The 72,089-nt window shown below is 36.3% G+C and overlaps 2 pseudogenes across 2 annotated transcripts; both read right to left on the reverse strand.

The window, feature by feature from the left end:
- Positions 1-2,801: 2,801 nt before the first annotated feature.
- LOC308433269 (eukaryotic initiation factor 4A-II-like) lies at positions 2,802-42,002 on the reverse strand (annotated as a pseudogene). Its single transcript has 4 exons — positions 41,892-42,002; positions 40,752-40,795; positions 36,745-36,898; positions 2,802-4,080 (listed from the first exon to the last, which is right to left on the reverse strand). The product of its transcript is annotated as a eukaryotic initiation factor 4A-II-like (transcript).
- A 2,217-nt stretch (positions 42,003-44,219) lies between these two features.
- Positions 44,220-45,548, reverse strand: LOC308433216 (growth/differentiation factor 9-like; annotated as a pseudogene). Its single transcript has 2 exons — positions 45,371-45,548; positions 44,220-45,234 (listed from the first exon to the last, which is right to left on the reverse strand). The product of its transcript is annotated as a growth/differentiation factor 9-like (transcript).
- Between the last annotated feature and the right edge of the window lie 26,541 nt (positions 45,549-72,089).

The following is a 72,089-nucleotide window of genomic DNA, read 5'->3' on the forward strand; positions in this document are numbered from 1 at the left end:
ATACGAGTAAGAGGTGGAAAACCACACTTTTGTCCAGAGAGCATTCTGTTGTAGTCTTACAAAGACTGGCATAGTGAAATGATTACACAGAACAGAGAATACAAAGAAATACCAAGCGATGTTCTTAATATTGAGAGGGCAGAAATTAAAACAACCAAGCAGTAATGATCTGCCGTGGGCACCACTGGCTGTTTTTATTAAGAATTCAAGTGGAACAAAAGGAACGGGAATGCAAAAGGCTTGGTAAGTTTATAGCCTGGTCAGGAAAAAGCAAAACCACATGTTTGGAAGAACAAAACGTAAGGGAGGCCCAGTAAGGACTTGCTAAAGAGATTACTGTGACTAAACCGGAGTGGACAATTGTGCATCAGAACAATGAGCAAAGGCCTTCAGTGGCTGTGCCCCATCATTTGCAACGGGCTTGTTGCTCAAGGAAACTCTTTTCTCCTTGCTTCTTTTCTTTCTTTTTTCCATTTTTTATTTTTTTAAACTTTGAACTATCTATATCTGTCTCTCTAGCTACCTGCATCCCAAATGTTGTGCCCCACCATGGTTTCCCTCTCATAGAGTTTCTTACATTATCCCTCTCCCCTTCTCCTTTGAGACAATGAAGCCCCCATCCCTTCACCCCTCCTCCCAGGCACATCAAGTCTTTGGCAGATTGGGCATATCTTCTCCCACTGAGTTCAGACAAGGCAAATATGGAGACTGAGCTAAGAGTCTGCTACATAAGGGATGAGGGCCTCAGTCCAGCCTGTGTATGTTGTTTGGTTGGTGGCTCAGTCCATTAGAGTTCTGGGGATGAGGGGGTTAAGGTTAGTTGAGTCTGTTCATCTTCCTGAGGGCTCCCATTCCCTTCAGAGCCTTCCATCCTTCCCCCAAGTATTTCATAAGGGTCCCCAATCTCTATTCAGTGTTATGCTGTGGGTATCTGCATGAGTCAGTCTACTGCTGACCAGAATCTCTCAGAGGAGAGTTATCCTAGATTCCTGTCTGTAAGAATAACAAAAAGTTATGAATACTGTCAGGAATCAATGCTTGCCCATGGGATGGGTCTCAAGTTGGGCCAGTTATTGGTTGGCCGTTCCTTCAGTCTCTGTTTTATCTTTGTTCTTACATTTCTTTTAGACAGGAAATTGAAGGTTTTGTGGGTGAGTTGGTGGCTTTATATCTTCACTGGAGTACCTAGGTAGATACAGGAAGTGTCCTCTTTAGGTTATATGTCCCCACTCATAGTCAACTTATCTAAGGTCACTCCCTTTCAGTCCTGGAAACATCCCCTATCTGGTCTCTGGGACTTCTTAGAGATTCTCCACTAATCCTGGCAGTTGGAGATTTGCAATCTTTCTCATAGCATTCCACGTCTCTCCTTTATCTCTCATCACACCTGATCCTACCTCCCCATTCTCCCCCCCCCCCCATCCACTTCCCTCCCTCCCTCTGCTTTCTATTATAATGGTGTTTGCTGTTATATGTGTGATTCAAGCATCCATTCTTGGGGTTTTCTTCTTGTTTAACTTCATTGGTTCTATAGGGTGTATCATGGGTATTCTTAACTTCATGTTAATATCCACTTTGGCACTGAGTACATGTCCTTTTGGGTCTGGGTGATATTTTCTAGTTCCATCCAAATTTTGCCTGCAAAATTCATGGTGTTTTTCAATTAATAGCCAAATAGAATTTCATTGTGTAAATGAACCATGTTTTCTGCATCCATTTTTCTATTGAGGGATATTTGGGTTGTTTCCAGTTTCTGGCTATTATGAATAAAGCTGCTATGAACATAAAGGACCATGTGTCTTTGTGGTATGGTAGGACATCTTTTATGTATATGCCCAGGAACAGTATAGCTAGGTCTTCAGGTAGAACTATTTCAATTTAAAAAAAATAAAAAGAAAAACAAAAAAACACTAGTTTGATTTCCAGAGTGTTGGTACAAGTTTGCAACCCCACCAGCAATATACAAGTGTTTCCCTTTCTTCACATAATTGTCAGGAATATCTGTCACTTGAGTTTTTGATCTTAGCCATTCTGATGGATGTAAGGTGGAATCTCCATTTTGATTTGCATTTCCCAGCTGACTAAAAATGTTAAAAATTTCCTTCAGTGCTTCTAGGCCATTCTGGATTCCTCTGTTGAGAATTCTTGGTTTAACTCTGTACCCCATTTTTTAAAGTGAATATACAATTTTATTTAACATTGAAACTTCATTAATACATGTGCAATATGGCAGTTTTACTGGGGGGTTAACTCTACCTAGGATTGCTTGCTTGCTGAGACTTAGCAACAGGGTCCAGTTCACACTTAGCACTAATTAAATATTGTATTGGATAAACACAATACCAACAAAATGCATTCAAATTTTCTCTAAAAACAATTACTTTTAAAGGCCTTTCTACTCAGGCTAGTGAGAAACACAATAAAGGCAGAAATGCTAGTTTAACATAATTGGTTGATTTTATACAGTATTTATATCTTCTAGTGCACAAGTATATTATAAAATGATAAAGAATATCCAGTACAACCATTTCTACATAACTAGTAAATGAATTTCTAAAAAAAAAATTTTACAAACCCCATCTTTTATACCCACCCCAACAGTCTAACTCTAAGAGGATAAAGCCAATGCCTTTCCTCATAAGAGCTCAGGACTAATGTCACTTTGCTATCAGAATCTGTGTTTGTGATCTGTTATGAGCATTGAGAAAAGATTCAAATATTCTCAAAAAAGCACAGTGCACAATGTGATCTCCTATTCAGCAACTCGGAGCACTGCATTCAAAACCATCTCATCCCAGGAATTAAATTAGGTCAGCCACGTTCATGGGCATTTCCTCCACTGTAGTATTGTAGAAAGTCTCAGTGTCCCGAAGAATCCTCTTGTCTTCTTCAGTAACCAAGTTTATAGCCACACCTTTCCTCCCAAATTGACCTCCTCTGCCAATTATGTGACTATAGTGTTCATAGTTGATAGATAGATCATAGTTTATAACCAAGGACACTTGTTGCACGTCAATCCCATGAGCCAACAAATCAGTAGTGATCAGAACACAGCTTGACCCTTATCGGAATTCCCTCAAGATGACATCTCTTTCCTTCTAGTCCATGTCATCATGCAGAGCAGAAACAGAGAAGTCCCTGGCACACATTTTCTCTGTGAGCCAGTCCACCTCGTGCCTTGTATTGAGAAAAGTAACTGCTATGTGATCATTAAAGCATCATGCAAGTTACTTTGAGTGTCCAGCTTCCACTTCTCTCACTCAATATCAATATAACATTCCTTCAAGGGTGAATTCTTCCTTCTTCACCAGAGCTCGAATTGGATCTCTCGTGAATCTCCTGGTCACTTCTAGCACATCAGTTGGCACTGTGGCAGAAAGTAACACAACCTGAATGCTTGTATTTAGGTTTTGGAAAATCTCATAGGTCTGATTCTTAAACCCTGGGCTCAACATTTCATCTGCTTCATCCAAAACAAGCGTGTCGATCCATTTAGGAGAAATGCACCTTCTGTTTAGCATATCAAACACTCTCCTTGGAGTGCCACCAGCAATATGAGGGGCTTCAGCCTGCAACTCTTGCATTTCATTTCAAAAGTTTGTTCCTCCAGTGCAAGCATGACAAGTTGCCCGCATATCATCTCCAAGAGCCAAAATTTCCTTTTGGATTTGTTCAGCCAGTTCTCTGGTGGTGGCCAATGCTAGTGCTTGGGTCTCTTTGAACTCAGTCTCCAACTGTTGCAGGATGGAAGTAGCAGATGTGGCTGTCTTGCCAGTAGCTGACTGAGCTTGAGTAATCACATCATACCCTTTAATACAAGGGATAATAGCTCTCTGCTGAATAGCTAAAGGCTTCTCAAAACCATAAGCATAGATGCCTCAAAGAAGGAACTCTTAAATTCATATCACCAAACTTATCAACAATTTCATTCCAGTTGCTCTCGATGACACCATTGGGGTCGGTTCCCTTTGGGCCGCCATGTTCTCTGCTGTTGCAATCCGCGGAGCCACCAGATATGATCCGAAAACCCACACAGCGCCCGACTGAAAACTCTGTACTCCATTTTTCACTGGATATTTTCTGTGTTTACATTTCAAGTGTTATTACTTCTCTCCCTCACCTGCTCCCATATCCTTCCCCCCTCCACTTGCTTCCATGAAGGTGCTTCCTTTCTCAATCACCCTCTCCACCTCAGTGCCTTGGCATTCTCCTACACTGAGAAAACACGCCTTCACTGGACCAAAGGCCTCTTGGCCCATTGATGCCAGACAATGCCATCCTCTGCTACATATGCAACCAGAGCCACGGGCCTCTCCATGTATATTCATTAGCTGGTGTTTTATTCCATGGTTGGTTGACAATGTTGTTCTTCCCATGAGGTTACAACTCCTTTCAGCTCCTTCAGTCCTTTTTCTACCCCATTTTTAAACAAGGTTATTTGGACTGTTGGAGTCTCGCTTGAGTTCTTTGTATATTTTGGATATTAATCCTCTATCAGATGTAGCATTAGTGAATTTCTTTTTCAAATCTGTAGGCTGCTGATTTGTACTATTATCAGTGACCTTTGCCTTACAGAAGCTTTTCAGTTAAATTAGGTATCGTTTGTCAATTGTTTATCTTAGAGTTTAAGCCCTTTGTTTTCTTGTCAGAAAATTGTCTCCTGAATCAATGTATTCAAGGCAGTTCCCCACCTTTTCTTCTGTTAGATGTAGTGTATCTAGTTATGTTGAGGTCCTTGATCCACTTGGACTTGAATGGCATGGCTCAGACTCCAGTATCATTGCTTATGTGGGCAGCAGATATTACTAAGTGGTCCTAATTTTCCAGAGATGCAAGTGTTTTGGAGTCCTTAAAGCTTCTAAAAATTTCTCAAAAGAAGTCAGGAAGACCATCACAAAATCAGCTGGGGGGTTGGGCAACACTAGGTGAGCTATGGAAACGGGCCTCTGGGGTAGACAATAGACAACAGGTACCAACATGAGGCACAATCAGAGACTGTTGAAGAAAGTGTGCAAAGTCAGAACAAAAGAGAAACAGTGGGTCCTGCAGGATCTTCCAAATCACAGGGTAAGGGCTAGCCAATGGGGCCACCCTGAGCTACAATTTTTATGAGCTATCAGGATTGAAGCTTTAGAATTCTATATTTGCCAGGCTGAATTTCAGTCTTCCTTGGTGTTTGGTTTGCTTTTCTACCTCCTGACACCTCCCTTAGACTAAGAATGTGTACCCTGTGCTTGTCACACTTCTATTTGTAGATATAACTTTTTATTTTTTTATTTTTTGAACAACTGCTCATATGTGAAAGTCTATTCCATGAGTTTCAAGTTGGCCTGTGGACTTGAGCTTTGCAGGGTCCTTGACTCTATGAGGATGTGGTTATTATACTTTATGTTAGGAGAAGGGCATAGATCTTAGAAGCCCAGGATGGGCTGGTGAAGATTGGAAATTCAGGCTTGCAAAGCTTTACCCAATTGTGTGAATACTATGATGATAAATCCTATAAGATGTAGGGCCCAGCAGGAGACTCAGAAAGAACGGTAGAAATATAGATTATACAAATAATTCATCTTGATTACTTTCCATGTTAGCACTGAGCTTAATTTCTGAAATTTCATGTCTCACAATGTGATAGCTTTCTAACAAACATGTCTCAGACTATGTCAAAGACCGTGATATGATGCATCAAAAAGTCTGATAGAATTGTAATCCTATGTGAAAATTTAAACTCCCGAACTGTGGACTAAATAAACTTCTTTTCATTATAACATATCAAGATTCACTACTATTATCACTTGTATCATTAAAAAAATACAAAGATTGATTTATAGCAATAAAACCAGAAAATAATACGGACATAATATCTGGCTTATCCATATTAAGAGAGAATTTTTTTCTTCCTTTTTTATTCAGGGCAGAATAGTAAGTTTGCTATGTAATGTCAGGTTTTTATTATCCATTCATCTTTTTTTTCAGATTGCTGCCCATTTTCTGTGATAGTTCTGTGCTTACTAATTAATGCTATCTATGTTCATTTTAAAGTTCTAATTGGTTCTTATGCTTTTTTCCTGCTGAATTTCCCCTCTATTTATACATTGTTTCCTGACTGCATTCTCTTTTTATATCTATAGTATTCTGCTTTTATCCAGTGCTAATATGGGAATATATTCCAAGATTCTCTAATGAGTATGAAGTTGCACTTAGCACCAAATGGTTCACATTCAAACAATAAACACAGACAACTTCACTTTCTCGCTTAATTTATGGTTCTACTATCCATTAACTTAAAAACCCAGATTTTATTCATTTTTTTAACCCACAAATGTGTTGTTCAAATTTGAACATTGGCCTGTACCAGGTCCATTTTTGAATTTTTACATAAATATCAATATTAATATAACTCCATTTTTTCTATTTTGTAATTTTTAGGAAGGTAATGTTCTCAGTGTTAATCTTAGCAACTTGATCCAATAATTTATTTCCTGATAAAGCACTCTTGTTCATTCTCATTTCACTAAAAAGAATCTCTTAGTGATTCCATAATATCTGGGTATGACTCCTCTCATAATTTTGAGACTGTTGTTGTGTAAATTAAAGGCTACCTGAAAGCAAGTGCTGGAATACCACAGCATGTGACATTTGAGCCAGGATGGCTGTTGACTGGTTTAGTGGGTAGATAAGGATCTTGGATAAAGAGAACACTTGCATCCTGGGAGGGACTAAAGATGAGTTCATATTCTTTTGTGCTCTTCAAGATGGTATGTAATTTTTTTTATTGAAGAAATTTCTTTTAAAAAAGAAAGATAAATGTGTAAATTTTAAGCATTTTTGCATAAAAGTATATAAATACATTTTTGGCATTGCTTGGCTTTTTTTTTTTCTCTAAGATTTGATAGTGTGCATTCAGATCCCACCAGTTACAATGAAGCACAAAGTACCTGTAAAACAGGATGTAACCTGGAATTAGTCAAAGTTTTCTTGGTGTGTAAGAAGTAAAAATGATGGGTTTTTTTTCTTTTCTTTTTTTTCTTGAACTTCACACAGTCTGTGAGTTGTTTCTGGGGTTTTCAGAGCTTTCTGGGGTTAGTATCCAACTATCAGTGACTGCATATTATGTCTGTTCTATTGTGACTGGGTTATCTCACTCTAGATGATATTCTCTAGAGGCATCCATTTTCTTAAGAATTTCATAAGGTCATTGTTTCTGATAGCTGAGTAGTACTCCATTGTGTAAACATATCACAGTTTTTGTATCCATTCATCTACTGAAGGACATCTGGGTTCTTTCCAGCTCTGACTATTATAAATAGAGCTGCTATGAACACTGTGGTGCATGTGTCCGTATTGTATGTTGGAGCATCTCTGGGGTTTTTGCGCAGAAGTGGAATAACTGGGTCTTCAGGTAGGACTATGTCCATTCTTCTGAGGAACCGCCAGACTGATTTCCAGAGTGGCTGTATCAGTTTACAAACCCACCAGCAGTGGAGAAGTGTACTTCTTTCTCCACATCCTTGCCAGACGATGCTTTCATCTGAGTTTTGAATCTTGGCCAATCTGATTGGTGTGAGGTGGAAACACAGGGTTGTTTTGATTTGCATTTCCCTGATGGCTAAGGATGTAGAGCACTTCCTTAGATGCTTCTTAGCCATTCAATATTTTTCAATTGAGAGCTTTTTGTTTAGCTCTGTACCCCATTTTTAATAGGGTTGCTTGACTCTCTGGTGTCTAGCTTCTTGAGTTCTTTGTATACTTTGGATATTAGGCCTCTGTCTGAAATGGAATTGGTAAAGATCTCCTAATCTGTTGGCTGCTGTTTGTTTTCTTAACAGTGTCCTTAACCTTACAGAAACTTTGCAATCTCATTAAGTCTCATGTGTCAATCTTGGGCCTTAGTGCATGAGCCATTGGTGTTCTGTTCAGGAAATTTTCTCCTGTGCCTATGTGTTCTAAGGTTTTCCCTATTTTCTCACCTAATAGTTTCAGTGTACCTGGTTTAATGTGGAAATCTTTGATCCACTTGCACTTGAGCTTTGTACAAGGAGATAGATAAGAAAGGGTCTATTTTCATTCTTCTGCATGCTGAGTTCCTGTTGGACCAACAACATTTGTTGAATAGGCTGTCCTTTTTCCATTGAATGTTTACAGCTCCTTTGTCAAAAATCAGGTGACCATACATGTGAGGGCTCATTTCTGGATCTTCTATTGCATTGATCCATGTGCCTATCTCTGTACCAGTACCATGCAGTTTTCAGCACAATTGCCTTGTAATATAGCTTTAGGTCATGGATAGTGATTCCCGCAGATGTTTTCTTGTTGAGGATGGATTTCGCTATTCTAGGTCTTTTGTTATTCCATATGAAATTGCATATTGATCTTTCCAACTCAATGAAGAACTGGGTTGGAATTTTGGTGGCGATTGCACTGAATCTGTAGATTGCTTTTGGTAGGATGGCCATTTTTAAAATGTTGATCTTTCCAATCCATGAGCATGGGAGATCTTCGATTTTCTGAGATCTTCCTCAATTTCCTTCTTTAGAGATTTGAAGTTCTTGTCATACAGGTCCTTCACTTGCTTACTTAGAGTCACACCAAGATACTTCATATTTTTTGCGACTATTTTGAAGGGCATCTTTTCCCTAATTTCTTTCTCCACATGATTTTCCTTTGAGAAAAAAGGAAGGCTACTGCTTTGTTTGAGTTAATTTTATATTTAGCTACTTTGCTGAACTTGTTTATCAGCTGTAGGAGTTCTCGGGTGGAATTTGTGGGGTCGCTTAAGTACACTATCATGTCATCTGCCAATAGTGATGCTTTTACTTCTTCCTTTGCTATTTGTATCCCTTTGATTTCCTTTTGTTGTCTAATTGCTCCAGCCAGGATTTCCAGTACCATGTTGAATTGGTACGGAAGAGTGGGCAGCCTTGTCAAGTTCCTGATTTTAGTGGGATTGTTTCAAATTTCACACCATTAAGTTTGATGTTGGCTGTTGGCAGTTGGTTTGCTGTTATTGCTTTTATTATGTTTAGGTATTGGCCTTGGATTCTTGTTCTTTACAAACCTTTTAAAATAAAGGGGTGTTGAATTTTGTCAAATGCTTTTTCAGCATCTAGTAAGATGACCATGTGGTTTTTTTCTTTCAGTTTGTTTACATGGTGGATTACATTAATGGATTTCCATATATTAAACCATCCCTGCATCCCAAGATTGAAGCCTACTTGATCATGGTGAATGATCATTTTGAAGTGTTCTTGGATTCTGTTTGCAAGGATTTTGTTGAGTATTTTTGCATCAATGTTCATAAGTAAGATTGGTCTTAAGTTCTCTTTCCTTGTAGTGTCTTTGTCTGGTTTAGCAACGAGAATTACTGTAGCCACAAAAAAAAAAAAAAAAAAAAAAAAAAAAAAAAAAAAAAAAGACTTAGGTAGTGTTCCATCTGATTCTATTTTGTGGAATAGTCGGGAGAGTATTGGTATTAGTTCCTCATAAATGTCTGATAAAATTCTGCACTGAACCTGTCTGAACCTCGGATTTTTTTTTTTTTTTTTTTTTTTTTTTTTTTTTTTTTTTTTTGGTTGGGAGGCTTTTGATGACTGCTTCTATTTCTTTAGGTGTTATGAGATTATTTAGATGGTTTACCCGGTCCCTGTTTAAATTTAGTATCTGGTAATCTCTCTAGGAATTCATCCATTTCCTCCAGATTTTCCAGCTTTCTTGAGTATAGGCTTTTGTAGTAGGATCTGATGATTTCTTGAATTTCCTCAATTTCAGTTGTTATTTCTTCACTTTCCTTTCTGATTTTAATTTGGATACTCTCTCTTTGCCCTCTAGTTAGTTTGGATAAGGGTTTGTCAATCTTGTTAATTTTTCAAAGAAGCAGCTCTTGGTTTTGTTGATTCTTTGAATGGTTCTTTTTGTTTCTATTTGGTCTATTTCTTCCCTAAGTTTGATTATTTCTTGCCGTCTGCTCCTCTTGGATGTATCTGCTTGCTTTTGTTCTAGAGCTTTCAACTGTGCTGTCAAGTTGCTAGTGTATGCTCTCTCCAGCTTCTTTATGGAAGCACTCAGAGCTATGAGTTTTCCTCTCAGTACTGCTCTCATTGAATCTCATAGTTTTGGGTATGTTGTGTTTTCATTTTCATTGAATTCTAGAAAATCCTTAATTTCTTTCTTTATTTCTTCTTTGACCCTGCTATCATTTAATAGAGCATTGTTTAGTTTCCACGTGTATATGGGCTTTTTGTTGTCTTTGTCGTTATTAAAGATCAGCCTTAGACCATGGTGATCTGAAAGGATGCATGGGAGTATTTCAATCCTCTTGTATTGATTGAGGCTCATTTTGTGACCAATTATGTGGTCAGTTTCCAAGAAGGTGCTGTGAGGTGCTAAGAAGAAGGTGTATTCTTTTGTTTTAGGATGATATGTTCTGTAGATATCTATTAATTCCAGTTGGTTCATAAACTCTGCTAGTATTACAGTGTCCTTGTTCTGTTTTTGTTTCCATGATCTGTCCATTGGTGAAAGTGGGGTTTTGAGGTCTCCCACTATTATTGTATGGGGTGCAATGTATTTTTTTTTAGCTTTAGTTGGGTTTCTTTTATGAATATGGGTGTTTTTGTATTTGGATTGAGAGTTCCTCCTGACAAATTTCCCCTGTAATGAGTAAAAAGTGTCCTTCCTTATCTTTTTTGATAACTTTTGGTTAAAAGTCTTCTTTATTCTCTTTTAGAATTGCCACTCCAACTTGCTTCTTGGGGCCATTTGCTTGGAAGTTTTTTTCCCAACCTTTTACTCTGAGATAGTGTCTGTCTTTGTCTCTGAGATGAGTTTCCTGTATGTAGCAAATACTGGTTTTTGTTTATGTATCCAGTCTGATAAACTATATCTTTTTATTGGGGAAATGGGTCCATTTTATGTTAACAGATATCACCGAATCGTGGTTGCTGTTTCCTGCTATTTTTGCTTTTGGAGATTGAATTCTGCCTGTGTGTCTTTTTTCTTTTGGTTTTCTTGCTTAGGTGTTTTCTTGTTTTTATTTGGATGTAGTTCTCCTCTTTGTATTGGGTTTTCTACCTATAATTCATTGTAGTACTGGGTTTGTAGTCAGATATTTTGTAAATTTAGTTTTGTCTTGGAATATTTTGGTCTCTCCATCTATGGTGATTGAGAGTTTTGCTGGGTATAGCAGCTTGGGCTGGCACCTGTGCTCTCTTAGGGTCTGCATGATATCTGTCCAGGCTCTTCTAGCTTTCATAGTCTCTGTTGAGAAGTCGGGTGTGATTTCGATTGGGCTGCTTTTATATGTTACATGACCTTTTCCCCTTACTGCTTTTTGTATTTCTTCTTTGCTCTGGGCACTTGGCATTGTGACTATTATGTGCCGGGTGGAATTTCTTTTCTGATCCAATCTATTTGGTGTTCTGTAGGCTTGTTTTATGCTCATGGTCATCTCATTCTTAAGGTAGAGAAGTTTTCTTCTATAATTTTGTTGAAGATATTTACTGTGCCTCTTAGTTGATATTCTTCACCCTCTTTTATTCCTATTATCCTGAGGTTTTATCTTCTCATTGTGTCTTGGATCTCCTGTACATTTTGGGTTAGGAGCTTTTTGGTTTTTGCATCTTCTCTGAATGTTTTGTCTATGTTTTCCATGTTGTCTTCGGCCCCCGAGATTCTCTTTTCCATCTCTTGTAGTCTATTGGAAATGTTTGCTTCTGTGACTCCTGATTTCTTTTTTAGGTGTTCTCCCTCTAGGGTTGTCTCTTTTAGTGTTTTCTTTATTGTGTCTATTTCTGTTTTAAATTCCTTCTTCCATTCCTTCATCTCTTTGGTTCTGTTTTCCTCTAGTTCTTTGAGTTCTTTGTGTTTTCTTTTTTTTTTTTTTTGTTTGTTTCTTCTTTAAAATCTTTTAATTCTTTATGCTTTTCCTCTCATTCTTGTTTAAGGATCTCTATTATCGTCTTGAGGTGTGAGTCTTCTTTCTCTGGAGTGTTTGCCATTTCATTGTTTGCTGTGATGGGAGACCTGGGTTCTGGTGTTGCCAGGTTGTCTTGGTTTCCCTGGGGTATGTTCTTTAGCTTTCCTCTTGCCATCTTGTTGTCTGTGTTTATAAGTGATCTTGTTGTCAGTGATTGGTTCTTGCCTCTCCCTTGTATCTGGCCTGTGTCCCTGGATCTCTGCTGTTCCTGGTGGGTGATAATCTGAGCACCTGTTCTGCACTCCAAGTCCTCGGGCTGGAAAGAGCCCAATGCTGGTTTTCTGGTTCCCTGAACCAAGCAGGGGATGTGCAATTTCTGTGTGCTCGGCAGAGCTCTCTCTGCAGAGTTCTCTCTGCACCCGGGTTAATTGGAATGCCTTCTCACCAGGCCTGTGTTGGTCTGTAATTTTAAATATATGACTTGTGTGCTTTTTATGCAATCTCCTTTTAATATTTTTAGGCCATGGCTAGTGATGGGGCACAAGCACCATGATTAAGGCCCCATTACTCCACACTGGCCATTTCCTCAGCTTCTTTAAAAGGACCAATTTCCATTGTGTCAGGCAGTTTTTAGATTCATCCAAAAGTACTTTGTTTTCCTAGTATCACTTTATGCCTATTTTAAAGGTATGTCTTTTTTTTTTTTTTTGAGTAAGTCATGGAGTTTTTTTAATATAATAAAATTTAAAAAATATTGGATATTTTTTCAATTACATTTCAAATGTTACTCCATTCCCTTGTAACCTCTTTGGAATTCCCCTGTCCCATCACCCTCCCCATCCCTCCATGAGAGTGTTCCCCTACCCACACACTTCATTCCATCTCCTACCCTGGCATTCCCCTATACTGGGACATTGAGCCTTCACAGGGCCAAGAGCCTCTCCTGTCCTTGATGCCTGATAAGGCTATCCTCTGCTATATATGGGGTTACAGACATGGGTCCCTTTCTTGTATACTCTTTGACTGGTGATTTACTCTCTGGGAGCTCTGGAGTGTTTGGCTGGTTGATGTTATTCTTCCTGTGGGGTTGCAAACCCCTTTAGCTCCTTTAGTCTGTTTTTTTTAACTCCTCCACTTCGGACCCTGTTATCAGTCCGATGGTTGGATGAGAGCATCTGACTCTATATTTCTCAGGTTCTGGCAGAGCCTCCTAGGAGACAGCTATACCAGGCACCTGTCAGCATGCACTTCTTGGCATCCACAATACTGTCTGTGTTTGATGGCTGTATATGGGATGAATCCCCAGGTGAGTCTCTGAGTCAACTTTTCCTTAGGCTCTGCTCCAAACTTTGTCTGTATTTCCTCCTGTAAATATTTTGTTTTCCCTTTAAAGAAGAACTGAAATGTTTCCTCTTTGGTCTTCCAACTTCCTAAGCTTCATGTGTTCTGTGAATTGTATCTTGGGTAATCAGAGTTTTTGGGCTATTATTCACTTCTCAGTGAGTGCACACCGTGTGTGTTCTTTTGTGATTTGGTCACCTCACTCAGGATAATATTTTCTAGTTCAGTCCATTAGTCTAAGAATTTCATAAAGTCATTGTTTTTAATAGCTGAGTAGTACTCCATTGTGTAAATGTACCACATTTTCTGTATACATTCCTCTGCTGAAGAACATCTGGGTTCTTTTACACCTGTGGCTATTATAAATAAGGCTGCTAAGAATATAGTGGAGCATGTGACCTTGCTATATGTTGGAGCATACTTTTCATTAGGTGCTCCTCAGACATTCAATATTCTTCACTTACAATTGTCTAGCTCTGCTCTCCATTTTTAAATAGGGTTATTTGATTTATTGTGGGTGGTCTAACTTTATAAATTCTTTGTATATATTAGTTACAAGCTCTTTATTAGATGTAGTATTTGTAAAAATCTTTTCCCAATCTGTAGATTGCCATTTTGTCCTATTGACAATGTCCTTTGCCTTACAGAAGCTTTGAAATTTTTTGAGATCCCCTTTGTCATTTCTTGATCTTAGAGCATAAGCAATGGATATTCTGTTCCCGGAAAATTTTCCCTGTGCCTATGTGTTCTAAGCTCTTCCCCACTTTCTCTTCTGCTAGTTTTATTGTATCGGGTTTTATGTGGAAGTCTTTGGTCCACTTGGACTTGAGCTTTGTACATGAAGATAAGAATTGATCGATTTGCATTCTTAAGCATGGTGACTGCCAGTTGAACCAGCACCAATAGTTGAAAATGCTGTTTTTTAACACTAGATCATTTTAGTTCCGTTGTCAGAGGTCAGTTCACACATTCTGTTTGATATACTCATCCCCCAGCTCTTCCCAGACACACCCTAATTTACCATGTTTGTTGGCCTCCGTAGCATATTGACCTTTTGAAAGAAGAATTGTACAATCCTCCTTACTTTTTCATTTTTCATAATCCTACAGTACCTTTTTAGAACTAGCTTCCCAATTAGCGTAGACTCACTCCCTGGAATCATATTTGTACTGGTTTTTGAAAGCTTCCACAGAGCAGAGAACTCTCAAACTCTTTTTAACAAACTGAAATTTTAAGAGGCCTTCAGAGTCCATTTTAAGAAGGTGTGAAAGTGAATCCTGGGTAGCAGTGAAAATACAAGATGGTAGAGATGCCAGAGCAGTGAAATATATACCCAACAGAGTAGCAAACAGCAAGTGGAGTAATATAATGTTGTCAGTAAAGCTAGAGGGGTAGCTACATCTAAAGCTCTGGGCACTTGCCTGTGAGACATGTTCACTCATGAGTTTGGTCATTCAAACAGCATTAAGACTGTTGTATTTTCTAGAGACTTTTAAAAGTTGACTAGATATATTTTGTATTATATCATGGCTTTGACCTTACACGAGGCAGGGAGGGAAATGTGGTAGTTTGAATGAAAAAGTCCCACAGGCTCAGAGATTTGAATACTTGGTTCCTGGTTGTTGGCACTGCTTAGGGACATGGAGCAACCTCAGTGGAGAAAGTGTATGAGTACAGTGGAGGAAGGTTTGTCCCGTTTGCATGTCACTCTCTTTGCTTTCTGTTTATTCAATAAACACCAACTCTACCCAACTCAAGAACATGTGGCAGTATATATTTTGAAAGATAATACTAAGCAAACGTGATTTTTCAGTAACTGAAAAATACAAAATATGTTTTTATTAGCAAAAAATTCAGGTTTATTCTTCAGACAGATAAATGTATTTTGAAGATGCTATTTCATCTATAATATTTTATAGACAGAATTATCTAATATTTAATATTGTAAAAATTAAAAACTCACAGGTGATATCAATTTGGACATATAAATGCACAGGCAAAATTATGTAACAGACTGAAATTATGCCACTTATAACCCCTTCTTAAAGAATAACACAGAATTATAGTGCATTTAATATCATACTACAAGTAGTTACATAAATTCTTTAGCACGAGTTTAAAAAGTCTGTTCTAATGATTGTATAAGCTTTTAGGTATCAATGTATTTGTTCCTGGTTAACTATTACCTTGCTATAAACAACAGCAAATCAATTTTGCTTACTTAAATTTATACATGTTACATCACTTACATAATCCCAATAATATGGACATCATTTTAAACTTATTATAGATCCAACAACGTCCTCTGACTCCACATTTATTAATATCCCAGAAAGTACAAGAACTACTTGATGTTATTCGAAAAAGCAGAGGTCCAGGAATGGTTCCTAGAAAACAGTGATTATAAATTCTTCATAAAACACAATTGCATAAGATTAGAATAAAAATTTCTTAAATATACACACTCAAATACTCCTAACAATATATTATATAAAATTGTTATAATTTTTTTATTAATTGGCTCATCAATATTCTGATCCCTGAATGTATACCAATATCAGTAGTGTGAAATGATTTTATTATTATATGTAAGTTGTTGAATTTGCAGGGAATATTTATGAGACATATTTAGAACAAATGAACTAAAGTATATAGTTTTGTTCCTTCCAGTATCTTTAAAAATAGTAGCTCTGAGGTTTTCACTGACTGACAATGACTTAATACTGCTTTGAGATTATATTCCATTGTTTATGACTCTACAATAGTCTTCACTTACCCTGGGGTAATATAGTATAAGATAATTCAGTGGGTGTGTGAAACTGTATGTGACATCCACTGTGCACACTCACCTAAATAGGCATACACACCCTTTCTTGTTCAATATACTGCTGTCAATTAGATTAAATACATTTCTATTTATGCCTTTTATTTTCATTTAGGTTTTAAGTGAGTAGGATTTCGTAAATCTTCATCATAATTTTTAAGTTTTGGTTGACTCAAAATTTGGTCCCCTAGTTATCCTGTCTTCCCCCTCATCCCTCTCATGTTAAAATGTTAACACTCTTCATCGCTCCTGCATTTTTTCTTATCTCATGAGTCCCTTTATTATACTTTTGCTGAGATGGCAAGATCATTGTTGCCCATGTAACTTCTTCATGAAGACCTCATTTTGTCTATGGCTTTCCCTGGTCCTTTCTACAGCTTCGTGAATTCACAGCCTACCTGAATCCTTCTGTTCCACATTTCCTCCCTTTGTTTTCATCTCATCTCTATCCTAGTATCCCTCCTCTGCAAATGCATCCCAGTAAGCAATGGACCATTTCTAGCTTTATCATACAGTCCAGGTTGAATTACAAATGACTGCAAATTACACTACCGACTTGTCGGGCAGGTAGTGCCTGGGGGAAGCAACGGTGGTAAGGTCAGATTGTCTATGGGGGTGAGAAACCACAATCTTCATTTCAGGAGGAATTAAGTACTCTTAACATGGCAATAAAAACAAAAGTAAAAACAACAACAATAAAAAAAATGGTTAGAGAAAACTTATACCCTAGTAAAGAACATATTGCTGTTGTTTTTCGAAAAGGTCATGCTGTGAAATTTTATTGTAAATACTGATGATTTCTGTGCATTTTTACTTCTCTGGATCTGCATCTGAGAAACTTCTCACTTTAAGTACAGGAAACACTCAAAGTGGACTTGTGCTCATCTATGGATCCGACTTTTGTGTCACGCTTCTCTTACCTATGTCTCAGGAAACATCACAGAGGACTGTTTGAGGTAATGTTAAGAGCTAGAGGATGGAGAGAAGAACACAAAACACTGTCCTCTAGACAAGACATAGCTGTTCCAAATATGAACTCATAATAGCTATTGCTATTTTCTCAGGCATGTAAAATATCAAGACAGTTAAAAATCTCATCATGGATTGGGAAGATGTCCCAGAATATCCAATCTCTTCTTGGGGGTAATTATATCCATAGAAAAATTACATTAGGGATAATCATCATCGGGGATGAGACTTTTAAAGAACTTGTTTTATTTTATTTCTTCCCAAGCATACATGAAGTATGAAATGACTTTCATTATGCTAACGTTTTTCATAGTCTATCAGAGTCATATGCACAAGATGTTGAAAATAGTTTGGTTCAAATATATTGTTCCAGCTGATATAATGTAATTGATGTATATTTGGTTTAACTGCATAGCTTTTATTTCACATAATTTCTCTGTAATTGGTTTCTAAATTTTGCAGAATCTTCAATTCGTTATTGTACATTATTATTTACTTATAATTTTAAATATATACATTTATATGCATATTTTATATACATCTTATAGCAAATTTTATAGCAAAAATGTACAATTATACATTAAAAACAGGTGAAAATACATACCAAATACTCTTAAAGTTGTATAGGTCACAGCTATGCCCAGTGAACGTAAACTGGGAGGTAAAGTTCTGAAAACAAATATCAATGATTTTACCTACAGGTGACATGTGGTAAGTTTATATTTGACATATTTATTTATTTATTTAAATAAATAATAAAGATTTAGTTGTATATGTTTTACGTATATGAATATATATATATATGTAGTTTTGTACTTTTATATATTTTCAAGCAATGAAGAAATATATATAGTTACATGTATAATTTCATATTCTACAAGTATTTATCCAGTTGACAAAAGTTCAATTTCGCCCATGAACATAGTGCAAATCCTTTCATTTCTGCACGATTGTTTTCACTCACTTCCTAAAATCTCAAACCCAATTGTTCTTTCAATGAGAAAGAACCATCTTTTCCGGAAACAACTCAGCTCTTTCTAGTCCTCACTTACTCCCCCCACCCCAGGCACAGAATTGCTTAGAGTCCATTTCAGCCTTGTTTGGTCCAGTCAGCATCTTCCTAGTCTGCTGTTTCTGTGGATGCTGCACTCCATAGTTATCTCAGTAAGTCTACACTTCACATACTGGCTTCGATTGGGTTCTTAGTAAATGGCACTTTGGATGAGGAAGACAGCTGAAGTCCACTCTTTACCTCCAGGCTTTGCCCCATAGTTACTTGGGGTGACTGAGTTCCACAGAACGTTGTCTTCCTTCTAAGGGCTCCTCTCTCACTCTCATTCCCCGCAGAGCATGGTGACTGCACAGCACACTATGCCATGGTGTTTCTTACATCCAGCCTACATTTGCTTGCAACTTTACTCAATTTTTCTTGGTTTATCCTAATTTCTGAGTGTCCTATCATGTGGTTCCTTTATTTTAGTCACAAATCCAAATTAAAATGAATAAAATTATTTACCATGTGTCATTTAATAGATGAAACACTCTTTTAAACAGCTAATATATATATATGTACATAGTGATATGTATATATATATATGAAAGTGTTGAATAACAAACAGGAATATCTCTGTATATTTTAATGTTTAAATAAATTATTCTTTGAAGAAAACTGACATGCATTTATATGCACATCTTATCTCTTGTTCCTTTCATGTCCCCCAAGGATTTTCATTTAAGTTCATGACGTAAAAGGAATAGTTTCAATGCTTACAATTTCAAGTCTACTTTATTCACTTAACCTGTTGATACGCAGTTCCAGTAATATTCCAGCACACGGCATAATTTCAGTCTTCTTTATGGTCAAAGGCTACTCTAATGTATGTACCATAGGTTTGTTACCATTCAGGAGTGTTGTAAGCACTGCTTCAGTGGTCATGGTATGCAGACACTGTCACTATTGTGTGCTGTGACTCCTCAACTATGTACCCGACACTGTAAATGAGTCAGACACTAATTCTCTTTATAATCTTTTCAAGGAACATCCACTCCGATTTCCAGGGTGTGCATGCAAAGCGATTTCAGTCAGCTCAAGGGGACTACTTTTCCTCACCCTCACAAGACTTGGTGTTTCTTAAACACAGCCGTTCTACAGGGGAGAAACAAAAGCTGAATGCTTGCTAATTTTCCCTTAGTTTATCATTACCGGTCCTTGCCACTTTCGTGTTTGTATTTGATACCTCTCCATTTATTTAGTGCATATTAATACTTTTTTTGTAAAGTGTGTGTACATTCTCCATGTGATTGGATTTTCTATAAGTTACGATACTTCTTGTTCACACTCCTTTATTTCTTAATCATGTTTTGGTATCCTGTCTGAAACAGCAAGCCTTACATTAAAGAATGGTGAGAGTAAACCCTCTAGTGAGTGAGGAAATGCTTTTAAATTTCTCTGATAACACATTGGCTTAAAGATTTTATATCATCTTTAAGGAGTAATATTCAATTCATTGTTTTTAATTGTGTGTGTGTGTGTGTGTGTGTGTGTGTGTGTGTGTGTAAAAGAGAAAGAGAATGAGAAAGAGAGAGCATGTGGGGATGCCGCAGTAGTCAGAGGAAACCTTTCCAGGTATGTTTTTGTCCGTCCACCGTATGATCTCTTTTTCATTTTTTAGATATTTATTTATTTAATGTATATGAGTACACTGTTGCTCCCTTCAGACCCAGGAGAAGGGGGCATCGCATCCCATTGCAGAGTGTTGTAAGCCACCACGTGGTTGCTGGAAACTGAACTCAGAACTTCTGGAAGAGCAGCGGTGCTCTTTACCTCTGAGCCATCTCTGATTTCTAAGGGATTGAACTCAGGTTCTCAGACTTAGTTGCTAGTGGTTTTCCTCACTGAGGCATTTCATCAGCTCAAGCGTGAGCCCTTTCCCCCCACCCCCATTTTATTTTTACATTTACATTTCAAATTATTCCTTTGGTCCAGTGAATTCTCTTTTTCCCAGTGTAGGGGAAGCCAAAGTGCCGAGATGTAGAAGGGTGGTTTGGAGAGGGGGCACCTTCATGGAAACTATGGGAAGGGATGGGGAGCATTGCTTTCATTGTATCCCATAAATTTGGGTATGTTGTGCCTTTATTTTTGTTAAATTCTAGAAAGACTTTTATTTCTTTCTGTATTACTTCATTGACCAAGCTATCATTGGGTAGAGTATTATATAGCTTCCTTGTTTATGTGCGATTTTTGTTATTCTTATTGTTATTGAAGACCAACCTAAGTCCATGGTAATCTGATAGGATGCATGGGATTATGTTGATATTCTTGTATCTGTTGAGGCCTGTTTATCGCCTGACTATATGGTCAATTTTGGAGAAGGTGCCATGAGGTTCTGAGAAAAAGGTATATTCTTTTGTTTTAGGGTAGAATATTCTATAGATATCTGTTAAATCAATTTGGTTCAGAACTTCTGTTAGTTTCACTGTGTCTCTGTTTAGGCTCTGCTTCCATGATCTGTCCATTGATTAGAGCGGGGAGTTGAAGTCTCCCACTATTATTGTGTGTGGTACTGTATATGCTTTGAGCTTTAGTAGGGTTTCTTTTATGAATATGGGTGCCCCTGTATTTGGATCATAGATGTTCAGGATTGAAATTTTATCTTGATAGATTTTTCCTTTAATGTGTAAAAAAGTGTCCTTCATTATCTTTTTTGATTACTTTTGGTTGAAAATTTATTTTATTTGATATTAGGATGGCTACTCCAGCTTGGTTCGTGGGACCATTTGCTTGAGAATTTTTTTTCCTAACTTTTTACTCTGAGGTAGTGCCCGTCTTTGTTGCTGAGATGAGTTTCCTGTATGCACCAAAACGCTGGATTCTATTTACATTTCCAGTCTGATAGTTTATGTCTTTTTTATTGGGGAATTGAGTCCATTTATGTAAAGAGATATTAAGAAATAGTGATTGTTGTTTTCTGTTATTTTTGTTGTTAGTGGTAGAATTATGTTTGTGTGCTTTTCCTCTCTGTGGTTTGTTGGAAGAATATTAATTGTTGCTTTCATAAGGTAAAGTTTCCCTTTTTGTGTTGGAGTTTTTCATCTATTATGCTTTGTAGTTCCGGGTGTTTGGACAGATATTGTGTAAAATTGGTTTTTTCCTGGAATATCTTGGTTTCTACATCTATGGTAATTGAGAATTTTGCTGGATATAGTAACCTGGGCTGGCATTTGTGTTCTCTTAGGGGCTGTATGCCATCAGACCAGGATCATCTCACTTTCACAGTCTCTGTTGAAAAGTCTGATGTAATTCTGATCGTTCTGCCTCTATATGTTACCTGTCAGTTTTACCTTACTGTTTTTAGTATTCTTTCTTTTCTCTTTGTTTCTTTCTTTTATTTCCTTTGAACATTTGTTGTTTTGACTATTATATTTCAGAAAGAATTTCTTTTCTGCTTCAATATATTTGGGGTTCTGTAGCCTTCTTTTATGTCTGTGGTCATCTCTTTCTTTAGGTTAGGGAAGTTTTCTTCTATAATTTTGTTGAAGATATTTACTTGGCCATTCAGTTGGCAGTCTTTGCTCTCTTTTACACCTATTATCCTTAGGTTTGGTCTTCTCATTGTGTCCTATATTTCCTGGATATTTTGATTTAGAATCTTTTTAATTTTTGCATTTTCTCTGAATGTTATATCAATGATTTCTATGCTATATTTCTATTGTATCTTTTGGTCCTGGTATTCTTTCTTCCATATCTTTTATTCTGTTGGTGATACTTGCATCTATGACTTCTGACATCTTTCCTAGATCTTCCAACTTCAGGGTTGTCTTCTTTTGTGATTTCTTCATTGTTTCTATTTCTGTTTTTAGCTTCTTCACCTGTTTATTTATGCTTTACTTTAGCTCTTTAAGTGATTTTTTGTTTTTTGTTTTTTGTTTTTTGTTTTGTTTTGTTTTGTTTAAGAACTTCAACTTGTTTGCATATGTTCTTGCTTTCCTGTACTTCTTTAAATGTGTTATTTATGTTCTTCTGGAGGATCTCCATCATCATCATAAAGTATAATTTTAATCTAAAATCTTCTTTTTCTGGTGAATTGGCATATCCACTATTTGAAGTGTTGGGAGAACTGGGTTCTGATATTTCCAGATTGTCTTGGATTCTGATTCTTAGATTTTTGTGCTTGTCTCTTGCCATCTTGTTATCAGTGATGCTATGTGATCTTGTAGTCTCTCACTGGAGCTTGTCTCTCCTGTGAGTCTGTAGGCCCATGCTGTTTAGAAGGAGAAGAATGTTCCTGGGTGTTCGACTCTCTGTGTAGGCTGTGAGTTCCAATGGAAGTGCCCAGTCCTGGTGCAACTGGGCTGGCTCTGACCTTGGTTCTGAAGTGTCTATTTCCAGGCAGCACTGCCAGCTGCACCCTGAAAGTTCCAGGCAGCCTCTCTAGGGATAGACTGTGGGGAGGGGGTGTGGACTCTACCTTGTGCTCCAGTGACAGACTTCCTGTGTTTTTTTCTGAGTGCCCAGCAACCTGAAGGCAGGCTGTCAGTCCGGATGAAATTAGGCTGGGTCTAGCAATGGGTTCTTTTCTATGTCTCTTCTTTGAGTTTATATTTTAGTTCATGGAATTATTCTTTGAGTTGCCCAAATGGGAAGTCTGAAATTGATCTTAGATGTCTCCATATCTCATCACCTTTTTAACACAAATGTTTGTCAAACTACCAAATACTTATCAAATTACCTCTAAGTGCCACTATTTCACTATCTTTATTCTCTTTACTTTGTACATTTATCTCTAGTTTACACACTGTCATCAAACTACCCTATTAATATGTGAGTCTAACTGCAACCCATGCCCTAGAGAGGGTTAGTCAGAAGGGTCACAGGTTTGAGGCCAGCTTGTGTTGTACAAGAAGACCGTTTGCATCAAAATCAACAAGCACTTGGATTAAGACATCATTGAACAAAACCAGAACACCTATGTCATCATTTTTCTCATGTTTTGTAGACACGTTCATTATGCATATTTTGTGTTATTACCAAACTCTCCCCTATGTTTCCTCCTTTCTAGTTTCTTCTTATTTTCCACCAAATAGGATTATATATTTGCTGGGATATTCCACAATTTCTGTTTCTATATTCACTCCACAACTACATGAGAACATGTCAAAAGTAAGCTATTGTTCTCCCCCATGTTGGTCAGTCTTTATAGGATAATTTGGCCACAGATACTTGTTAAACATTTGACAGAATAAGTTTAGAATGATGCTCTTTTATTATTTTTTTGAGAGTACAAACTAGGGTTAGGTGAGCTTAACATAATCTGGACAAACATGAATGAACAAGGTTGGGTCATTTCAGAATAATAAATTGAAACTAACTGAGCCATCTTGTAATCTTCCAGTAAGTCAGTTTTAAATTAACTTAGTTTAAAGTTAACATGCATACAAATTATGCTAATAAACATGTAAATGTAAAAATTACACATATACATGACTTTGAACAATAAAATTCTTTATTTACTACTTTAAAACAAATCTTTTGCTGTGAAAAATCTAAACTATTTCTAAACGCATCCTTTTATGTACTAAATATATAATAAATATAATTACATACTTACCGGAGAATAATCAAGGTGATTGGTATACTAGATGAACTAGAAAAGGCAATTGAGGAGAAGAAAAAAGCAAAAAACAAAGGTAATGCATAACACCTGGTATTACATTTTCCATCAATGGCATCAATGGGATCTTTTTCAGAATCTGCATTTGCCAGTCCATGTTTAATGCAAGAACAATTGTAGAATGTCTATTAAAAATGACAATAAAAAACAGAATTTCAGATGCAGCCTTGAGAAAATACTTATTAACATAAAATTTAAGGTTTAGTTAATATACAAAGAAAGAGTGCTAGTTTTCATTATTATTTAAATATCTTTTTAGATTAAAATATAAATATATCAGTTTCTTATTCTCTTACTCTCTCCAAATCCTGCTATTTGTCTCTCTTTCAATATCATAGCCACTTTTTTATTAATTATTGATCCATACTAGTTTAATCTGTATAATATTACTTAAATATATAACATTCAGGCTGACCATTAATAACTAGCTGGTATGCTATTCCCTAAAGAATGCTATTTTTTCATCCTTTCAACATAACTTAGACAAGGTCTCACTGGGATTAAAGGCATGTGTAACCACACCCAGATAATAACTCATGGTTTTAATTATACTCTCATACTAACCTGTCATACATTATTTTGAAATGAAATGTTAATTGCAAAATCAGAGACTGTTGTCAGTCAGTGAATTACTTTTTGTGAAGGTGATTGTAAATGAATAATCGTTGTAAATAAGGAAGAATCCTACAAATGTAGGAAATAGTAGTCAACTTAGGTTAAATTTATTATTATTGTGCACTAATATAAATTAGGAGCTATTAAAAATAATATATGGCCTTTCTGGCCCCACAGTAAGAGAGTACCCGGATCCGCCCAGAAAGGTTGTGCTCCTGGACCAGATGCCCAGGTGCTCTGCCACTGAGACCAGCAAGTCACCTGGAGCACAGACTTAGTGAGATTGTGCACTGAGGACCCAGAACACAGAGAGTGCTTGGTGGTAGTGCTTGTGGCAAAGGTTCCTTTCAGGCACACAGTAAGGGAGTACCCAGATCTGCTGGGAAAGGTTGTACTCCCAGGCACCCTGACACTTGGGCCAGCAGATAACCTGGGGTACAGACCTGGGGAGGCTGCAGCGTGAGCACCCAGAAACAGACAGTGCTTGGAGATGGTACTTGTGGCAAAAGTTCCTTTCCAGCCCACAGTAAGGGAGTATCTGAATCTGCTGGCCCAGAAGGGCTTTGCTGGCTAACCTGAAATCAATGAGCTCTTCCACCTAGACCAGCAGGTAACCTGCGGTACAAACCCAGTGCTTAGAGGCAGTGCCCAGGACTGTGTCAGAGAGAATCGTGATCTGCCTGGAAAAGGCAGTTCTGAAGTATCAGCTCCACGAGCACTTATACACCTGGACCAGAGGTGAACCTGACACAAAGACCCAGGGAGGGCACACTGTGAGTTCTCAGTGAGTTAGAGACTGCTATACTCACTAGAAAAGAGTCTGTTTTGTCCTGGAGAAAGAGCCAGATCTCCACCACTAGTTTTCAGGACCAGTGGGCAAAGGGGCCAAGGTCCCAGAGAAGCCTCACTAGAGTTCCCCACCTGAGCCCACAGAGACAACTGAGTACTTACCACCAGAACTTACTGCTCACCCACAAAAAGTCAAAAACAAAAGCAATTTTCTTCCTGAGCCCTTGGGCCCTCAGATACATGGGAGAGACAGGTACTAGTCACTGACAACAAGACCACATATAACCACAGACAACAAGATGGCAAGAGGAAAACAAAAGAACTTAAACAATGGAAACCAATACAACCTGGTAACATCAGAACACAGCTCTCCCACCACAGCAACCAGTGGATTGCCAAATACTCCAGAAAAAGAAGAGTCAGACCTGAAATCATACCTCAAAGTGATGATGGAGATCTTTGAGAACACCATAAATAACTCCTTTAAACAAGTACGGAGGAGAACCATAAACAAATAAAAGCTTTTAAAGAAGAAACATGAAAACCACTCAAAGAACTCAAAGAACTATAGGAAAACACAAGCGAAGAGATGAAAGAATTGAAAATAAAAATAGAAATAATAAAGAAAACACAAAAAGAGACAACCCTGGAGAAGGAAAACCTAAAAAAGAAATCAGGAGTCACAGATGCAAGCATCTCCAACAGACTATAAGAGATGGAAGAGAGAATCTCAGGGGCTGAATACAACATTAAAAACATAGACAAAACAATCAGAGAAGATGCAAAAACCAAAAAGCTCCTAACCCAAAATGTTCAGGAGATCCAGGACACAATGAGAAGAGCAAACCTAAGGATAATAGTTATAGAAGAGGACAAAAAATATCAACTAAGAGACACAGTAAATATCTTCAACAAAACTGTAGAAGAAAACTTCCCTACCCTTAAGAATGAGATGACCATGAGCGTAAAAGAAGCCTACAGAACTCCAAATAGATTGGACCAGAAAAGAAATTCACTTACACATAATAGTCAAAACACCAAATGTTCAAGAAAATATACTAAAAGAAGTAAGGGAACAAGGACATGTAACATATAAAGGAAGACCAATCAGTGTTACACCCAACTTCTCAACAGAGACAGTGAAAGCTAGAAGATCCTGGACAGACACCATGCAGACTCTAAGTGAACAAATATGTCAGCCCAGGTTACTATACCCTGCAAAACTCTCAATTACCATAGATGGAGAGACTAAGATATTTCAGGACAAAATTAAGTTTACACAATATCTGACAACAAATCTAGCCCTACAAAGGATAATAGATGGAAAACCCAAAACAAAGAGAGAAACTACATCCCTAGAAAAAGCAAAAAAAAAAAAAAAAAAAAAAAAAAAACCTAATCAAGAAAACCAAAAGAAGAAAGACACAAAAATATAATTTTACCTCTAAAAACAAAAATAACAGGAAACAATAATCACTATTCATTAACATCTGTTAACATAAATGAACTCAACTTCCCAATAAAGAGACATAGACCATCAGCATAGATATGTAAACAGGATCCAGGATTTTGCTGCATACAGGAAACTCATCTCAGAGACAAAGACAGACACTCCATCTGAGCAAAAGCCTGGAGAAAAAAAAAACTTCCAAGCATATTGCTCCAAGAAACAAGCTGCAATAGCCATTCTAATATCAAATCTGACAGATTTTCAACCAAAAGTTATCAAGAAAGATAAGGAAGGATATGTATCAAGATAATCTCTCAATCCTAAACATCTATGCTCCGAGTATAGGAGCACCTACATTCATAAAAGAAACTTTACTAGAGCTCAAAACATATTTTGCAGCACACACAATAGTTGGAGACATCAATACCCCACTCTCATCAATAGACAGATCATGGAAGCAGAAACTGAACAGAGACACAGCGAAACTAGTAGAGGTTATGAACAAATTGGAATTAACAGACATATAAAAAACATTTCATCCTAAAACAAAAGAATATACCTTCTTCTCAGCACCTCATGGCACCTTTTCCAAAATTGTCCATATAATTAGTCTCAAAACAGGCCTCAACATATATAAGACATTGAAATACTCCCATGCATTCTATCAGATCACCATGGACTAATTCTGGTTATTAATAAGAACAAAGACATCAAAAAGCCCACATACACATGGAAACTGAACAATGCTCTACTCAATGTTAGCATGGTCGAAGATGAAATAAAAAATTAAATTAAGGATTTTTTTAGAATTTAATGGAAATGAAAACATAACATACCCAAATGTATGGGATGCAATGAAAGCAGTACTTAGATGAAGACTCATAGCTCTTAGTGCCTTCAAAAAGAAACTGGACAGAGCATACCCTAGCAGCTTGACAGAACAGCTGAAAACTCTAGAACAAAAAAGAAGCAGATACACCCAAAAGAAGTAGACAGCAGGAAATAATCACACTCAGAGCAGATATCAACCAAGTACAAACAAACAAACAAACAAACAATCAAGCAAACGAAAAGCATACAAAGAATCAACAAAACCAGGATCTTGTTCTTTGAGACAATTAATAAGATTAATAAACCCTTAGCCAGACTAACTAGAGGGCACAAAGAGAGTATCCAAATTAACAAAATCAGAAAGAAAAGTGGAGACATAACAACAGAAACTGAGGAAATTCAAGAAATCATTAGATCCTACTTCAAAAAAAAAACCTATACTCAACAAATCTGGCAAATCTGGAGAAAGTGGGAAAATTTCTAGACGGATAAATTAGGATCAGATGAACCATCTAAACTATTCTATAACACCTATAAAAATAGAAGCAGTCATCAAAAGCCACCCAAACAAAAAAAGCCCAGGAATAGGTTGATTCAGTGCAAAATTCTATCAGACATTCATTGATGACCTAATACCAATACTCTCCAAAATATTCCACAAAATAGAGACAGATGGAACACTACCCAACTCTTTCTTTGAAGCCACAATTATTCTTATTCCTAAAACACAGAATGAAGCTACAAGGAAAGAGAACTTCAGAACAATCTCTCTCATTAACACTGACGCAAAAATACCAAATAAAATTCTTGCAAACCAAATGCTAGAATACATCAAAATGATCAATCAACATAATCAAGTAGGCTTCATTCCAGGGATCCAGTGATGATTCAATATATGAAAATTCATCAATGGAATTTACCATATAAACAAACTCAAAGAAAAAGAAACATCTTAATAGATGCTGAGAAAGCATTTGACAAAATTTAACACCCCTTCATGTTAAAAGTCTTAGAAAGATCAGGAATCCAAGGCCATACTTAAACATAGTAAAAGCAATATACGGCAAACCAGTAGCCAACATCAAACTAAACGAAGTCAAATCGAAGCAATCCCACTAAAACCACGGACTTGGCAAGGCTGACAACTCTCCCCCTACCTATTCAGTATAGTACTGGAAGTCCTGGCCAGAGAAATTAGACAAGAAAAAGAAACCAATGAGATACAAATCAGAAAGGAAGAAGTAAAAATATCATTTTGGCTTCTTTCACACACGTAGAAAACCATGTAGATAATGGTAAATTACAGCTGAGAAGAGTTTGGAAAATCATATCATTTCACAAACCAGTTATAAGATATTGATGAACAGTGTTTATAAAAATGCAATTGAAATGAAGCAGCAAATTATATTTAATACCAATAATAAAAAAGAATTTGGGACTAGGCAAGTCTTCGGTTGAGTGGCTAACTTAATCAATGTGCGTAATTTTTCTTTAATTTTAGTTAATGATATTTTACTTGAAAAATTAATAACACCAATAAAATGAAACTTGATCAAAATTTTCTACATCAAATATACTAAATATTAATTTAGGAGCTGAAATTACAATTTAAAGATATGTGCAAGTTTTAGGTAAGAGAAGAAATAGCTATTACACATCAAACAAGAAGATACGAACACATGGAAAATGAATCAGATATAATTGTAAAAACAAAGTCAGCATTAACATTAAGAATATAAAATCATTAAAAATATATTTGAAGACAGACTAGTTACCAGTCACAAAAAGGAATGTGTGTGAAGAAGGAATAATTCATTAATGAGACATAACAATATGTCATACATATAACAACACCTCAGAAATAAAACATAAATAAGAGAAGAGTTAGAAACTGCAGATAGGCAAACTTTTTCATGTGTGATATTTATAACTTAATGTTATTTATAAGCAGTTCAAAATAACAAGTAAAAATGGGCTTAAAATTAAGACAAACAACAAATACAGTAAAATCTTATTTGATATGGTGGATGGAGTTTTTTTAAAGGAAACAGTATGTGAGAAACAGGAGTGAAGAGAACAAAGAGTGCATATGACTGATATTGCTAGACATTTGTATTCTGTGTATGGGAACATTGTGGAGAAATTTTAATCCAGCAACGTGGTTGCTCTGGCGAGGGATAATATCCAAAGTCCTAGGTCTGTGTGATCTGGCTGCAGTAGACACACACCACACACTTCTTTTTTCTCTGGCTATAATACAGAGAAGCCTTTGGTATACATTTTTAATCCTAAATGATTGCATCTAATTAAGAGGCAGACAAAGTGATGAATCAGAGAAATATTTGAATTAATGAGTCAGAGATAAAATACTCCCACCTCTTTAGAGAGCAGAGAGCAAAGCAAGACATAGAAGAAGAGGTGTGTGTGTGTGTGTGTGTGTGTGTGTGTGTGTGTGTGTGTGTGTGTGTATGAAAGTTTTTACTAGGACGATTTCAAATATACAGGTCCAGGTGAATACAGAAAGAACCAGAGGATGAGAACACGCTAGAAGATTAGAATAGAATGCCAAAGTTAGAGTGAGGCCAGGCAGAGTAACATGGAAAGAGTTCTCCCATCTGAAGGCTGCTTGTGTATGACTGACTTCTAGACAGCTAGGATGAGGATCTTAAGCCCATACAATGACACACATACTAATAGTGCCACTCCCTGGGCTAAGCATACATAAACCATCACAGACCTGTACACTGATTTCTTTCTATACAACTAAGTCATGCTATGTCTTGGATTTTTAACTTAGAATTGGGAGGTTATGACAAGATTATTTAAAGGCACAAATGCATTGCTAATTTGCTTGGCAGGGATAAGATAACAAATACCAGATATCTATCCGGACTCAAGATGTATGGCGAATCTCAAAAACTAATCAGTCAGTCAGTCAGTCAATCAATCAATCAACTGACCAATAAAGCAGAAATTATATCCAGGCTAAGTAAAACTACACGGAGCACCAAACAATGAGGAAATTCCAAATGCATCTGAAGATAAACAGAAGATAACAATGCAGAGAGGTCTGTGATGGTGACTTTTGATTATCAGTTTGGCTTGTGTATATATGAGGTCAGTTCCAGAGGTTAGTTAGTGGACTTGGATGGGAGAACTGATGCCTAGTATGAAGGGTACAGAAAGAAACAAAAGTGCAAGTTGTCAGTTAGTGCAGGCACACTCAACTGTCCCCCCCACACCCCTGTAAGACTTAAAACTAATGCAGCCAGCTACAAGGGACTAAACATGTAAAAGCATGAGCAAAAATAAGTCTTTGTATTTTCCTATTCTTTTTCTTGGGTATTTGTCACAAAATCAGAATGGCTAAAATCAAAACCTCAGGTGATAGCACCTGTTAGACTGCCTCACTGCTGATGAGATTGTAAACTGGTACAACCACTCTGGAAATCAATCAAAGTTCCATAGAAAATTGGAAGTAGATTTACCAAAAGACCCAGCTATACCAATCTTAGGAATATACCCAAAACATGCCCTACCAGGCCACAGAGGGATGTGTTCCACTGTGTTCATAGTGGTTTTGTTTGTGATAGCCAGAAGCTGCAAACAACCCAGATGTCCCACAAGAGAAAAATGGGTACAGAAAATGCGGTTCATTTGCTCAATGGAATATGACTCAGCTATTAAAAATGAGGACATTCTGAGCTTTTCCAGGAAAAGGATAGAACTAGAAAATGTCCTGAGTGGGGTAACTCAGAACTAAAAGGATACACACAGTATGTATTCACTAATAAGTGGATATTAGCCAAAACAAGTGCAGAATACCCAAGATACAGTCCACAGAAATCAAAAAGTTTGGCAAGCCCAAGGGCCCAGATGAATATGCCCAGATCCCACCTGGGAGGGAGAAAAAGGCAATCACAGGAATGGGGGTGAGAGTGGGAGGAACCTTGGTGAGTAGGGAACCAGGTACAAGAGGGTAATATTATCAGGTATTTCGTAGGGGAAAAGGATTGAAGCCCTGAGAGCCAGCAGAAAGAATGGAAACAGGAAACCCTGGGAGGTAGGAGTCAGGATGGGGCTGCAGAATGTATCAGAGATCTGGGAGGTGAGAGACTCTCAGGACCCAATTGGAGGGACCTTGGATGAAATGCCCTACAGTGGGGAGAAGGTACTTTTAGAGTCATCTCCTTTAGACAGACAGGACATCAAGTGAGAGAGAGGATGGCATCCCACAGTTAAATCTCTGACTCATAATTGTTCCTCTCTGAAAGACCTGCAGGGACAAAAATGGAGAAGAGCCTGAGGAAAAAAAGGTTCAGAGTCCAAAGTGTAATCCAGCTCAGAGGGAGGCCCCAAGGCTTGACCTAATTACTGAGGCCATGAAGTGCTCACAAATGGGACCTGTCATGACTGCCCTCTGAAAGACCCAACTTTTATCTCAAAGAGTCAGATGGAGATATTTATACCCAATCAATGGACAGAAGTTGCTGAACCCAGTGGTTGAAGAAGCTAAGGAGGAGATTGGTCCTGCAGAAGGACAGCAGTCTCAGTTAACTTTGCCCCAGAGATCTCTTGATGAAACACCCACCAGGCAGCACACACCAGCTGATATGAGTCCCCCAACACATACACAACAGAGGACTGCTGGGTCTGGCTTCAGTCAGAGAAGGTGCACCTAACCCTCAAGAGACCAGGAGTCCCAGTGAGTAGAGAGGTCTAGGGGTAGGGTGGAGATGAGGTGGGAAGATTCTCATGAAGATGAGGGAATAGAGGAGTTATGGGATGTGGAGAAGTCAGAGGGTGGACAGGAAGGGGGATAAAATCTGCAGTGTAAGAAAAAAAACTAAAAGAAAAATTTTTAAAAAGTAAAAGAAAGTCTAAAATTGTGTCTTTTAATTTGGTGTGGAAAACCTAGCATCCAATTTAAAGTTCTCAGAAACAATGGAGAAATTCTTCAGGCAGAAAGAAAATAATACCATGAGAAAGCATAAAATTTGTAGAAAATGTGCAAAAATAGAACAGTAGTAGTGTATATTATTTAAAATATATAAGCAGGTAGGACTGCAAACTTCTACAGCCACTTTGGAAATCCATTGGGTAGTTTCTGAAGAACCTCTAAATAGATCCATCATGAAATCCAGTTATACAAATATCTAGAATTTACCTAAATGAATCTACATCCTACTACAGAGACTCATGGTCAACAACGTTCATCGATTATCTATTCAAAAGAGCCAGAAAATGGGAACAGGATAAATGTGGAGAGCCGCAATAGCATTTGCCATCACAAGATGGCACTAACTTCCGTTGCGGCAGCCTGGCCCCTCCCTGTGAACAAACAGTGTGCGCATGTGCAAGAGTGTGTTCACGCCAAGTCTTTGCCCACCCCAGGGCGTGCCAGTGAGATCATAAGTAAGCGACCAATTAGGCATGGACACACAGCCTTGGGGACTATATAAGGGACAGCTAGTGGGGCCTCGTGGTCTTCCTCTTCAAGATGCAATAAATGCTTTGCTGCAGAAGGATCCTGGTGCCCCGCGTGCGTTCTTGCTGGTGGGTCGATAGCGCGGGACAGATAAATGTTCATCAACAGATCAATAGAAAGAGTATATAGTGTCATGTTACTTTTACACAATGGAATATTACTCAGCTGAGGAGAAGGCAGAGGGCAGACAGGAGGACAAGGAGGAGGACGAAGAAAAGAAGAATGAGGAGGAGGAGGGAGAGGAGGAGGAGGGAGAGGAGGAGACGGAGGAAGAGGAGAAGGAAGAAGAAAATTGCATCTAAATGAATGGAACTAGAAAAAATGTAATCCTGCATTAAATAATGCAGACCACAAAAAGATAAATATGTTACTAATTCATTTATACATGCATAATTTCCTTTAAGTTAATGGTGAGGAAGCTACACTCCATAGAATCACAGAGGTTAGACTGAGAGTCAGAAACTTGGGATGGTTGAATCTCCCGAGAACTCTTCAGAAGAGGAGGAGGAAAGAGTTTTCAGAACTAGAGGGTATGGAGAACACCAAGGATACAAGGCCTTTTAGACACACAGAACAGATGTGCATGTGACCTTACAGCCTATGGTGGTGTGGACAGGCCTTGGCCTGACTTCAACAGGTATGAGAGGGGAAGTAGACACAGGAAACACAGAAGTGATCTCCACTTGACAGTCATTGGTAAACAAAATGACAGTTTTCTCCAACCATGTCTGCTTGGAACTCACATGACTTTCAGGTGCAGGTTGCATGTCTATCAATTGTTGAACAGTACAAAACAAATTCTGACATAATATCTATCTATCTCTCTGTCTCTTGTCTGTCTGTCTGTCTGTTCATTCATTTGTCCATCTATTTGTATGTTGGTTTGTCTCACAATGTTTTTTTTACTTGTTTATTTACTAACTACAAATAATTTGCTTATAAAGTATAGATTTCAATTTTATTTTTCAGGGATTTTTGTGAATATTAAATGTGTGTCTCTTAGAATCTATATTTTTAATGCTCTTTTTGCAGCTCTTTTTCTTTTCTTAGTTTTGTCTTACTCTGGTTTTAAAAGAATCATCATCATCATCATCATCACCATCATCATCATCATCATCACCAACATTAGTATTACTATTATTCTGATTTTTAATAATAAAAGAAAAGGTTGCAGGTTTCAAGGGGTATCGGTATAGAAAGAATCTAGTAGGGGTGGAATAGGAAGAACTCTACTCATTATATATTGTATAAAAAGTTATTTTCTATTTAAAAAATTAAAAAATAAAATGTATGAGAGCCTACAAAAATAAAAAGTATTAACAAACAGAGCTTGGGAAAGAGCTCACTCCACAGACTGCTTGCCATGCACCAAGAGGAACCAAAGTTTAATAGCCGATGCACATAGGAAGCTATTCCCCTAACTCTGGGTTGGGAAAATAAGAAGATAACTGGCCATCCAGCCTAACCAAAGGGATGAGCTCCAGATTCAGTGAGACCCTGTCTCAAGGTTTAAGACAGAGAGCAACTGAGGAAGACATTTACGACCAACTTCTAGAGTACACACACATACTTTCATGCACATGCACACTAAATTAAGTGAATAAGTAAGATGTTAGAAACTATACAAAGTCGGGACTAATGGTTTAAGAATATTTCAGGTGAAAGAGATTCTAATATGTCCTTTCTGTTTATTAAAAAAAAGCATATTAATCTTTGGGCTATCCCAAGGAAAACCACAATTTATTTTAAAATATCCATAATATATCTTAGGTAAATAAATATTTTGATTAATAAAAACACACTAATAGTTTCTTGTATCTACCATATCTCTCTCATTAGAATCTTCTACAATTTGCTTTATGTTTGTATGCCTTGCAATATCTATTTTGTGTGTAGAATTTCCATACCTACTTCTTTTCTAGGATTAAATTACAAATTCAAGTGGAAAATAAAAAGTCCATTTATTGTCTTTCATTTTCTGTCCAATCTGAGATACATTTTCTGCTTTGCAATACTCTATTAACTATGAAAAAAAGCTGTCACTATCTTTTGTCACCTAAGAGATTCCTTAATGTTTTGGATGAAGTAAATTAGCTCCTTCATTGATGATGAGAATGAGGTCTCTGATAAACAAAAACTCCTGATAGAAGTTGTCAACCTTGTTATCTTATACTCAAAGCCAAGACTACTAGCAAGAAGAACTAGTCAAAGGGGCAAGATAGTAAAGAAAAGCCCAAATACATATATTAATATGTAAAATATATGTGAGCATTTTTAGAAGCATAAATTATGGTCTCAAAAAGACCCAAGTGCAGATTACTAATTTGAAAAAAAAAATGTATATTTTTTGTTTTTGTACAGGCATTGTTTCTCCTTTGTTGTTCAAAAATATTCTGTTGTTTTAGTTCTTTCCCATTTGAAGTTAATGCTGAGTCTATACAATCTTAAGTTGCATTCGTATCAAATTTTTCTAACCACAGTCTTTGTTTTTGTTAATTTGACTTAAATGCTATTGCTTTCATCTAATATTACTGTCTTTCTATACAACTTCTGGCAGCTTCATACTTCACTGAAAAATTTTCTTTTTAAACAGCTAAATGCTATCCTCCATGATGTGGAACAATATTGTGGAAATTTTTTTTTATATTTGATGTGCATTATGAATTAATTTTCTTGTAGAAATATAAAATAATTATAAAGGATTTTATGAGATGAATGTCGCTAGACAGGGTTCCACACACAGGAAAGTAGTTCAGTAATGATCCTGTGCTTACCCTCGCATTACACATGCATCTGATGTATTGTAGCATGGTGGACATTTACAGCTGTGTTTACTAAATGCCGAGGACAGGGGATTGGGTTTTTATCCCCAACACCTACATAGACATCCTAGAGTGGTTATGTACTTTTAACCTCACTGCTGCAAAAACACGAATGTGTGGATCTCTGGGACTATTGGGGCCAGGCATTCTGGCCTACTTGGAGGAACTCAAAACCTGTGAAAGATTGCCTCAAAGATCAAGATGGGTTTATCTTAGAGAATGTATTCAGAGATTGTCCTCTGACCAGTCCTTCATTTTTAGTATCAAATTCTCTCATACTTGTGCACATGTGTTTCACATGCCCACGTGCATACATGATTAAAAACATTTATACACACAAAATGGTAAAAAAGAAACCATGACCTTAGACAAGTAGATTTGTAATTGTTCTCTACAACAGGTGAAGTGCTAGAAAAAAAATCTGGGTGGTCATAGCAGTCTAAGAAATAAAAAAAAAATCATGTTTATATTGAAAGGTGTGAAACTATATTCTGTTTTAATAGAGCTGGTGGGTAGTTCTTTACAACAGAAATCAGAAACAACTCAGTAAAATCATATTTCTCTAATTCCTATGAGTTTTCTATAGCTCTCAGTTTTCTAGAATGTCAGATAAGTTTTGTGAAAGCCTCTTATATTTATGATAAGATCTGGTGCACAAAGAACCAGGGACTGTGAATATAGCTCAGCAGTGGGGCACTGTATTCAACCACCTCGCCACACACTTAAAAATAACATCCACATCTGAGCTACTGTGTGCATTTTGAATCTAATCAGAAGACAATTTTGAAGGAAAGATGGCTCACAGGACAACACTGGCAACCCCTTTAGTGTGTGGAAGGTTATGTTCAATGTTCGTGCGTGCTGCTGAAAAGGAATGCTGAAAAGATAAAGTAGGGTTTCTTTCCATGTTGTTGAAATAAAAAAATATAAAAAATATAAAATCAAAATTCTAGAGTGAGGTAGAAGTCTTATCTAGTCACTATCTGCAAATTTGAGCATGTTATTGGAGAGGAAGAAGCATAAGAACATTTACCTTTTCGTAGTTTATGTGTTTAGAATTAAGGCATCCTGCAAAGCAGGGAGAGAAATATTCAGTCTCATCTCTTCCACATACAGAAGAATAGATGTTACTTTCGCAACCACAGTGTGCATTGCATGGAGCTGTGAGGTTTCCAAAGGTACCTGTTCTGTTAATTGAGATTAAATAAAATTAAAATACCCTCATTTAAATTTAATGCATAATGAATACATTAAGCTATGAATAAATTTTACAAGTATGCTTATTGAAATATTTTAACATATTTACTAAGGTATAAAAGCATAATAAATACATATTTAAGAGTGTAATGCATGACGGTCCTGGAAAGATGATGTAGCACTTGAGAGCACTTCCTGCTCTTCCAGAGGACCAAAACTCCATTCCCAGTATCATCATGGAAGCTCATAGAGCCCCCTGCAATTCCAACAACAGGGAATCTTCTGCCCTCTTATGGTCTCTGCAAGTATCAGGCATGAATGTGGTAACATACATATATGTAAGTGAATATTCAAACACAAAATCTTTAAAATGTGCCACTTGATTTTATATGCTAGAGTGAAATTGTCATTAGAGTCATATTAAGAAGCAGAATCTTCAGCCGGTAAAATGGACTTCTTTTCCCTCTACTTCTTCCTCCCTCTCTTTTTCTTTCTTTCTTTCTTTCTTTCTTTCTTTTTTTCTTTCTTTCTTTCTTCTATCTCTTTCACTCTCTTTCTCTCTCTTTTGTTTTCCTTTATTGTATTCTACCTTCCCTCCTCTTTTTCTGCTTCTTTTTCTCTTGTGTGAAAGATTCTTTCCCTATAGCCCAACCTAATGTCACTATATAGCCAAGGTGGACCTCCAACTAATGGCCATCTCTTGCCCTTAATTTCCCATGTGCTGTAGAACATTTCATCATCTTAGGAAGCAACAGATGCTTAACTTTATTGAGTTGTTAATTTCTGTTTGCATTAAGAATATCCATGTCATTTTTAACTTGTTTAGTATGATGTATCTATTGATGTTTATCTGTTAATCTGATTTTCCTGATAATGCTTGGTTGAATACCTGAACATAATGTGCAACACTGAGTAAATTTTAGCATATTTATCACCTTAAGCATTTATAATTTCTTTGGATTTTGAAATATTCAAAGTTCTCTTTGCTACCTACTTAAATATGTAAGTTATTAATCATGATTATAATAAAATACGTTAAATTTTTCACTGCAGTAATGTACTTCTTCAATTAAATTTATTCTTGGAAAATTCTTTTCATTTGCTTTCTGGAACCGCAACTAATAATATTATCTTTTTCATAATTATTACATGATTAATTCAACATAACTGCATTTAGTTTTTTCTACCTGGCCTTTAGTGACTTCATAGTGTCTACTGTAATGGTTCTTCAGTTGAAGGACAGACAGTGATTTATTTTTTTTCAAAGAAGCAGTGTTGTAGTACAATAATTTTAGGGGGTCTGGAGAAATGGCTCACTACTTAAGTGCATGTGTTGCTCTTCTTTGTAGAACCAAAGCTCAGTTTCCGGGAACCTAAAGTCTTATTCCTGTACTGTATTGAATTACAGTACACCTGCAGTTCCAGCTCTTTTGAGTCTGAAATCATCTTCTGGTTTCAGTCACCCACATATGAACATACTCATGCATTCACATAAAATTAAAATTCTAAAAGAAGTATTCCTTTCTTGTATTTTCATTACATTTCATTTTTTTGTATTTCTTTTTTCATTTCTACTACTTTGTTCCTATTGGGAAATTAACTGGTTCATAATAATGAAAACAAAACAAAGCAAAAATCTATATGTCAGAGGACCTATAGCAACTTCCATGATACTGAAAAAGTCTGCCTTGCTCACAGATTCTAAATCAATCTCTTCATACTACTAGTGTGCAATGTGTCCCTTGTGCTAAAAGCATAACACATTGCTTGTGAACTTAACATTCTCATATTTTTCATATTAAAAATTGCAAGGATGGGAGCCAGCAATATATGTATTTGACATGTCTTATAGGAGGTTGCTATTAAAGATGATAAAATCAGTGTTTTAGGGACTAAATTGTGAAATGTTGTAAGTAGAACATACATAATTGTCATCATTCAGCAGTCCAGTTTCTTATGTCATGAGAAGATTTATTCTACATCTATAGATATCTTGAGTACTGGAGAATTAGTTAAAGCTGTGCCAAATGAGGTTTCCAGTTGGATATATACATTTTCAGGGGATATATTTTTGAAACATTCTTCTCAGGTTGGAATGTCTGCTTTATATACATTAAGTTTCTATGTATTCATAATGCATATCTTAGATGTCCTGAATCTTATGAAGATTTGTAGTTAAGACAATACCACCATACTTATTTGGCATCACCATACATTTTTATGTCTTGCATTTCAGTTCTCCAACATGGTTTTATTGATTTATTTTGGGATAGAGTATATTCTTAACTCAATGCCTGTGGTTACACACACACACATATATAATATATGTGTATATATATGGAGAGAGAGAGAGAGAGAGAGAGAGAGAGAGAGAGAGAGAGAGAGAGAGAGAGTCTTTGAGGGAGAAATGATATCTTCTCTTAATTAAATTTATTAACCCAGAAGAAAAGACATAATATGCAGTCACTGATAATGGGATACTAACCTCAGAAAGCTCTGAACACCCCAGAAACAACTCACAGACTCTGTGAAGTTCAACAACAACAATATATATATATATATATAAAATAAATAAATAAATAAATTTATTTTAAAACATAATTTTTCATTATTTTTATTTCCTTTTTTTAACTTTATTTTAAAAAACAAAGATAAAAGAAAAAAATTTAAAAATTTTTTGCATAAATGTATACAAATTTATTTTTGTCAGTGCTTGGCTTTTTTTTTAAGGTTTGATACAATTTTAAACATTTGTATTTTAGAAAGTTATTCTGAGGATTACAAATGCTTTTCACATGAATTTGTAGAGAAATGACATCTATAACATTTATCATTCAAGTATAGGAGTGCTTACAGTATGTTGCTTAGGCATTAATTTAAATGAGCAAGCTTTTACTTTATTCATAAACGTTTTGCTCAACTTAGATACTTGGGCAGCTTATTTAGACATCTTATATTTTTAATTGGCAAGCAAATTGATAGAAATTGGATGTTTCCATTTATTTCTCGCTGGCGTGAAGGAGGAAATAAGTCTTAGTACTTTTGTGTTTGGGGAATCTGTTAGTTGTCATGCCATTAACGACCCACCTCCAGGCTCTCTGGGTTTTCTGTTCCCAAGCATTGCTCTATTGTGTAATATACTCATTTCACCAGGTTAACAAAAGCTTTTGCACAGAAAAGGCTTTTAGTTTGTATGTTTTTTATAAATGTATCATATTTGAGTTATAAATATGTGTATTATTACTATGTATACAGATTCATCATCTTCCTCTAACCCTTATGGACACATTTGTGAAGTTTTATATCTCTTTGGACAGTGCCATAGCATTTATTGGATAGTAGTTTGTGAAATGTGACCCCATTGTAGATTAAAGTGCTATTATTTTTTTTTATCATTTCACTTGCTTAATTTTTTGGATTTAAGTGTCATTGATACTACACAATATTTCATAATAATTAATGCCAAGCCTTTTTAACTTTGCAGATTTAATCTAAAATGTCTATGTGGGTTCTCAAGTGTCCTTTAAATATTTTCTTTGATGTTTATAAGAAGATAGACCAGTTTGAGAATACAAAGTCAAATCACTTCACACAGTTTCTAGTAACATTTTGCACTTGCTACATATTCTAACTCAAAGTTCTGGTTTTGCTCATAAATCACTAGTCAATGCTTCATATATATATATATATATATATATATATATATATATATATATATATATATATATATATTTCATGTTTAATAATTCTAAGAGTTATTCTATAATAAGGTTACTAGATTACTAGCTTGAAAGATATGCCTTCAGTTATGATTTTAAATCTAGTGTACAAACTTATACTTACCCTTCGTAATCGCTGTTGATTCCAGCAAATTTCACTCTTTCACACTTTACAAAGATGTTTAACATTAACAGCAGAAACGATACAATAGATGTTATCATTATAAATTTCATTTGGGTTTTACAAGACATCTTCAACTTGGAAACAATGAAACCTCCCAGAAAATTGCCAATTGCACCTGCTGGAATTAAAATAATTCCTAAGAAAAGGAAAAGAAAATATTGTTAAACATACCTGTGGAGAATATAGAAAATTTATCTATAATTGCCATTTCCTCTACTCAAATCCATATTTTCAAACAAAAGCAAAAGTAAAACAAAAACCAACCTCAAAGCAAAAATAAAAAAATAGAAAATATTGTATTTGCTAAGAATCGCAACAGCCACCTCACTGAGCTACCTCACAGATACTCCACACGAATAGGCCTATGTCAGTGTGAGCCTCCAAAGTATCTAATGTAAGGTATTTTCTCCTCAGTCATAGATATTCAAAAAGAGGAAATAACAGAAGATTATGGGAAAAAAGAATAAATGAGGAAGAGAGCGGTAAATGAAAGAAACCTGTCACACTAGAGCACAGTAAACTAAATGTCGAGCACTGTGTGTGTGCATGTGATGGGTAGAATACACAATACCAACAGCAATATAAACAACAGATTAAGACTAGTGAGGATCTGAGTATATACAAATAAAATGAATGATCCCTACAAGTGAACACACACACACACACACACACACACACAAACCAAATGGAGAAAAAATAAAGGCATTGGGTGAAAAAGAAGACCAAACAAGAAAATTGAACAGTAAAACACATAATGGTAAAAACTCAAGTTCAGGTCCAAGGTGGTGGCATATGGACACTCAGCAATTGTTTTATTTTTAATGGATGGGAAACAATAAACTTGGAACTTGTTATGGAAGGAAGAGTGGGTAAGAACTGGAATTTGTCTGAACAGAAAATAAAACCTAGTACATTACAGAGAATAAGGAAAATAACAAGCAAGGTAAGCAAATACTCTGGCTCCAGGAAGACAGAAGCTTAGTAGAACAGTGAACTTCCTGTTTCTAGGTAGGAAAGTCACATGGAGCGAGACTTGGCATTGAAGGTTGCATCCTGCAGATATGAAGCCTGAATACATACCAGGTGTATTTCTGAAGCTAGCTCCAGCAAAGAAATAACAGGAAGATGCATGAAAATGTAGTTATAGAGCTGCCCGGGGGAGGGAGGGTCTATTGTCAGACACTCAGTCATTCTCAGACTAGAAACCTTGGCATTGTCTCAGACAATCCTCAGAAGAATCTCAGACTTCTTGTGGACACATTAGTGCAAGCAGCCATTCCAGACAGGGAGGCAGTTATAATTTGGCTGAGTGTCTCAGATACAACATGACAATAGAGGTGTGTGCTCATGTACACTGTGAGAGGTATACCAGGCATGCCACATGTATTTGGATGTTCCCTGTGCCTTAGGTTGAAAAAATACTAAAAGCCTTCAGAGCAAATATGTATACATTCAGCACAGTCTGTAGTCTGTACAAATTTAGTGTTCAGTAAGAGCTCCCTGTAGTACAAACACTGTTTACATATTCATTGTACAGAAAACTTTCTAACTGAAGATAAACCTAAAATAGCATAGATTCTCCTTATGCTCATGTGGTGAAACACGGTGCACTGCTTGACCATCAAAAATCAAGTACAGGGGATTTCAGACTAGGACTCCAGACAGTACACATTTCTTCAACAGTCTACTTACCCTGACATAGAACAGATGAACAGTATGGGTGAGTTAACTATGGTATTTTTAAGATAAAACAACCCAACAAAGAGAGATTCTGAAAAACAATACAAAACTTGAATATGAAAAGCTTTATAAACTGAATCTAAACCAACTAAACTGGGTATGTCAGCGCAAAACTGAAATTAGAGAGAGAAAGACCTAAAGACCATCCTCAGCTATAGACCAAGGTCAAGTTTACAATCTGTCTGGCTGTACCACCTCTCTTCTCAATAAACAAAATTAGTTGAAAGCTTTAACAAAGCACAAGAATATAGTATAACTGGGAAATTCTCAAGATGGCTCAACAAGTAAAGATGCTTGCCACCAATCCTTGAGACCTACGTGGCAAAAGGAAAGAGTGAACTCCCAGAAGTTGTATGCTAGATCCTGTGTGTGTATTTCTGAAAGACCATGCACATATATATATATATATATATATATATATATATATATATATATATATATACACAAAACATAAATAATAAAAATGTAAATATCAATGAAAATATTTTAAACATGTAGGGTGTTATTGGACTAATTATATAAATAGCAATACTTCCATAATATAAGACCTTCAAATGCATTTCTGTGATTTTAGAATCTGAGATGTAAAGAACAGTAGCCAGTAAGAAGCTGTTCTTAAGAGGTTCACTTATTCTCTGTGATAATTATTTTATATATTCTAAAGCAATGCTCTTGAGGCAGGTCCACTTATGATTTAATGAAATTGAGCACTTACTGATACTTCTGGTATTAGGTCTTTTACAAAGTATGTCCTTTGCTTAAAAGATCATTGTTCTTAGAATTAGTACACTGATACCAGCATTTACTCTAGTTAATGTTCATATAGCATATTCTTTTGAATCCTCATCTTTTAAATTTTTTGTGTCTCATATTTAAGGAAACCTTCAGTTAAGCAATAGATGTTGAAATTTCTTCTCCTTATGACAATGTTTCATCTATTTTTATCTTACATATTTCAGGAATAGATAAGGTAAATGTTCTTCCTGTCAGCCTAAATCTTATGCACATGCCAACTACTGAAGCAGAATCCTCTTCGTCTTAAACATTTTGAAAATAAATTTCTTTCTACCGTTAACAGCCATATATATATATATATATATACACACACACACACACACACACACACTGTATCTTTATCTTGGGAGCAGAGACTAGCTTATGATTTTTTTTTAGTTTTACAGGGGGTATTCACACATACTGAACCTGTGTCTTCCCCTTATGTGACATATTATTTAATGTACAAATCACCATTAAATATGCATATCATAAATATTTTTAAACCAGCACAGTAACAAGACAGTCCTACCTGTGAGCAGAGTGGCATGTGAGGGTGCCAACAAAAACTGGTTTTCTAAATATCTGGGCAAAAACTCTGCAGATCCATTCAAGGCCAAGGCCTCTGTGGCTTTGGACAGTGAGTAGCACATCAGCAGTGGGTTCTTCAACAGACACTGAAACAGAACAGGTCATATACCAATGGTTTAATCTCATCATGTAGTAATCTGCAGAACTAGCTTCCTATTGTCTAAGCAGAAAGTATGTAACTATGCAAACAAAACTATATAGTGTTCTAATAGACACATTTCATATGAGACTGTAGCTTGGTTTCTCTGCAGTAAAGATATATTTTTTTTTTTGTTTTTTTTTTATTCTATAATTTCCCTTGGTCTATGGCACTGAGGAGTCCAGCTTCTCATAGATGGTGTTCTGGACCATGGTGTGCACAGGGGAGCCGTACAGATGCCTGACCATCCTGGGACAGTCCCCTTTACTGTACATATAGTCAGGTTGTGTGTATGAGGAGACACAATCCAGTTGTATCTTTTGAGCTAACTAAAACTCAAGTCTGAAGTCATGGAGTTCACACTCGTTTGGGGGAAAAAGAAACTGTTTGAAGTATTCACTGAGAATGAAGGATGCTGTTGGGAGTGGCCCCTTGGCTTCTGTATAGATGGCTTTCTGCCCTCGATGGTGCTGGGGAGATCTTTCCACCTCTGTAAACTCCTTTCACAGGATGGGCAGCCGTACTGCCCCGGCTGGGAGGCTGTGTAGGCTTCCAGGTGGACTGCAGGGACTGCAATGTATGGTCAGACTGAGAACTCGTGTCTTTGAGATGCAGGAAGAGCGAGGGTGGCACTGAGAGAGGCACCCTAACCACGCTGTCCTCTGGGGCCTGGTCTTTTGTTAATGTAAAATTGAAGGACATGTAAATGCTCCTCTTGAGGCCACCAGGGGCTGAAGGAGGGTGGTCACATCCATCTCAATCCATCTGTTTTCCCTCAGGGTGAGTATGGTGCTCTTGGGGGCTCCCTGCCAGAAGACATAGGCTCCTTTCTCACAAGGTCACACACGCAGGTCACAGTGGAGGAGGAGGCAGCCGAGTTGTTCAGAGTGTGTAGGAAGACCAATTTGAGAAAGTGTTCCATGGCAGTTACTGGGTCTAGATTAAACAGCAGGTCTGCCTTTGGCAGGTGTCCTGTCACCTGGTTGCTAGGAGCCTGCTCCTGCTGGGCACAGGGTCTAAAGAGCTGCACCTTATTGTAGAGGTGACTTCTGCTGCATTAAGAACCCCCTCTTTGGTAGCATTTGCCTTATAGAACTTTTTCTTGTAGTAGAGTCAGGTTGCAGCTTAGGGTTGCATCTTGCCTATCAGATAGAACCTTAAAGGCAGGTGTGTGTGTGTGTGTGTGTGTGTGTGTGTGTGAGTGTGTGTGTGAGTGTGTGTGTGTGTGTGAGTGTGTGTGTGAGTGTGTGTGAGTGTGTGTGTGAGTGTGTGTGTGTGAGTGTGTGTGTGTGTGTGTGTGTGTGTGTGTAGAGGCCAGACCTGTCAGTCCCATCTATAGGCAGCAGCAAAGACCAAGGTTCTGCCTCAGACTTCAAATTTTTACTGGCTCCAGTGTGAGACTCTCCTGTTGAAGCCTGAAAGCTAAGGCCAGCAAGAAAACACAGCTAGGCAAAGCAGCAAACCCCCAACAGGAATGTGCTGGGAAGTGCCATGGCTTGGGAGAACTAGGAAGGAGCACATCTCCCCATGCCCCAGTCTTCTTCCAGTGTGCTATGTAATTTTGCATCACATCACATATTAACCAGTTCTCAATGCATTAAATTTTTCTGTCATCTTCAATCTCACACCGTTACAAATGTGGTGAGTAAACCCCCTATCATGTTCTTTTGATCTCCTATGAGAGTATCTTTACAACTGTGGATATTTGGAAGAGATTTTTGGATATTGGAGGCTGTGGTGGTTTGAATATGCTTGGTCCATAAGGAGTGGTGCTGTTAGGAGATGTGCCCTGTATTACGGAATTATTTGGGCTTTAGAAGTCTCCTCCTATGCTCAGGCTCCATCCCACTGTAGAAGAAAGCCTCCTCCTAGCTGCCGAAGATGCCAGTCTCATTCTGGTTGCCTGTGGATCGACATGTTGAACTCTCACCTCTATGTCCAGTACCATATCTGCATAGACATTGCCATGCTTCCTGCCTTAATGATAATGGACTGAATGTCTAGTGCTTTGTAAGCCAGCCCCAATTAAATGCTGTCTTTTATGCCTTGGCCATAGTGTCTCTTTCCAGTAATGGGTATTCTTAAAGCCAGGCTTCTGAATACTTTATTTTATTTCTTTTTATACAGATTTCCTTCCTGATTCTATCAGTTTACCTGACTCTTCACTGCTATAGATATATTTAGTTTTCCTCATGAAATTTTTGTGAATCTTTATTAAATGAGTTTCTGATTTATATATAAATCAGTTTACAATCCAATTTTAAACTTAGATAAAAGGTATATAACTACCAAGGCACACATCCAATTATGACTGTTTAAAGCTTATATACGTTCATGTACAAAAATGAAACCCTAAGTCAATACTAAAAAATATTATTTTTAATAAGTTTCACCTTGGAATCAAAGCACAATATAGTGAGAATTGTGAAACATTGGTGAAGGAAACTGAAGTAGGCACAGACAGCAAAATGATAATTATGCAAATAATTAATGCTGGAAAATGAAAAACTTATCTATATATTCAATGCACTTCAACCACAATACCAGCCATGTTATTTCTGAACTATCAAAAACAATACTGAAATTCATATAGTATATAAAAAGATGCCAGTTAGTTGAATTAATCTGTAACCCAACCAAGCTAGAAGTGTCAGGATAGTTGGTATCAAGGCATCCTATAGAAAAGCAATAGAAAAAGAAGCACTGCACAGGTAGAAGGCACAGATGACAGTGAGCCAAAGATAGAGCTCTGCAGGTCCAGTCATCTATAGACAGAAAATTTTTTGATATAGGGACAAAATGAAGAAGAGACAGGTCCTTCTATATACATATGAATGTCCACTTACAGATAATTGTAAATTACCTCCATCTTTCATTCTGTAGAAAAAGCCAACTCAATTAAAATGTAAACATACAACTAGAAAGTGTGAATCTGCTAAGGTGGAACATAAAGGCTGCACCACTTCAGTCTGAACAAAGGTATTTTTTTGTCTATGAGTCCAAAGACAGAAGCAATGTAGAAAAATGAGATCAATAAACAAACAAACAAAAAAACCAAGAGGATTCTATGTATGGATGAGAAAATTATCATAATCTTGATACACCCTCAAAATCATGTATTATAAGATTTCTATAGGCAGCATGAGAGAGGGTTACAAAACTGCCTTTAATTATGCAGTACATAAGACTTCATATTTTACATATTATATCTGTACATAAGCTTTTTAGATGTTATTCATAAGTCCCAATTTATTACTTATAGTTTCATTGACCTGGGCCTTAGTAAATAATGTTTTTATACTGAAACAAACAAAAAAAAAACCCAATAACACTGCAATGAAGATACAATATTTTTAGATGTTATTCATAAGTCCCAATTTATTACTTATAGTTTCATTGACCTGGGCATTAGTAAAAAATGTTTTTATACTGAAACAAACAAACAATAAAAACACAATAACACTGCAATGAAGATACAATCTTTTGTTCTGAGTATGCCTCAAAGAAGAAATATAAATAACTGAGGAATGATACATAAAATGTGAAAGATAGTTAGCCATTAGGTAAAAAACTCAGGTGACAGCAGATGCTGGCGAGAATGTGGAGAAAGAGGAACACTCCTCCACTATTGGTGGGGTTGTAAGCTGGTACAACCACTCTGGAAATCAGTCTGGTTGTTCCTCAGAAAATTGGCCATACTACTACCTGAAAACCCAGATATTCCACTCCAAAGATTCTCCAACATATAATGAGGACACATGCTCCACCATGTTTATAGCAGTCTTATTTATAATAGCCAGAAGCTGGAAAGGACCCAGATGTCTATCAACAGATGAATGGATTCAGAAAGTGTGGTACATTTACACAATGAATTTACTACTCAGCTATTAGAAACAATGACTTCATGAAATTCTTGAGAAAATGGATGGATCTAGAAAATATCACTCTGAGTGAGGTAACCCAATTACAAAAAGAACCTATGGTATGCTCTGACTGGTAAGTAGGCAAATGGATGGAACTAGGGACTATCATCCTGAGTGAAGTAACCCAGTCACAAAAGAACACACATGGTATGTTTATCACTCACTGATAAGCAGATACTAATCCCAGAAAGCTTGGAATACCCAATACCCAAGAAACAATTCACAAACATTATGAAGCTGAAAAAGAAGGAAAGCCAAAATGGAGATGCCTCTGTCCTTCTTAGGAAAGAGAACAAAACTCTTATGGGAGGAAATGCAATCTAATAGAGGAACAGGGATTGAAGAAAAGATTACCCAGAAGCCACTTCACCTGAGGATGCAACACATAAGCAGTCACTTAATCCAAGCACTATAGCTGGTCCCAAAAAGTACTTACTGGCAGAAACCAGACGGAGATGCTCCATCAGGGACCATGCTAGAGTCACATAGATACAACTGAACATTTTTGCAGCTAACCATCAGTCTGAGCTCTGGGATCCCAATGAGGTTGCTAAAGAAAGGACCTAAGGATATAAAAGGGGTTGCAACCTCATGGGAAGATAACAACATTATCAAACAACCAAACTCTCCAAAATTCCCATGGAGTAAAACACCAACCTTTTATTTTTTGTTAATTAAACAACTATTTTAAAAAACAAAGATAAATGTACAGATTTTAAGCATTTTGGCATAAAAGTATAGGAATACATTTTTGTCGGTACTTGATTTTTTTTTTAAGTTTAGATGGTATGCATTAAAATCTTACTAGTTACAATGAGCATAGAGTACATGTAAAACAAGATGTAACCTGGAAATAGTCAAAGTTTTCTTGATGTGTAAAGATTAAGCATAATGGTTTTTCATTTTCTTATTTTTTTTTCTTTTTTTTGGCCTTTTTCTTGAACTTCATATAGTATGTGAGTTGTTTTGGGGGTGTTTAGAGCTTTCTGTGGTTAGTATCCAATTATCAGTGACTGCATATTATGTCTGTTCTTTTGTGACTGGGCTATCTCACTCAGGATGATATTCTCTAGATGCACCCATTTTCTTAAGAATTTCATAAAGTCATTGTTTCTGATAGTTGGGTAGTAGGCCATTGTGTAAATATACCACAAATGTGTATCCATTCATCTACAGAAGGATATCTGGGTTCTTTCCAGCTTCTGGCTATTATAAATAAGGATGCTATGAACATTGTGGTGCATGTGTCTTTGCAGTATGTTGGAGCTTCTCTGGTGTATATGCCAAGAAGTGGAATAACTGGGTCTTCAGGTAGTACTATTTCCGATATTCTGAGGAATCGCCAGACTGATTTCCAGAGAGGATGTACCAGTTTACAACCCCACCAACAGTGGAGAAGTGTTCCTCTTTCTTCTCATCCTCTTTCTTCTCACCAGCATCTGCTGTCATCTGAATTTTTGATCTTAGACATTCTGGTTGTTGTGAGGTGGAATCTCAGGTTTGTTTTGATTTGCATTTCCCTGATGACCAATGATGTCCAGCACTTTCTTAGATGCTTCTCAGCCATTATATTCCTCAATTGAGAACTTTTGTTTAGCTCTGTACCCCATTTTTTAATAAGGTTGTTTGATTCTCTGGTGTGGAACTCCTTGAGTTCTTTGTATATCTTGGATATAAGACCTCTATCACATGTGGGGTTGGTAAAGATCTTTTCCCAATCTGTTGGCTGCCGTTCTGTTTTCTTGACAGTATCCTTGGCCTTACAGAAACTTTGCAATCTTATCAAGTCCCATTTGTCAATATTTGACCTTAGAGAAAGAGCCATTGGTGTTCTGTTCAGGAAATTTTCTCCTATGCCTATATATTCTGAGGTTTTCCCTACTTTCTCTTCTAATAATTTCTGTGTAGTGCAGTGGAGATCTTTGATCCACTTGCACTTGAGCTTTGTAGAAGGAGATAAGAAAGGGTCTATTTTCACTCTTCTGCATGCTGAGTGCCAGTTGGACCAACACCATTTCTTGAAGAGGCTGTCCTTTTTCCATTGAATGTTTACAGCTCTTTTGTCAAAAATCAAGTGACCATAAAAGTAAGGGCTCATTTCTGGATCTTCTATTCTATTTCATTGATCCATGTGCCTATTTCTGTACCAGTACCATGCAAGTTTTAGCACAATTGTCTTGTAATATAGCTTGAGGTCAGGGACAGTGATTCTTGCAGATGTTTTCTTGTTGTTGAGGATGGATTTCGATATTCTAGGTCTTTTGATATTCCAGATAAAATTGTACATTGCTCTTTCCAACTCTATGAAGAATTGGGTTGGAATTTTGATGGGGATTGCATTGAATCTGTAGATTGCTTTTGGTAAAATAGCCATTTTTACAATGTTGATCCTCCCAATCCATGAGCATGGGAGATCTTTCCATTTTCTGAGATCTTCCTCTATTTCCTTCTTTAGAGATTTGAAGTTCTTGTCATACAGGCCCTTCACTTGCTTAGTATTTCATATTGTTTGTGACTATTGTGAAGGGTATCTTTTCCCTAATTTCTTTCTCAGCATGTTTGTCCTTTGAATAGAGGAAGGCTACTGATTTGTTAATTTTATATCCAGCCACTTTGCTGAACTTGTTTATCAGCTGTAGAAATTCTCTGGTTGAATTTTGGGGTCACTTACATACATTATCATGTCATCTGCAAACAGTAATGTTTTTACTTCTTCCTTTCCAATTTTTATCCCTTTTATTTCCTTTTGCTGTCTAATTGCTCTGGCCAGGACTTTCAGTCCTATGTTGAATAGGTAGAGGAGAGTTCTGCACACTTTGAGATTCCTATTGTTCCAGTTGTGTATGTAGCTGAGGTATCTGACAACAATGTGAGATGAGATTTTGTTCCAGAAAGGACATGTTTTCCCAATATAGGGGATACCAAGGCAATGGGATAGAGAGGGGTATCAGAAGAAAGTGCACCTTTGTGAAGGCAAATGTAGGGGGAAGGGGATGGGAGCAGGGCAGAATAAAGGGATAACATCTCAAATGTAAATCTAGAGTATTTAATTAAAAATAGAAATGAATATAAAAGCTACAATGAGATGTTTCTTATCCCTGTTAGAATGAGGCTACAGTCTACACATAAAATTCTCCTCATAATCTCTCTGAGTTTCTAATATAACCATTCTATTTGGGGAGAATTGGGATCTTTCATGGGGCAAAATGTTTAACTGAACAGAGTGTGCACCACAAGGACAGTTTTGTGCTTTATTTCCTGGTACTACTTTCTTGACTCTCTCTGTTTATATAACAAGTCATGATATGATGAGGGAATTCAGCCACCTGTTTTTTCCTCCCTTATACCTGCCTATAGTCCCTGTCTTCTCTGTCATAATATAATGCATTACTCAAAATGCTGGGCCAAATTAAATTCTGATATTAATCTCAAGTTGCTTTAGAATAGGAATTATAAAATTTTAAACAGAAGTTCTGTCAAGGTTGTAGAAAATGAATTGGTTTGCATTGTTTGTGGAGATGTAGCTATTATGAAAAAAGAATTGATGTTACTTAAAGATCAAGAACAGATCTGACATAAGATTGCACTACCTCATATATAAAAATATAAACATTCATATTTCTTAAAGTTTTAAGGATTCAGACTATGGCAATTGTTCTGTTCTTTTGGCTCAGGTAGCACAATCTCATACATTTTACTGCATGACCAGGGCAAAAAAAGGACAGAAATTAATGGATGAGACTTTCACTGTCCCATTCAGGAGCCATGTCTAATGACCTAAGTAGAATTCCCAAAATATTTTAATGTTTCTCTGGAAAATAAGCCGTTGTACCATATTAAATTTAGGACACTAAATAACTCTTCCAACCATAGCACTCACAAAGAAAAATAATCATCATACTAAACAAATAATTGCATCTGAAGTTAATTGGAAATAGTTATATCTGAAGGCCCAGCTATATCACTGCTATGTGTATAGTCAAAAGAGCCTACACCTTACCACAAGGACACAGCCTCCTCTGTGTTCATAGCATCCTTATTCTATTAGCCAGAAGCTGGAAACAACTCAGATGTCTCTCAACTAAATAACATACACAGAAAGTATGGCTCATTTACACAATGGAATATTTTTTTCAGCTATTAAGTGTGAGAACATCATGAATTTTTGCAGACAAATGGATGGACCTAGAATATATATCATACTGTATAAGGTATCCCAGACCAAAAAGGACATATTTGGATATTAGACAAAAAGTTGAGAATTCCCATGATAAATCCCACAGACTTTAAAAAGTTTAAGGAGAAGGAAGACATAAGTGAGGATATGTTAATCTCAATAGAAGAAGGAATAGATGCAGAAGGAGAGAGATACCTGGGTGAGAGAAGGGAAAGGTTGGGAAATGGTTCCCAGAATCAGTTATGGACCAGGGGAAAACAGGAGAGAAGCCCAGAGGGCTAGGGGAATAAATGGAAATATTCGTGTGTGTGTGTGTGTGTGTGTGTGTGTGTGTGTGTGTGTGTGTGTGTGTGTTTGTGTTGAGGGGTGTGAGGTGGGACCTCTAGAAAGTTCTAGAGACTTTGGATGTGAGAGGCTACCAGCACTCAATGGAAAATATCTTAGTCAAAATACCCAACAGTGTGGAGATGGAATTAAAGAGACCATCTCCAGCAGATAGACAAGGCTCTCAGAGATGGGATCACCAAAAATTTTGACCCAGAATTGTTCCTATCTTATAGAAATGGAGGGTCAAAAATGGAACAGAGATTAAAGGAAAGGCCATCCAAGGACTGGCCCAACTTGGGATCCATCCTATGGTTAGGCACCAAACCCTGAAATTGTAACTGATGCTATTCGTTGCTTGCAGACAGGGACCTAGCTTGGAAGTCCTCTGAAATGCTCTAGCCACAACAAAGGCAAGCACAGATACTTAAAACCAACCACTGGACCGAAGCCATGAACTCCTATGGAAGAGTTAGGGGAATGATTAAAGGAGAAGAAGGGGATTGCAACTTTATCAGAAGACGAACAATGTCTATTCACCTGGACCCCTACGTGCTCACAGAGGCTAAGCTACCATCTAAATAGCATATAATGGCTGATCCAAGTCTGGGCGCATACAAGAGGACTGTTTTGTTTGTCCTCACTAGGGGACTATGTATCTAATGCTGTATAACCATGATGCCCCAGGGACAGGTATGCGGTAGGGGACATCGAGGTGAGGCTTAGTGCATGGGTGTGGGTGAGGGGAGTAAGAGAGTTGGTGTCGGGAGAACCTTCTAGTAGGCAAAGGACAAAGGGGATAGAAGGTGAAGAACTTTTGGAAGGGCACTGGGAAATGTATGCAACATTATTTATTATTAAATTATTATTTATTGCTAAATTATTATTACTAAATTTAGCATTAATAAAACAATTAAAAATTAAATAACATAAAATTAAAATGCCCATTTTTAAACTTTACAAAGTATTGTTAACTGTCAGCTTAGAGTTGTTTAACTCCTGCATTGTTAATATATATGCATGTAACATTTGTATAGAATTAATATTAAGTAGGCTAGCCGTGTTCTTGAATAATTGAAACCCTACTCTTTTTCTGAGGTTTGAGAAAGGGTAAATATTGAAAAGTGTCCTGAGTAATGTAGTTCAAATTTAAATTAAATTAAATTAAAATTGAAGTCTTACTGACATAAAATCACTTACTGCAAAGGATTTATGAAATAATAAAGAAAATCTGGAGAATAGTTGCAGGTAAAAATAAATCTTATATAACGATCTACTTATTTTTGACAGAATTTACATGTACTTTGATAAAGACAATTCAACCCCAAATATAAACTTGTCAACTCCAGTAGTTAAATAGGGCCCCCAATGGAGAGATAGGGACACCAATCCACCTTCAAATTTTTTGAACTAAAATTGCTCCTTTTTTTGCTTACCAAAAAAAGTACAGAGACTGGATGAATCTCCAACAAGTAACCAGCCCAACCTGGCATTCATGAGCAGGCAACAAACCCTGACACTATTACTGCCGCTATGTTGTATTTGCCAAAGGAAGCCTAGTACAGCTGTCCTCTGAGAGCCTCTACCAGCAGCTGACAAACAGACACAGATGCACAGAACCAAGCTTTGGACTGAGGTCTGGGACATCATGTATGGAAGAGTTAGAAGAAGGATTGAAGAAACTGAAGGGAATGGCAACCCAATAGCAAGACCAACAATGTCAACTAACCTGGGTCTCTGCCAGCTCCCAGAGACTAAACCACCAACTAAGAAGCATATACCTGTTGGTCTGAATCTCTGGGCACATATGTAACAGAGGGCTACATTGTCTGGTCTCATTGGAAGAAGATGTGCCAGATCCTGTAGAGACTTGATGCCCCAAGGAAGGGAGATATGAGAAGTCTGCAAGAGGGACCATGAATAAAAATAAAAATGACAACTCAGTTTTTCACAGAGATTAAAACAAAATCCTTACATTCAGATGAAAGTAAGAAAAACCAAGAACAGTGAAAATCATCTTGTGCAATAAGAACAGTGCTAGAGGCACAAAGTGATATCAAGTTATACTATAGAGTCTCAGTAATAAAAATAACATACTACTGGCAGAAAAATAGACTGGTTATTCAATGGAATAGAAGATCCACATATTATTCCATGCAACTACAGTCACTTGAGTTTTGACAAAGAAACTTAAAAATACAGAATGGACAGGATAGCCTCTTCAGTGAAAGATGCTGGAAGGGAAAGAGAAAAGAGCCATAGTGTATTTTAATTTTAAAATAAAGTTTAAAAGAAATTTAATATTTTGAGTAGAACAATAAGCAGTGAAAATAAATATTATCAGGAAAGTGAAAGTCACTGGGAATTGGGAAGCTAAAGATAAGTGAGTTAGACAAATTTAATTGATATTCTGAAGACTTTTGGAAGTTCTATTCAAAGTATAAAATTCACTTAAAATTAATGAGTCTCTATGTAATAATTATAACAATGCAATCTATGGGCAAAAAAGAAACTTTTAAGTAGAACAAAGCACATTCAAAGTAGAACTAGGTACGGGAAGGTGCTTCCTCTGCAGCCTGGAGTCTGTTACTCCAGGAGGCATGTTTCTTATGTACAGAAACAAAGGATTTTATATCAACCTTGTGATTTGTGGGTTTTTTTGTCTGTGGAAGTATGTGTTGACACATGTTTTTCTAATTCATATCATCTTGTTAAATGTCAGTATTTATTTAGTCAGAGAAAATAAGAACAAAATCACATCATTTTCAAAAACAAATCAAACTTATAGCTCTGGCACCATCCATTCCTAGTACTAGACAGGTCTTCAAGAATAGCCAACAAAGGATTCTTTCTATCCATTATAACAAAACTGAATAATCTAATAGGGGACCTCAAAACTTTCACCCAAATTTAAGAACATTTTTTGTTATTTGCTTAGCTCTATATGAAGATTAAGCAAGTAAACCTATCTATTTTATGAAATATTTTATAGTATTTTAAATAAGATGTATAATATTTTAAATAAAAACATTTCACTATACCCAAAGAGAATGAATCAAATCCTGAAAACTAGATCCATATTTTATATCATAAAACTTCTTGTAAGAGGAGATAGCGTCCTTTTCATGTTTTTTTCTTAGCTTGTGTGCACCTAGAGATAACAAATAAAATAGTCTTATGTTGAAGTCAGTAAGAAAATATACATCATGCATTTGTGTACATTGCAGTAGTCCCAGTTATTCATGGAGATACAAGGGAGTTATTTTGAAACAAACCAAACCCAATAGTTCTTCCATAGCAGCGCATTGCAAAAGACAATTGAAGATGCAAAATTTCACATTAACATTGCCAAATTCTGAAGTTGGCCACTATGTATTTCTCTTAACTACTGGAAATGGGTTCCTTAATTTTCAGTGGTCCTTATAGCTGAGTTAATTAGTTCCAATTTAATGGAGAATTCAACAGCCACATTCCATATGGCACAACCTTAAAATGCATCCCTCCAAAAAATAACCCTCTTTCTTATATCACAACATGTTTTGTGGTAATAAAGGACACTACCAAAGGAAAACTTTTCGTGATAGTACATAGTAATAATGTACTTGTACTGAAATGCAACTATAACGTTTTAATTCCCATACATTTATCATTACACCTTTTCTCACTTAACATGTTTTTATGCAGTGACCTCTCACAGCACCTTTATCTTTTGTTCCCACATAGCCCCTGTTCTCCCTTTAAGTCCCACCAGTATAAGCATCTCAGCATTTTTCCTGAAAATGCTATGAGTTTTCCTTACATCTAAGTGAAGTGTCACTCAGGTACACATTTCTCTGATTGAGTCCTTTGTTGTCATGTTTCCAGGCGGCTTTTATATTATGAATGTTGTTATTAGTGCAGAAACTGGAATGACAGTTTCACATGATGGCAACATATGTGTCATTAATAACAGATAATCTGGATGATGGGAGAGGGAATCTTAATTAGCATTTCTCTGCTTGCTGAAGGTGTAAACTACTTGCTTTTAAACAGTTTATGTTAGTATATAAAGTATTTGATTTGTAATGTTATCTTCATGCATATATGCCATCAAAATCTGTTCTTACTTGTTCCTTCTCCCTTTTGCTCCTCCATACACCAACAACATTTTTCATTTGATTTTTGCCTCCTGTAACTCTCATGATTTTCTTATGTATTATCTGTATTTCATTGTTGCACATCCATGTTCCTTAAGCTCTTTTTAGATAGTCATAAAATCTCTTTTTAGTCCTGTCACACCAAAACCCCTCCCTCCACCATACACATGAACACACAAATACACACATGTATACATGCACATATACACACATGTATACAGGAATACATACTTTTATATTGGCATTCTACATATGAAAGAAAAATACTTTGTATTTGAATATTTTTTTTAGAGTTTTGCTGATTTGACTTAAATTTTCTAGTTCTATCAGCTTTATTAAAATGTTTATGATTAAAAATGTTTATGATTTAATTTTTATGTATAGATGAATAAAATTTCACAATTCCATAGGTGTCAGAATTCCTGTGGGTGTCAGACAAAGACACCATGAAAAGGTGAGAATGCAAACAGTTCAAATTGACTTTGTTAACTTGGATCAACCTTGTGAATGCATAGCAGTTTATTGTAAGCACATTTAAACATATATTATTTGAAAAAAGAACTTTCTTGGTGTAACACAATCCCTGATGCACAAAGGAACACTAATTGGATCCAAACCACCTCAATGTTAGTCATTTCTCTCAAGAACATTTGTTCTGCAGATGGTCTACCTGTAGTAGCTTTAGGGCCTAAGGAAGAGAATTGCCTGCTCTCAGTAATTCTCATGGAGTTCATTTAGTTTATTACCTACCTCTGGTCCTGGTTGTGGGAACTTTGTGAAGCTCCTGGGTCTATGGATAGTGTGAAAGTCATTTAGACTACTAGGTATCTCAGATCCTCATGGAAGCCAGGGGAGCCCCTTGGTAACATGAGTCACTTAGTCTATTAGCCACCTCCAGTCCTGGTTGTAGGACTTTGATACATAGCCTGGCCCAACAGATAAATCAGATCAACAGGCTATTTGTTACCTCTAATTCCTGACTTTGTGGATGGAACAAACAGGTTGTACATCCATTTCTTTAAGAGTCAATCCTACATGCTTAACATCCCTGCTTTTCCTAGAGACCTATGGTTACAAGGACCTTCATGCTCTCAACACATAGGTAACACACATTCTTTTTCCCATTAAACTATTTATAACCATATAGATTGGATCTATTTTATAGTTATTTTAAATAGTGATACAATAGTAAAGGTATCTCTGTGATAGAATACATCAGGTATATGTAGACATATGTAGACACAAACTTTTTGGGCACACTGTAATATTTGTCCTTGTGTTATTCAAAGGCTGATTTCTCTGTCCTCATAACTTTTTCCAATATGGACACAGCATTGTTATGCTTCTTCAAAAATATCTTGTCTCAAATTTGTGTAAACAATCTTTACCATTTCTTCTATTACCTAATGGGAAGACGGGAGAGAGAATAGGGCAGGACTCCCAGCAGCCAGGGAGACAGACAAAGAGAGAGAGAGAGAGAGAGAGAAAGAGACAGAGAGAGAGAGAGAGAGAGAGAGAGAGAGAGAGAGAGAGAGAGAGAGAGAGAGAGAGAGAGAGAGAGAGAGAGAATCAGATTTGCCACGAGGAAGAAAGAAGAAAGAGTTCATAAACATCAGCTGGAGAAAGTACAAGTATTAAACGGATGTTGGCTGGTAGGTAGCCAGATGATCATAGGACATTGAGATATTGTGAGATGAATCTTGGAAATGAATCTCGGTCTCTTTGTCTAATTATTGGGGACTAGCTAAGATAATTCATTTTATAGGCATACATATGGAAGAGTGGTACAACTAGGTCAAATAGTAATTTTATTTTAAGCTCTTATAAAATATTTTAAATATGGTATGTCTGTGTATGTGTGTGTGTGTGTGTGTGTGTGTGTGTGTGCACCTGTGAAGACTGAAGGTGCAATTATGAGCAAACACACGTTCTGAAAAGTGGTATGAATTTTTAACTTATAAGACATCTCTCCAGACCCTTATTTTCAGAAGGTTTTGAGAAACCTCCAGAGTTTATGTGTAACTGTATAAGTTTATATTGCCACCAGCAGAGAATAATGGTTTCTATTTCCAACATAGACATTTGTACTATATCCTTGATTCCAGTTATTCTCTCAACCTTAAAATGGGACTTCAATGCAGGTTTAATTTCCTTTTTTTTCTGTTTTTTTTCCTCTTTTTTTCTTTTCTTTTTTACTGACTTTATTGGATATATTTTATTTACATTTCAAATGTTATCTCTTCCTGGACTCCCCTCCTTATCCCCTATCCCACCCCTCTCTTCCTGCTTCTATGAGGGAGTTCACCCAAACACCCACCTCTCTTACCTCCTCTCCCTGTTGTTCTCCTACACGGGGGCATGGAGCCTTGGAAAGACCAAGGGCTTCTCTTCTCATTGTTGCCCCATGAGGCAATCCTCTGCTACATGTGAAGTTGGAGCCATGGGTCCAGTTGTGTGTACTCTCTGGATAGTGTGGTTTAATTCCTGGGAACTTTGGTTTGTTGGTATTGCTCTTATGGGACACAGTTCTCAGTTATATATTTGGCTACAAGCATCTGCCTCTGTATTTGTCAGGATCTGGCAGAGCTTCTCAGGAGACAGCTATATTAGTTTTCTGTCAGCATGCACTTCTTGGCTTCACTTCCAGGTGGCACAGTGTCTGGACGGCCTTTCCTTCAGTCTCTGCTCCAAACTTTGTCTCCATATTTCCTCCTAAGAATATTTTTGTTTCCCCCTCTAAGAAGGACAGAAGAATCTGCACTATGGTCATCCTTCTTCCTGAGCTTAATGTGGTCTGTAAATTATATCTTGGCGATTTTGAGCTTTTGGGTTAATAGTCACTTACCAGTCAAAGCATACGATAGGTTCTTTTGTAATTGGGTTACATCACTCAGGGTGATATTTTCTGGATCCATCCATTTACCTAAGAATTTCATAAAGTCATTGTTTTTAATAGCTGAATAGTACTCCATTGTGTAAATGTATCACATTTTCTGTATCCATTCCTCTGTTGGCAGACATCTGGGTTTATTCCAACTTCTCACTATTATAAGTAGAGCTGCTATAGACATGATGGATTATGTGTCCTTGTAAGATGTTGGAGCTACTTTTGGGTATATGCCCAAGAGTAGAATATCAGGGATATCAGGTAGTACTGTCAATTTTCTCAGGAACTTTCATACTAATTTCTAGAGTGGTTGTACAAGTTTATAATTCCACCAACAGTGGAGGAGTGTTCCACTTTCTCCACATCTTTGCCAGCATCTGCTGTCACCCGTGTTTTTTATCTGAGGCATTCTGACTTGTGTGAGGTGGAAATTTAGGGTTGTTTTAATTTGCATTTCTCTGATAACTAGGGATGTTGAGCATTTCTTTAATTGCTTCTAAGCGATTTGATACTCCTGAGAAGTCTTTGTTTAACTCTCTATCCCATTTTTAACAGGGTTATTTGATTCTCTGGAGTCTAACTTCTTGAGTTTTTTTGTATATGTTGGATATTATCCCCCATCAGATGTAGAATTGGTGAAGATATTTTCCAATTCTGTTTGTTGCAATTTTGTCCTAATGACAGTGTCCTTTTTTGAGGTGCCATTTTTAGATTCTTAATCTTACAGCATAAGCCATATTGTTCTTTCAGGAAATTTTACCCAGTGCCCACATGTTAAAGAATAATCCCCACGTTATCTTTTATTAGTTTGATCATATCTGGTTTTATGTGGAGGTCTTTGATTCACTTGGACTTGATCTTTGTTCAAGAAGATAAGAATGAATCTATTTGCATTCTTCTACATGATGACTGCAGGTTGGACCAGCACCATTTGTTGAAAATGCTATATTTTTTACACTGGATGCCTTTAGCTCTTTTCTGAAAGATCAAGTGGCCATAGGTGTGTGGGTTCATTTCTGGATCTTTGATTCTGTTTCATTAATCTACCTTACTGTCTCTGTAACAATATCAATCAGTATTTAAGACTTTTTCTTTGTAATACAGCTTGAGGTCTGTGATGGTGATTCTCCCAGAAATCCTTTAATTGTTGAGAATATTTTTTAGCTATCCTGGTTTTATTTTATTTTATTTTGCTATTCCAAATGAACTTTCAAATTGCTCTTTCTAACTCTGAAGAATTAAGTTGGAATTTTGATGGGGGTTGCACTTAATCTGAAGAATGCTTTTGGCAAGATGGCCATTTTTACTTATTAATTCTGATAATCCATGAGCATGTGAGATCTATCTATGTTCTGAGATCTTCTTCAATTTCTTTCTTCAGAGACTTAAATTTCTTGTTATACAGATATTTCACTTGATTGTTAAGAATCGCTCCAAGATATTTTATATTATTTGGGAGTATTGTGAAGTATGTCATTTCCCTGATTTGTTTCTCAGCCTGTTTATCTTTTTTTGAGCTAATTTTATATCCAGCCACTTTTCCTGAAGTTGTTTTTCAGCTCTCGAAGTTACCTAGTAGAATTTTGGAGGTTTCTTAAGTTTACTATAATATCTTCAGCAAATAGTGATATTTTGACTTTTTTTTCCAATTTGTATCACTTTGACATCATTATGTTGTCTAATTGCTCTGGTTAGTCTTTATTTACTATACTGAATAGTTAGCAAGAGAGAATAGGTGGCTATCCTTGTCTAGTTCCTGATTTTACAGGAATTTCTTTAATTTTTTTTCTCCATTTAGTTTGATGCTAACTACTGGTTTGCCTTATATTGCTTTTACAATGTTTAGGTCTGGGCCTTGAATTCCTACTCTTTCCAAGACTTTTAACATGCAGGTGTGTTTACTTTTATGAAATGCTTTCTCAGTATCTAAAGAGATGATTATTTTTTCTTTGAATTTGTGTATATAGTGGATGATGTTGATGGATTTCTGTATATTGTACCATCCCTGCATCCCTGGGATAAATCCTACTTGATCATGATGGTTGATAATTTTGATGTGTTCGTGAATTCGATTTGCTAGAATTTTATTGAGTATTCTTGGATATTCATGAGAGAAAGTGGTATGAAGTTTTCTTTCTTTGTTGGGTCTTGGTGTGGTTTAGGTGTAAGCATAATTGTGGCTTCATAGACGAAATTGGGTACTGTTTAAATTTTGTGGAATAGTTTGCAAAGTATTGGTATTATGTCTTCTATAAAGTTTTGATAAAATTCTATACTAAACCCAACTGGTCCTGGAGTCTTTTTGGTTGGGAAACTTTTGATGACTGCTTCTATTGTACATGACCGTCTTTTCAATGTTTTCTATGGTATCTTTCAACCCTGAGATTCTCTCTTCTATCTCCTGTATTCTGTTGGTGATGCTTGCGTCTGTGATTCCTGATCTTTTACCTAGGTTTTCTATCTCCAGGGTTGTCTACTTTTGTGATTTCTTTATTGTTTCTATTTCAGTTTTTAAATCCTGGATGGTTTTGTTCAATTTCTTTACTAGTTTGCTCATGTTGTCCTGTAATTGTCTAAAGGACTTTACGTGTGTATGTGTGTGTGTGTGTGTGTGTGTGCTTGTGTGTGTGTTTCTGTTTTAAAGGGTTCTATCTGTTTACCTGTGTTGTCCTGTACCTTTATGGCAGTTTTTCATGACCTTCTTAAAGTCCTCTAATATCATCATGAGTTGTGATTATAAATCAGAATCTTGCTTTTCTGGTATATTGGAGTATCCAGGATTTGCTGTTGTGGGAAAACTGGGCTCTACTACATTGCCTTGGTTTCTGTTGCTTAGTTTCTCGGACTTGCCTCTTGCCATCTGCTTATCCCTAAGTGTTAGAGGACCTTGCTGATTTTGACAATGGCTTGACACTCCTGGAAGCCTATGTGTCAGCATTATTGGGGGACCAGTTCTCTCATAGAAAGGTCTAGGTAGAGATGGCCAAAATAAAGGGTCAACATACGTAATAGACAGAAGCAAGAAGAATCCTGTCTCAGACTGCTCCTTGGTTCCTTTGTCCTGAGTGCTCAGGGTGGGTTCTTCTTGGGCTAGAAATTTGAGCAGATGTGTTGGTCTCCCTACCCTCTCAGATGTGTCAGAGCTCTTGTGAGATCTGCTCTCTCCCAATAGGGTCTGTCTAGAGAACTCTCTAGCAACAAGTAAGCCTTGCATATTTTTAATAGTAAAGGATATTGATCATTTTTCAAATATTTATTGTCTGTTTGTACTTTTTTTTTTTTTTAGGAACTGTTTTAGCTATGTCCCAGATGTTTGCATTTCTCATTATTCATTTCTGTTTGTACTTCATTAGTAACTGAGTGTTCTAACATCTTCTTTGCCACTTTTACTTTTTGCCTGCTCTCCTCTGCACTAGTAAGTCCATTTCCTAACCCTAATTTGAACCTCTTACTTGAGTACTCTAATGCAAACTAAAGACAAACTAACACATTTAATCTCATAGACTGAAAAACTACAGAATTTTTGGACTACATTCAAGGTAGCCATTTTTGGGTTAACTAGACTCTAGCCTGTAAATAATTCTTATATATTTCCCTTTTAAACATACAATTTCCTTCTCTAAGTTCTGTTTCTCTAGACACTTTTTATTTGCACACTCAAAAATAAAATTTGAGTATACTTTATTTAAAAAGAAACAACTTAACACTTTAAATAAAAGGATATATTAACTAAAAATAATGAGTGACACAAATATATCCTAATGAAGCTATAGTGCTTAAATATAATATGAGGATGTGATAAAGCTTAATTTGTTTAAGGGAAGGATACTTGAACAATACATTTCTTTTACAGAGAAATACAAGTAGGTGCAGCATATTCATAAAGTGATGTAGTTTACTTCTGCTTTGAGAATTAAAGTTGAGGGTATAAATGATTATAACTAGTTAATTATATTTTTATACTTACCAGGTAATTTGTGTGGAAAACATAACAATGGAAAAATTGTGAACCACGCAAGCAGAGTGGCACATAAAAAACCAAAAATCCAGTTGAACTGCCACTGAAGAAAATTGATATTCACCCTTGAATAGAGAAAAGTAGAAAATTTAAATTAGAGTCACTTACAAAAAATCATAGTTAGTTTTGAGAACAGGAGAACTTTCTGTTAATTGGTATTCATTTGTAATTTGTTTACTTTTAATTTGGGGGCTTAGCTAATAAGAGCTGGTTGTTAGTACTCAGTGTTTTTATATGGTTTTGCTCCAATCAGAGCCTTGTTTTCTCACTTCCCTTTCCAGTGATACGATTCATGTACCACCAAGTGCCTTCATAAAGAAATGAGTGATTTGCCATATTAGTGCTCAACAAAACAACTGAAAGCTCTGGGAAAAACTGTGCAAACACATAGAAGAGAAGTAGACTGTAGGAATTATTCAAACCCAGTGCTGAAATCAACATATTAGAATCAGAGAACAATGCAGCGAATAAATGAAACAAAGAGCTGGTTCTTTGAAAAAAAAAATCAACAGGATAGACAAATGCTTAGTCAAACTAACAAAGAGTTAGAGAGAATCTATGAGTTAACAAAATCAGCAATGAAAAGAGAGACATTATAGTCAATGAGTAAAATCAGTAGTTCTTCAAAAACTTATACTCCACAAAATTGGAAAATTCTAAATGAGATGAATTATTTTTATGATAAATACCATACACTGAAATTTAAATAGACCCAATGAAATATAAACAGCCATTAAAAGTCTCCCAAACTAAAAAAGCACAGAGCCTGATGGTTTTAGTGAAGAATTCCACCAGACCTTCAAAGAAGAACAATTACCAACACTCTTCAAACTATTCTATAAAATAAAAACAAGAGGAACACTGTCTAATTCATTTTGTAAAGACACATTCGTCCTGATATCTAGACTACACAACAACTAAACCAAGAAAGAATTTTAAACCTATTTTGTTATGAACATTAATGCAAAAGTACATAATAAACTACTTTCAAACCAAATCCATGTTTCCAGGAAAAACATCATTCACTATCTCAGAAATGCAGAGATGGTTCAACCTATAATGATTCATAAATGCAGCCTACTACACAAAAAACCTGAAAAAAAATACTTGACCATCTCATTACATATAGAAAAACTCTTTGACAAAATTAAGCACCCTTCATGATAAAAGTCTTAGAGAAATCAAGGATAAAAGCTACAGATCTAAATACAATAAAGGCAACATACAAGAAGCTGTTAGCTGACATAAAATTAAATTGGTAGAAACGTAAAGAAATTGTACTCTCTCCATAGCTACTTAATATATTACTTGAAATTTTAGCTACAGCAATAAGACATCTAAGAGAGATCGGGGAATACAAATTGAAAAGAAAAAAAATCAAATTATCACTATTTACAGATGAAATGTTCTATATATAAATTTGGAATTTCCCCAATCTACTAGGAAAATCTTATAGCTAATAATTACCTTCAGAAAAAGAAAAGGCAGAATAAAAAATTAACTCAAAAAAATCACTACTCCTCTTATACACAAAATATAAATGAGCTAAAGAAGAATTTTAGGAAACAACACCCTTCACAATAGCCATGAATAACATAATGTATCTTGGTGTAACTCTAATCAAGCAATTGAATGACAAGAACTTCAAATTTTTGAAGAAAGAAAGAAGAAGAAAGAAACTCAAGTAAATATATAAAGATGTAAATATTTTCCATGCTCATTAATCTATTGGGTTATGAAGTAAACATGTTTGCATATGAAGAATGCAAATAAATCTATCTCCATCACCAATTCCCACAGCTCAAGTACAAGTGCATCAAAGACCTCAACCTAAAATTGTATATGTTAAATCTGATAGAAGCAAAAGAAGAAAATAACCTTGCATGAGTTGGCACAAGAGACAAATTCCAAAACAGAACATCAGTCACTCAGGCACTAGGATCAATAATGAATGAGTCTTCATGAAATAGAATTGCTTCTGTTAGATAAAGGACAGACAATATGGTAGCTTACAGAATAGGAAAAGGTTTTCTACCAACTTTACATTTGATAGTGGGCTGACATTCATTAGATGAATGGATACAGAAATTGTGGTATTTTTACACAATGGAGTACTACTCAGCTATTAGAATCAATAACTTTATGAAATTCCTAGGAAAATGGGTGTATCTAGAGAATATCATCCTGCATGAGGTAACCCAGTCACAAAAGAACAGACATAATTTGCAGTCATTGATAATTGGATACTAGTCCCAGAAAGCTTTGAATACCCCAGAAAAAAACTCACAGGCCATATGAAGCTCAGAAAAAGAAAGACCAAAAATTGGAAGCCTCAGTCTTTCTTAGAAAAAAAAAAAAACAGTAAGTGTATAGCACCCTCTCAGAGTGTTGTACACTTAGACCTTAAATCATTAACAACTAAAGAGCTTAGAAGATAGCCTTGTGGCAATATTTGGTATTTAAAAATCATCAAGTTCAATCTTTATACACCAAGAAAACTTTGCCTATTTCCATGTTACTATTTGTGTTACATGTACTTTATATTCATTTTAAGTAGTTAGATTTCAATGCATACTATCAAAACTTTAAAAAAATCAAGTACTGACAAAAATATATTCATATAGTTTTATGTTAAAATGCTTTAGAAATCTGTACATGTATCTCTAGTTTTTTAATAAAGTTGTCAGGAACATGTGGTCTACTTTTATTATTCATTATGAGTAATGCAAATAGAACTACTTTGAGGTTTTATTTCCACCAATAAAAGAAACAGTAGCACATTGATACATTATTCCTGTGTTACAAATTAAATTATGAGAGTTTCAGATAAATGGATGTGAGTAGAAAAAATTGTCCTGAGCGAGGTAATGTAAATCCCAAAAGAACAAGTCTTTTATATTTTTTCCTTCTATTTTATATTTTTCCTCATATATGGATATCAGCTCTCCGGTTTTTGAGATTTGTGATATAATACAACAGACTACAAATATTAAGTACTTCTAATGGGTCAAGAGAAAGGAGAAGATATAATAATGGAACAGAAATACAACACAATATTATGGTGATATAAAAAACAGAATAAGAGTGTTAAAATGGGAAGGGGATGGGAAATAAAGAGAAAAGTGAAAAATTTAGTACTAAATACCATTTGAGATTCTCCTTTGAAATATACTGCTATAGAGCCTTCCTAAATGGAAATCAATTAGAGTCACAAAATAATATGAGACAATGCCCCAACAAGACATCTTATGCTATCAAGTCCCAGGGATAGATTAAGTCTCTCCAAGTCATTTACCAATGGTAGGCCACTCATCCCCCATATAATATAAACTATTATCAAGGCTGTTCTTTGCAACCTGATAGTAAGGCTCACTTTGTGAATACAACAAGCGACTTATGGCATCAAACACAGAAAAGATGAACTAGTGCCTAAGTAAAGCTTTCTTCTCAACTCACCATCATTTATGCTGCATACGACCAGAAAAGAACAGTGATCTTCAGTATCACCAAGCTACAGGCCCTGTGACCTACAACAGGTTTCTGTCTAAAAGTTATATTGGGGCAAGAGTGTTACAACTCTTCTGGAAGGAGCCAAGTGCTTTTTGATTGTATTTAAAGTCCAGTGTATATGATAGAACTCATATCTGATGCTAATAAAGTGTCCAAAGCCTGGGAATAAATAAGTCATAGTGAAGAGGGGTGTGGGGGTGGGGGGAATCTAACAGCAATATTCTGATTAAAGACTATAGTAATGAAATGACTCAAGTTAACGTTCTTATAGACCTGTAGATCAGTGCCTTGTTCAACACACCTCAGAGAAACTTCTGCGTATAGTAAAGGTTAATTTATACCCAGTTGTAGGTATTATTGGCTGAAAATCATGAAGACTTTGGACATGATATACAGTCTCACAGACCTAAGCAATAAAGCTAACAGAAGCCTCATAAGACCAAAAACTAAAACAACTCTTTTGTTAAATTATTTTATTTATTTACATTTTAAATGTTTTTCCCCCCTTCCTGGTCTCCCCTCCGCAAACACCCCTCTCAAATCCACTCCCCTTTGCCTCTGAGAGGGTCCTCCCCTACCTACTCACTCTTGCCTCATCCTGTTAGTATCCCATTCACAGGGGCAACAAGCCTCCACAATACCATGTGCCTCCCTCCTCTGCTACATATGTAGCTGGAGCCATGGACTGGCCCATTTATACTCTTTGGTTGTTGGTTTAATCCCTGGGAGTTCTGAGGGGTCCTGTTAGTTGATATTATTGTTATATGAGGTTGCAATCCCCTTCAGCTCCTTCAGTCCTTCCCTATCTCTTCCACTGGGATCCCAGGCTCAGTCCTATGGCTGACTGTTAGTGTCTGCATCTGTCTTTTAAACACAGAATGTGGAGTCCGAATCCTAACCATGAAAGTATTTCCAAATAGGATGACTACTTACAAAAACACAATAGGTTTCCCCAAAATACATTGTAACTAGATATGACAACACTCCAGACCAGGTTGCATTGCCTGGAGTAGTTGCTCTAAACAAAAAGAACTCAATTAATTGGGAAACTTTGGAGCTTTAAGCCTTGAATGAGGTGTCTTCATTGAACACCTCCAGTCTAAGTGTGGAAGAGGAAGTAGAAGGATTGGAAGACCCAGATGTGATGAATGGCTCTAAAGAAATAGTATTCTCCAGAAACCAAAGGTCTAATGCACACATGAACACACAGAGACAGTGGTAATAAATAGAAGACCTACACAGAACCATCATGGCATGCCAGCACCAAGATTGGGATGAGATGGGAAGTCCCAATCCTAACCAATGGGACTGTTTGCAAAAGGACAGTAAGTTTCCTCCAAATAAAGTGTAACAGGGTATAGCAACAAGACTCCAGACCAGGTCCATTGCCAAACACAAAATTAATTCAATGATTTTTGCATGGCCTTTTTTTGTTGTTGTTGTTTCATTTTGTTTTGTTTTGGCATTTTAATGACTTACTGGTCTTTGTTTGTTTGTTTTGATATTCACTAAAATATTTTTGTATGGGGTTTTCATTTTTGTTTTTGTGTTGTTTTGTTTTTGAATAAATGAATGAGAAAGATTATAATGTTAGGTAGAGAAAATCTGAGAGAGAAATATGATGTGGGGAAGAATATGATCAGAATATAGCATAAAACCCTTTTAATTAAGTAAAATGAATGCTTTTACATAGCATGCACATAACTATTGCTATTATATTGTGTTAAAATAAAACTGTACGTTTCTCTGATCAAAACATAAGATTTAGTAATTTTGTAAAATTTTAATTTTTTTTAACTTACACACTTTGGACCCTGCTCATTGCCCCTCTTCTGATCACCCCCTCCCACAGTCCCTCCCCATCCCCCTCTCAGTTCTCTGAGCAGTTGGGCCTGTCCCGGCCTCCCTGTGTCCCATTTCAAACAGTAAAACTACAAATGAGCTTTATAAACGTACATATCACTCAAAGTTGGATACATTGTTTAGGCACTATTTATGAGTTACAGTATGTATTCCACAAGTATTCTATATAATGTAAACTTAATAGAAAGGTAAAGAGTATGACTCACTCAGAACTCTCATTAACTGATGGCCGGAGGCTTGGTGATCCCACTACATAACCCAGACCATAGCCCAGTACATTTGCAGCATCCGTGATACCTTGAAATGAACAGAAGGACTAAAGAGTTTCAAAATCTAACTTGGCTAACAAAATATAAACTATCTGCAATATTCATATTTTTTATTCTCTATTATTTGACAAAGAGAAGATGGCTAGAAAAAAGAGAGGAAGAAAGAGGGAAGCATGAAAGAGGGGGAAAGAGAAAAATTGTAAATAATTTTTGGAACTGATCTTAACAAATACCAAATTAGTAGGACAGGAAGCTCATGAGAAATTCATGCAAGAGTTGATGCTATTCCTGAGCCACGATCACTGTTTTTTTTGGGGGGGGGCAGGAGGGGAGCAGTCTGCCCTACTAAGACCCTACATTGCTTGAATGAGACCTGTTTATATCATAAAGGTATTCTGCCTTACTCAGTGTCTACTGACTGTGAACGTTAATTATAGCTAAGACAACATCAGAGAACCATCAAGGCTACTGTCTGATATTACAACTTTCTGCATATCTTCTTATGTAATCAAGTATTAGATACACATATAACTTAATTATGAACTTAATTGTATCTTGTTTAATCTACATATTTAATGTAGTATAAATATATCTATATTCAGCATACACATAAATAAAGTATCTTTCCTTTAAAATCTCACCAGCCTAAGATAAAATGCCCAAATTTTCATAATTACTTTTTCATTATTCGTCAAAACTTCCAACATAGCAAATGGCGGCAATATTGTACAACATCTGTATTATATAGACAATGTGTCTTATTTTCTACTTCATAAAACTAAAATAGGTCTTTTCTGCCAACCTTGACCAATGCTATTAAGACACAAGCATTTTTTGTATGGGTATATAAAAATGATAATATTCTTTATTTGAGTCTATCGGATTTTCTTACTACTGGAATAGTATGTTATTTTGTGCAAGCTATTACTTATTTCTATTGTTGTTCATTTTTATTAGGATGGAATCTTGTTATTTAGTTCTGACTGATATAGACCTGGTATTTGATGTGCAGTTTTGAAGGGTTTTAAAGTCAAGTCCACATGCCTCAGTTTCTGTGTGTCTGAGATGACAGGCAAAGTCCATGTTATTTATTCATGAGATAATTTTAAAGTTAGTACAAAAATAATTTTACATTTTTGAAAAGTATTTCTAGCTATCTTTTTAAAAGGACATATCAATTTAAATCTGCCAGGATCATAGTAAACATATCAATGTTAATGTAAAACACAATTTACAAAAGATGTTGAAAAGTGGAAAAAATGACACTGTGTTCAATTCTCTCTCCCCTCCCTCACCTTGCTCTTCCCGCCTCCCAGAGAGAAAAAGAAACAGAGGCACAGAGAAAATTTTGTCACTTAAAGCGTACACGCATTTTCAATTCCTTTACATCTTTCAGTGGCATTAGATGATTTTTCTAGTGTTCAAAACCTTTGGATTAAGTACATCAATGTGATTTTGAAGTTTTGCAAAAAAGTCATCAGCATTCAGTACAGTGTCATCACAAGGCCATCAGTCTTTCTGACTCTGTTCAAACATACAGAAGCCCAATGACTATTCAAAAGGGGCCAGGTATAAATGGAAAAAGCAAACTTGCCTAAATAGATGCCAGCCAAATATATGGAAACGTGGTCATAAATGTAGGTCACACCAAGGATATATATCGGCATCCCTGCAAATCCCTGGAGACACTGTCCGATGATGGAAAAATAGATAACTTCTGATTTAAATGGTACTATGTTTTTCTCACAATTTGGCATTGTTCTTTGATCTTCATCTATGCACAACTCTTTTGAAAGATAAAATAATATTTTACTGAATTGAATACAAGATTAAATGTACAGTATATCTGCAGTTGCTACTACCACCATGGCTTTCTTCTTTTATTTAATATTCTTAAATTAAATGTACTAATGTAATTAGTGATAACATTCTAAATAGAAATCACACACTAAAAATAATGTCAGAATACTGAAGAAAAATGCATATCCTAAATGAAACTCTGATTATTTATATGCACAAGATTACATCTACACAGATATGTTTATATGCACACACAATTACTCATATGTAATACATATGTGCTCACTTACCTATACTTTGAATCCTGGTCTTCTGATGTTTGTCTCCACAAGGAAAGCACTTGCAGTGCCCTGGATGGTCCACCATCAGAGTTTAGTTCCATGTCCATTTTATTTATCTTTAAATTATATCTGCAATTCTTTGGTGAAGTAATTTCCTATTTTAGACTCTTGACTTCTATAATACACTATTATGTATTGCATATGAAATATCTTTCTAAAGTCTCCTATATTCAATACTTCTTTCCCTGTTGATATTATTTGGCCAGTTCCTAGAACTGTGAGGAAGAGACAGAACCTGGTCTATGAAAGTAATATCTTGTCACAGCTCCTTAATATCTTCACTTGATACTGTGACCACCATAAGTAAACAGATTTCCTTTGCAAATTTCCAGTTTTCTCTCTGGCTATGGGCTCAGAGTTAATGGAGACTAGCAACTTGGAAGGAAGACTCTGAAACCATGAGTTCAGAAAGTCATGCTTTCTACTTTTAAGTTGTATGTGTGTGTATTTTCAGAAACAAGACAACTAAGCATCAAGTCATAAAGTTAGGTGGCTGTGGGACACACCTTTAACCCTGGTATGTATGAGGGAGCAGAAGGAGAATCTATGAGCTCAGTTCAGCCTGAGCGGCAGAGTTCTAAAACAGCCAGGGCTATATGAGCAGCCAAAACTACAGAAGAAACCCTGCATCGATAAAAAACAAACAAACAAACAAAACGGTTGCCGACACCACTATAGTAATTATGTAATAACCTACCAATGAGATTTTTAAATCCTCTGTCACAGGTTACTGCACGTGATTCTTACACCCATAGTTATAGAGTTTGTGTATTTATACTTGTAGGG

The sequence above is a fragment of the Micromys minutus genome, assembly GCF_963924665.1.
Source record: "Micromys minutus genome assembly, chromosome: 19".
In the NCBI taxonomy this organism is placed as follows: Eukaryota; Metazoa; Chordata; class Mammalia; order Rodentia; family Muridae; genus Micromys; species Micromys minutus.